The sequence below is a fragment of the Budorcas taxicolor genome, chromosome 2 (genome assembly GCF_023091745.1).
Source record: "Budorcas taxicolor isolate Tak-1 chromosome 2, Takin1.1, whole genome shotgun sequence".
Classification (NCBI taxonomy): domain Eukaryota; kingdom Metazoa; phylum Chordata; class Mammalia; order Artiodactyla; family Bovidae; genus Budorcas; species Budorcas taxicolor.
In genome coordinates, this window is record NC_068911.1 from 22,798,409 (window position 1) to 22,859,356 (window position 60,948).

The 60,948-nt window shown below is 41.0% G+C and overlaps 2 protein-coding genes across 2 annotated transcripts; both read left to right on the forward strand.

Moving 5' to 3' along the window:
• Window positions 1–7,795: 7,795 nt before the first annotated feature.
• LOC128043158 (immortalization up-regulated protein-like) lies at window positions 7,796–8,104 on the forward strand. The gene has a single exon (XM_052635430.1). The coding sequence runs from the start codon at window positions 7,796–7,798 to the stop codon at window positions 8,102–8,104; it is 309 nt and encodes a 102-aa protein (XP_052491390.1).
• Window positions 8,105–32,632: 24,528 nt separating this feature from the next.
• On the forward strand, window positions 32,633–60,729 carry CDR2 (cerebellar degeneration related protein 2). Its single transcript, XM_052635429.1, has 5 exons — window positions 32,633–32,711; window positions 44,220–44,332; window positions 57,188–57,336; window positions 57,594–57,758; window positions 58,829–60,729. The coding sequence occupies exons 1-5, from the start codon at window positions 32,633–32,635 to the stop codon at window positions 59,691–59,693; spliced, it is 1,371 nt and encodes a 456-aa protein (XP_052491389.1). The 3' UTR covers window positions 59,694–60,729.
• The last annotated feature ends 219 nt before the right edge of the window (window positions 60,730–60,948 follow it).

Below are 60,948 nucleotides of genomic sequence, written 5' to 3' on the forward strand. Positions count from 1 at the left end.
ACGAAAAAATGTGTTCCAGAACAGTCCACATACAATTCTTTCATATACGCCACTCATTGCTTAACACACAGTTACCCAATTATCAGTCATGCCTCCAAATCCAAGGATCACTAAATTCTGTTGATTCTGATGCCCTAACCTCTCTTGGGTCGGGCTTCTCCTCACCTTCCACATGACAGTGCTTTAGCTCAGGCCTTCATCAGCATTTCTCATATAAAACCAACTCTGGCCTTCAAATTATTCTTTCTCTAGGATTTGGCTAACCTCACTTCAAACCATTCTCCACATCTCCAGGGTGATGTATTCAAAGGCAAGTATAACATTATTACCCCTTGGTTTAACAACAATAATAGTTCATTCCTTTAAGGAGCAAATCCACACTTCTCAAACTGCTGAACCATGTGCAGTTCCTCCTAGCGTGTCACATGGTCTCTCTGTACTTGCACAGACTCCTGCTACATTTTCACAGTTCATCTGAGATCGTTTCCTTACTACCCAGTCTGAATTATGTGCTCAGATAGTGTGTTCTTCCACAGCATCGCACACTTACTTATACTGATAACACCTAACACATAGCATTATGATTTTCACTATCATTAACTGTGAGCTTACTCAGAGAAGGGTCAGCATCTCATCTCTTTGTTCTTTGGGCTCAGCACAGGAGCTGGTATCCAGGTAAGTTCAGTAAATATTTGTTCAATGAATGCCCCATCATTTCACATTTCCATGCTTTGCAATATTCATTCTCTTCCCTGGTTACTTCCAGTCTTCATTTATAGTATTAATGTCTTCATTATAGTATCACTGTCTCCTCTGAAATGACTGAAGTGTCTTTTCCTGTGTACAGCCTTCCCGGACTTGGTTTCTGAAGCAGTGTCTATCACACCCACATTTTAGCCACTGTTATACGTTGCATGTACTTCTAATTATGGCACCTACCACTCTGTTCTGAAACTGCCTGTCCTCCTAATCTATCACCTTTACCAGACTGCAGGCTCCTTAGTGGCAGCAACCTATTTATCTTTGTATCCTGAGCACTTTTTCTATAGTAGGTGACCAGTAACTGAGGTTTAATTCCTTCCCCCCTCCAGTCCTTTATAGAATACTTTAAAACAAAATTCAGATTATGTCTTGCCCGGGTTTAAAAATCTTCAGTGACTTCCTTTACCTACAGTAGTCTTTCCCAAAGTACAGTGTCCGTACTCCTGGTAGTATATGTGATAATTTTCAGATGATACACAATAGTTCTTTTTATTTTAAGTACCTAAATTTGTTAGGAAAGTGAAACCCACCAAATAAATGATTCCATGTATATTTTTTAAGTAATTTAATTTTTATTCAAGTATAGTTGACTTACAATGTTGTGTTAGTTTCAGGTATATAGCAAAGTGATTCAGTTTTACATGTATATCATATATACTGTTGCTTATGATTTTTAAGTTTATAATTTAAAATAAATTTAAAGAAAGATGTTAAATAAATAATAGTACATAGAGTCCTCACATAACAAAAGTGTAAAAGTCATCACATTTGGGACACGCTGATGAATATGACTACGAAAATTTAAATGCAGCATCAGCCCCTGACCTTTCCAGTCTCACCTCCCTCCAGCTGCCATCAAGCAAAATAATATATCATGTGTTATTAAACTGCAGGTTTCCCATGTCTTACTCCTCTTATTCATCCTATTTCTCACAGCAGCCAGAAGGATGCTACTAAAAGATAAGTTCAATCAGGTCATTATGGTGCTCAAAACTCTTCAAGCAAGATGCTTTTGTTTTTAGGACATGTAAGCTAAACTGTAAGATGTACGTAAGCTATAAGATCTATGACATGCTACTCCATTCGCAACTTAACCGAATACATGTTATGCATATATACATGCTGTATCGCTTTAGTTGTGTCCGACTCTATGCAACCCTATGGACTATAACCTGCCAGGCTTCTCTGTCTATTGGATTCTCCAGGCAAGAATACTGCAGTGGGTTGCCATGCCTTTCTCCAGAAATATGTATTATATACACATAAACACAGATAAAGCCGATAGGGCACAGTTCAAAACTATTGAATCTAAGGAGTGGGTGCCTGGATTTTCTCAATATTTTTCTTTCAATTTGTGTTTTAAATTTTTCATAATAAAAAGTTATGAAGAAAAACAACAGTGGAGGGAGATAGGGAGTAAGTTCAAAAGGGAGGGGATATATGTATACCTATGACTGATTCATGTTTAGGTTTGACAGAAAACAAAATTCTGTGAAGCAATTATCCTTCAATTAAAAAATAAATAAATTTTTTAAAAGTTCTGAAGAAAAACAAAATGACCTGATATAGGTCCTGATATAGGTAGAAGGATGGATACTTTTATCTATATATGCTAAAATTGATATAGTAAGATACAGTTGAATTTAGGTGGTGAGTATATGTTTTCACTGTACAACTTTTTCAACCTTTTTGTATATTTTAAAATGTTTATAATAAAGATACGAGGGGTATAAGGAAAACTTTAACAAATCAATTCCTGTCTGTAGAAAATCCAAAAGAACCAACAACTAAAAACAAAAAAGCAACCTCTGAAACTAACAAGCATTTATAGCAAGGTTGCAAGTTAAAAGGTTAACATACAAAAATCAATTGCTTTCCTGCTTCCCTGGTGGTTCAGAGAGTAAAGAATGTGCCTGCAATGCAGGAGACCTGGGTTCACACCCTCAGTTGGGAAGATTCCCTGGAGAAGAAAATGGCAACCCACTCCAGTATTCTTGCCTGGAGAATTCCATGGACAGAGGATCCTGGTGGACTGCAGTTCATGGGGTCACAAAGAGTCAGATTCTACTGAGTGGCTAACATTTTCACTTTTCACTTTCATATCAGCAATGGAACTTAAAACTAAAAGTATTATACCATTTACATTAGCACCCCCCAAAATAAAATACTTAGATATAAATCTAACAAAATATGAAAGAAATCAAAGATAAACTAAATAAACAGAGATACCCATGTTCATGGATAGGAAAACTCAGTACTGTCAAGATGTTAGTTCTTCCTAACTTGATCTATAGGTTCAACACAAGCTGTAACAAAATTCCAGAAGGTTATTTTGTGGATATCAACAAACTGATCATAAGTTTTATATGAGAAAGGTGAAAAATAGCCAATGCAATACTGAAAAGGAATAAAGTCAATGGATTGGTATTATTTGACATCATGACTTACTATAAATCTACAGTAATAAGATACTGTGTTATATCTATCAATATATGAGATGATGGATATTCATGAAACTTGTGACAGTCATTTCCTGTTGTATGCAAGACAAATCAGGCTTTATACCTTAAACTTATTCAGTGCTGTAGGTCAATTATATTTCAGTAAAACTGGAAGAGAAAATATACACTGTGATATTGACAGAAGAGTAGACAGTCAGATCCGTGGAGGAGAATGGAGAGCCCAGAAATAGTCCCACATAAATACAATCAACTGATCTTTGACAAAGGAGCAAATAAAATGAGGAACAGGTTCAACAAATGATATTAGACATACACATGCCAAAAATTAACCTAGATATAGATCTTTTACCTTTTACAAAAATTATCTCAGAATGGATCGCAGGGCTAAACATAAAATGCAAAATTATAAATTCCTAGAAGAATAGAAAATCTAGGTGGCAATGACTTTTTAGATACATCATGAAAGGCACAGTACATGAAAGAGTCATTGATAGGGTGGACTTCATTAAAATTAAAAACTTCTGTCCTGCCAAAGACACTGTCAAGAGAATGGGAAGACAAGTCATACATGGGAGAAAATATTTGCAAAAGGCATATAAAACAAAGGATTGATATCCAAAACGTACAAAGAGATCTTAAAACTCAGCAATAAGAAAACTAACAACCGGATTTAAATATGGGCAAGAGATCTGAACAGATACCTCACCAAAGACATACAGTTGGCAAATAACTATGTGAAAAGATGTTCTAGATAATATGTCATTAGCAAATTGCAGATTAAAATGAGATACCACTATACACCTATTGGGATGACCAAAATGCAGAACACTGTCAATACCAAGTGTTGATAAGGATGTGGAGAAACAAGAACTCCCATTTCTTTGCCAGTGAGAAATTAAAATGGTATAGTCACTTTGGAAAACAGGTTGGCAGTTTCTTAGAAAATGAAACATACGTTTATAATATTATCTAGCAATTGTGTTCCTTGGTCTTTACCCAAAGGAGTTGAAAACTTATGTCCACACAAAAGCCTGCACATGATGTTTATAGCTGCTTTCTTCATAATTGCCCAAATCTGGGAACAACCAAGATGTCTTTCAGTAGGTGAATGAATAAACAAGCTAGGGTACACTTTCCTGCATTGGAGAAGGAAATGGCAACCCACTCCAGTGTTCTTGCCTGGAGAATCCCGGGGATGGGGGAGCCTGGTGGGCTGCCGTCTGTGGGGTCACACACAGTCGGACACAACTAAAGTGACTTAGCAGCAGCAGCAGCAGGGTACATCTACACAGTGGGATATTTATTCAGTGCTAAATAGAAATTAGGGCTTCCCTGGTGGCTCGGGTAGTAAAAAATCTGCCCGCAATACAGGAGACCCGGGTTCGATCAGCTATCAAACCATGAAAAGAGATGGAGGGATCTTAAATGTGTACTACTAAGTGAAAGAAGCCAATATGAAAAGTATGATCCCAACTGTATGACATTCTGGAAAAGGCAAAACTATGGAGACAGTAAAAAAGATCAGTAGCTGTCAGTGTTGGGGGGAAGGAGGGATGGATATACGGAACACAGGATTTTTAGGGCAGTAAAACTATTCTGTATAATAGTGTAATGGTGGATACATGTCATTGTCCATAGGTCATTATTCTATGAGTTATTTGTCAAAATCCATAGAGTATGTAACACCAAGCACAAACTCGAATGTAAACTATGGACCTTGGTGATAAGGATGTAGGCTCGTGGATTATGTAACACTCCGGCTGGGGATGCTGATAGTGGAGGAAGCTGTTTGTGTGGGAGGGCAGAGAATTTATAGGAACTCTGTGTACTTTCTGCCTAATGTTGTTGTGACCCTAAAACTGCTCTAGGACTTCCGTGGTGGTGCAGAGGATAAGAATCTGCCTGCCAATGCAAGGGACTCGGATTCAATTCCTGGTCTGGGAAGATTCCACATGCCCAAGAGCAACTAAGCCTGTGCTCCACAACTGCTAAACCAATGCTCTAGAGCCTGTGAGCCGTAACGACTGGAGCTGATTAGCCCTAGAGCCCACATGTGGCAACAGCGGAAGCCGAAGTAGCCTAGAGCCTGTGCTCCACAACCGGAGAAGCCACCACAATGAGAAGCCTGTGTACTACAAGGAATAGTAGCCCATGCTCACTGCAACTAGAGAAAGACCAAACAAAAGCAAAGAAGACCCAGCGCAGCCAATAATAATAATCAAAGTGAAAAGTGAGGTCGCTCAGTCATGACTGACTCTTTGTGACCCCATGGACTGTAGCCTTTCAGGCTCCTCCATCCATGGGATTCTCCAGGCAAGAATACTGGAGTGGGTTGGCATTTCCTTCTCCAGGGGATTTTCCCGACCCAGGGATCGAATCCAGGTCTCCCGCATTGTGGGCAGACGCTTTACTCTCTGAGCCATCAGGGAAGCCCAATAATAATAAAGAATCCTTTTTAAAAAACTGCTCTAAAAAATGTCAGCTAAACAAATGAATATATCCTCCACTACCTCACCATCACCATTTACCTCGTAGTGAAACCAGAGCAATTAAAGAAGGGCTGCAAGGAGCATCGGATTTGGTCTCCACCTGCTCCCTCTGCTCCAGCCACACAGGGAGCCTCCTCATCAGACCGAGTACCAGGCCTGCTGCACTTCAGTGCTTCTGCACTGACTGTTCTTTCTGCCAGGAACACTCCTACCGGAGAGCACCCTGCTCCCCTCCCACCTTCCTTCAGGTCTTTATTCAAATGCCACCTACTTGGCAATGAGACTTCTCCATCACCTTATGTAAAAATGCAGCTTTCCCCAAGCCTTCCTGTTCTTCGTGTTTTATTTTTCGCCAGAGGACTTCTCACCAACTAACACACTATGTATTTTACTTAGCTAATTTCTTGTCTGCCTTCCTCACGCTAGAACATAAGCTCTGGGAGGGCAGAGGCTTCTGTTGTTTTGTTCCCTGCTGTTCACTGCCTTATCACGGAGCCTAGGATGTGGCAGGCTCTGGACCATGTTTGTCAACTGAATACATGAAGGCCTTCATGAGTGTTCTCTCATGCTTCCAGACACTTGCCACGCTGTTTTCTCTGCCTGGAATGACATTCCTCTGGGTTCAGAAGAGAAAATCCACCCAACCTCCAAAATTCAGCTCAAGAAACCTCTCTTTTGCAAAGGGCTCCCTGACTTCAGGCAGACAGGAGTAGGTAGGAACCTCTTCCCTGCATTGCCACAGTGTCCCATTATCACCAAAGACTGGTGGGGCCTTAGTGTTTTGCAAGCTGTGGGGCTCCATGGAGACTCCTTGTTTATCTTGTATCCCCAGCACCTTTGAACCTGGCAGATAACAGCAGGCCCTCAGAAACATTTGTGGAATGACATGATAAATGAGTGAATGACATAGAAAAGCAATCCATATGTAGTTTAGGGTGAATTATGTAGACATTTGTAGCATACATAATTTAAAGAATACCCTTAAAGGCTTCCCTGATAGTTCAGTTGGTAAAGAATCCGCCTGCAGTACAGGAGACCCCGTTTTGATTCCTGGGTCAGGAAAATCCACTGGAGAAGGGATAGGCTACCCACTCCAGTATTCTGGGCTTCCCTTGTGGCTCAGCTGGTAAAGAATCTGCCCGCAGTGTGGGAAATCTGGGTTCAATCCCTGGGTTGGGAAGATCCCCTGGAGAAGGGAAAGGCTACCCACTCCAGTATTCTGGCCTGGAGAGCAGCTTTCACTTTACTTCACTTTACTTCACTTCAAAGGTATCCCTACTGAAGTTTGTTTGACATTAATATTTTCTATTATAATTTACTCACAACCTGTAAGTTAGTGACTTATACTGTCCAAAGTCTGAGATATCACCCAGTCATCAATGTAAAAGGTTGAGTTTGCATTCATATTTCTATCACATTCTTCCAAAGTGTTTTTTTACTCTACCTTTCGTTTGGGTTTCCATATCCAAACTGGTTTAGCCTTGAGAGTATCACCATGGGAGCTAAAGACTGAGCAGGTTTGGTAAATAAAGCATTGATGCCAAAGACCATGGAGGAAAGGGGTGACCTGGAACAGAAAAAAGTAGCATAAGTCTACATCACACACAAACTACACGTATGTATATATGTGAGTGTATATACACTATGTATATGTATCCAAGTATCAAGGACCTGTCTGACTATTAAGTCCTCCTTGAGCCTAAATAAACAATAATAGAAGCAATCTATAAAATGCTGACCATCATCTGATAATGCACAGTTGTCATAAACGTGCATTGAACAAGTCTGTTTTTCCAACAGAATTTTCTCACTTTCTGCCTCTGAGTCACATTTTGGTAATTCTTGCCATGTATATCGAAAGTTATCATTATTATTCTGTGTGTTACAGTGATCTGTAATCAATGATCTCTGATGTTACTATTGTAGTTTGGACATTTCATTTTTTAGCAAGAAACAATTTTTAAATTAAGGTATGTACATTTTTAGACACAATGCTATTGCATATTTAAAAAACTACCGTATAGTATAAACATAACTTTTATATGCATTGGAAAAACAAGAAATTTGTCACCTCTCACTACCATGGAGTTCGACCTGTCGGCAGCCGTGGAGTCCACCTCCAAGAAGCCCCAAGGGGCAGGCAAGGTGGGAGACCCCAAGCACAGCCCCACCAAAGTTCAGAGCGGGTCAGCTGATAACCTTAAGCATCACCACGGCCATGGTCACGGCCAAGGGAGCGCCTCAGATTCCAGCAGCAGCTCCAGTGATTCGGAAAATGAGGTGAAGCCTGGCTCGGAGCCGCACAGGAGCGCCTCAGGCAAGGTCAAGAAGCCCAAGGTGAAAAAGGAGAAGAAGAAGGAGGAGGAAGGGAAGAAGAAGGCTTCCCACTGATGGCTCTGGGCGGGGCTCATTAAACCTTTGCTCGGCAAAAAAAGAAAATTTCTCACTTGCCTTAGTGCCATATTTGCTGTATTGCACTGGTCTGCAACTGAACCCACAATACCTCCAGCAACAACATGTATTATTTCACATAAGCCCCACAACAATCTTGTAAGGAAGGTATCATCACTTCTGTTGTAGGGCTGGAGGACAGACTAGCTTCTCCACAGATACGCAGCTAGCAACTAATAGAACTGGGATTCACACCTAAGTCTTCCTCCTCAAATTTTATAAAGGATTACTTTAATACATTCTCAGTGAGAATCCTGCCATATCATTTTTTGATAATTAAGTTACATCGTATAAAATAAATCAAGGGCATTGCCTGAATAAACTGAAATTTTGTCCATATTTCAACCAATGATGGAAAACTTGCAACTAACGAAGAAGAGAAGAAAATGGGGAGGTGAAGAAAGGGAAGAAAAAGAGAGAAGGAAAGAGAAAAGATGAGGCCAGAGAATTGTAAGAAGATGGATCTGACCGTAAGACCTTGAGTTTCATCCCTAGTTCTTCAGTCATGCTTACATTACCCTGGGAAAGTTAACTCCTCAAGAGTTTTAGTTTTGTAAAAATGAGGATAATTATGATTTCATGATAATATAAGAAGATAACTTGCTATCAGTATCCTCCACTAGACCATCAGAGTCACAAGGGCAAGGGTTATATCTGCTTCGGCTCTCTGATTAAGTTCTTATCTGACATGATCAGGACAACAGTTGACTAAAGCGAAAAAAAGTCATTTTCAGAAGATGAGACATTGACCATTCTATTTCAGCTTAACTATATTCATTCACTTATCTTTTTTTTTTTGAATACAGGTCCACTGATGAAAGTGCTGTGCTATCTTTCTGGCACATACACTATTCATACAACAGGATCTATGGTTTCTACCATCAATTATAGAGAGAACCTAAAGTTGTTTACAAGGCATTCTGAATACAGACTAGTTTTAGATTTTTCTATTTCCTTAAAAATTTAAAGGTCTCAAGACATCAGGTTTAATTGTAATTTTTTTAAACTTTATCAAGTCTTTCTAAAGCATTCAACTTAGTTTTCATAGAAGTGTCTAATTTCATACATATATTTCCTAAGTTTATAAAATATAAGTGTTCAGTTCAGTTCAATTGCTCAGTTGTGTCTGACTCTTTGCGACCCCATGAATCGCAGCACGCCAGGCCTCCCTGTCCATCACCATCTCCCAGAGTTCACTCAAACTCACGTCCATCGAGTCCGTGATGCCATCCAGCCATCTCATCCTGGGTCGTCCCCCTCTCCTTCTGCCCCCAACCCCTCCCAGCATCAGAGTCTTTTCCAATGAGTCAACTCTTCACGTGAGGTGGCCAAAGTACTGGAGTTTCAGCTTTAGCATCATTCCTTCCAAAGAACACCAAGCACTGATCTCCTTTAGACTGGACTGGTTGGATCTCCTTGCAGTCCAAGGGACTCTCAAGAGTCTTCTCCAACACCACAGTTCAAAAGCATCAATTCTTCGGCGCTCAGCTTTCTTCACAGTCCAACTCTCACATCCATACATGACCACTGGGAAAACCATAGCCTTGACTAGACAGACTTTTGTTGGCAAAGTAATGTCTCTGTTTTTCAATATGCTCTCTAGGTTTGTCATAACTTTTCTTCCAAGGAGTAAGCGTCTTTTAATTTCATGGCTGCAATCACCATCTGCAGTGATTTTGGAGCCCCCAAAAATAAAGTCTGACACTGTTTCCACTGTTTCCCTATCTATTTGCCATGAAGTGATGGGACCATATGCCATGATCTTCGTTTTCTGAATGTTGAGCTTGAAGCCAACTTTTTCACTCTCCATTTTCACTTTCATCAAGAGGCTTTTGAGTTCCTCTTCACTTTCTGCCAAAAGGGTGGTGTCATCTGCATATCTGAGGTTATTGATATTTCTCCCGGCAATCTTGATTCCAGCTTGTGCTTCTTCCAGCCCAGCGTTTCTCATGATGTACTCTGCATAGAAGTTAAATAAGCCGGGTGACAATATACAGCCTTGACGTAGTCCTTTTCCTATTTGGAACCAGTCTGTTGTTCCATGTCCAGTTCTAACTGTTGCTTCCTGACTTGCATATAGATTTCTCAAGAGGCAGGTCAGGTGGTCTGGTATTCCCATCTCTTTCAGAATTTTCCAGTTTATTGTGATCCACACAGTCAAAGCCTTTGGCATAGTCAATAAAGCAGAAATAGGTGTTTTTCTGGAACTCTCTTGCTTTTTCGATGATCCAGCAGATGTTTCCAATTTGATCTCTGGTAACTACATGTAATTATGGGGCTTTCCAGGTGGAGCTAGTGATAAAGAACCTGACTGCCAGTGCAGGAGACACAAGAGACCCGGGTTCAATCCCTGGGTTGGGAAGGTCCCCTGGAGGAGGAAATGGCAACCCACTCCAGTATTCTTACCTGGAACATTCCATGGACAGAGGAGCCTGGCGGGCTACAGCCCCTAGAGTCGCAAAGATTTGGACACGACTGAAGCGACTTAGCACAGCACAAATGGAATTATAATAACAATTGCATCTGACATTGACCAATTTGAAATGAAAAGTACTGACTTTTGGTAAGGAAACAACTTATGGGAGCAGAAAAGCGTATGTCCCTTCAAGAATAGCCATTAAGTCAGAAGCATCCAGCATATGCATAGGAGAGTATATTTTTAGAGGGGATTTGCTACTACAAAACCTGCTGTATTGTATCCCTAGCATTAACCACAGGGCCTGACATACAGGAGGCAATCAGTAAGTATTTTTGGAGTCAATAACATCCACCACATACAGCTGGTATGAGACTTGAATGAGCAAAAGCCATACAGTGCTTGTACACACTGGCATTTGGTAAATATTGGTGCCCTTCCCTTTCCAACTGTTTGAGGCATTTTATTCATTAGTACCCAGTTTCATTCAAAAAGAATTTGAGTGTTAAAAGATGTTTACTGACATTTCTTCCTGTTAAATTATTTTTTTAAAAAACTGATTTAAGTCTGTCAGTTTTCTAGGCATCAGGGACATAGTTCTGAAACATAAGGAGCTCACCTTCTTGCTCATCACTCCATATATGACTTAGCAACAAACTCTGAAACATGGAAGAAATCACCAAGTTGGGTTGGCAAAGCTTCCTTCAATTTAAGTTACATTAAGAGACATTACTTTGTCAACAAAGGTCCATTTAGTCAAGGCTATGGTTTTTCCAGCAGTCATGTATGGATGTGAGAGTTGGACTATAAAGAAAGCTGAGCACTGAAGAATTGATGCTTTTGAACTGTGGTGTTGGAGAAGACTCTTGAGAGTCCCTTGGACTGCAAAGAGATCCAACCAGTCCATCCTAAGGAAATCAGTCCTGGGTGTTCATTGGAAGGACTGATGTTGAAGCTGAAACTTCAATATTTTGGCCACCTGATGCGAAGAGCTGACTCATTTGAAAAGACCCTGATGTTGGGAAAGATTGAAGGCAGGAGGAGAAGGGGACAACAGAGGATGAGATGGTTGGATGGCATCACCGACTTGATGGACATGAGTTTGGGTAAACTCTGGGAGCTGGTGATGGACAAGGAGGCCTGGTGTGCTGCAGTTCTTGGGGTCGCAGAGAGTCAGACACGACTGGGCGACTGAACTGAACTGAACAGAAAAAAAAGGCCATGCAGTTTCTACAAAGCTAATAAAGACTGTGTTGGTCTTAATACATTCCTCTCTAATCCATAAAATGGAGCACATATCAGAAAATATGTGTCAATCAAGTGAATTTTATGGCTGATCTAAAGCATTTATAATAACCATACCGAAGAACAAAACCTCTCATCATCAGCTTACACTTCTTCAAGTGAAAAAAAGGTAAGATAGACCTTGATTTTCAATTTAAATTCTTGTGATGCTACAGAGTAAAGGTCACTTTGCCTGATCATCCAGTGCAATACAGTAAGTCCCCTACATATGAATGAACTGTGTTCCAAGAATGCATTCATAAGTCCAACAAAGTTAGCCTAGGTACCCAACTAACACAGTTGGTTATATAATACTGTACTATAATAGTTTATAATACCTTTCACACAAATAATACACAAAAAACAAACACAAAACATAAAGAAAGCATTTTTAATCTTACAGTACATTACCTTACAGTACAACAGCTGGCATTGGGTGAATAGGCAAGAAGAGTTACTAACTGGAGGAGGGAGAAGAGATGAGACAAGATAGAGCTGAAGGATTGTCAGCAATAGGAGAGCAAGCTGAAATTTCACTTAGCCTGAAGTTGATGGAATACTTGCACATGTTTGAAAGTTCACAATTTGAAGGTTTGTACGTAGGGGACTTACTATATTATAAAGTAAAGCTCTTTGAGATTTCACTTTGGTTTCTGAGATTTAACTTTGTTGTAGCACCAGCTGTATGAAGCTTTGGGATGAAAAATTATCATGTCCTTTCAAAAGCAGGGAAAAGTTGCCCAGGGTGAACAATTATGAATATCTTATTATGTTCTGCTCTCTGATTTCCAGTGCTGCTTCTTATGACCATCTCTCAGTTACGTGATTTGTAGTGGCAATATAACTGAGATACGGAGATACTAATATGTTCTCCCTCCATGTGATATCTGTATAGCTAATATTTGAAAAATATACTTACTGCCGATTGAACTTCAGTAAGTCTGCATCAACCATGTCAGCCAGTGGCAAGTTAAATAAGCAAAAAGAAGCTTGCACAATCACCCTAGAAACAATTTTAAAATACACATATGAAAATTCTATAACTAGGAGACACAAATTTGTTTAAAAATCAGATGACAAAGTTGACATTTGGTTCGCAGAAAAGGAAAAATGAAATAATATGCTATCAAAATAAAAATATATTAGGCACACACTTCTATCCTCCCAGAATGTATCTATGACTATATAATTCTCTTTTAAAAATAAAATAAATACACTTTGAAAATTTTACTATGCTTTTGACTCATTCTCAGTTGACTACCCATTCATTAAATCTGCTTAAATTATGGATAGGTTCTAAAGAACAAAACATGCCATGGAAATTCATTTCTTTTCTCCTTATTTTTCCTTTTTCCCCTCCTTTTCCCCCTTTTTTTCCCTATAGTTGATCACTGCCTTAATAAATATGAACTTCAGCTTCATGAGCATGGTATTAATGACATGGAGTTTTGGTTTATATTTTAAACAGAATAAATATTTTGTAAACTGTACAATAAAACAAAAAGAATCCACTTTCTCACATTCACATTAATATATAATTTTAAAAATCATCTTTGATAACAGAAGTCAAGTACAGGAGATATTTTAGACTTTTTCTCAGTTTAACTTTAAAATCTACTGCTTAGGTTTGCTAATTGTTTATCATAAGCTTTGGGCTTTCCTGGTGGCTCAGAGGTTAAAGCATCTGCCTCCAATGCAGGAGACCCGGGTTCCATCCCTGGGTCAGGAAGATCCCCTGGAGAAGAAAATGGTAACCCACTCCAGTATTCTTGCCTGGAGAATCCCATGGACAGAGAAGCCTGGTAGGCTACAGTCCACGGGGTCGCAAAGAGTCAGACACGACTAAGCGACTTCACCTTCACTTTCAAGGAAAGGTATATTATATCTTCTTTTATTTATTTTGCACAATCCTTGTTCCATGCAAAAAAAGAATGAGCTAACTAAAATATTGTATATACGACCGAGCGACTTCCCTTTCACTTTTCACTTTCATGCATTGGAGAAGGAAATGGAAACCCACTCCAGTGTTCTTGCCTGGAGAGTCCCAGGGAGGGGGAGCCTGGTGGGCTGCCGTCTATGGGGTCGCACAGAGTCGGACACGACTGAAGTGACTTAGCAGCAGCAGTGTTTAATAACATAAATCCAGGGCTTCCCTGGTGGCTCAGTGGTAAAGAATCCTCCTGCCAATGGAGGAGACTCGGGTTCAATCCCTGGTCTGGGAAGATCCCATATGCCACACAGAGCGGCCAAGCCTGTGCACCACAGCTATTGAACCTGTACTCTAGAGCCCGGGAGCCACAACGAATGAGTCCTCGTACTGCAACTACTGAAGCCTGAGCGCCCTAGAGCCTGTGCCCTGCAACAAGAGAAACCACCGCAAGGAGAAGCCCACGTACGGCAGGTAAGAGCAGCAGAAACTAGAGAAAAGCCTGTGAAGCAATGAAGACTCAGCACAACCCCAGAATAAATGAATAAATGTAAATATATATGTATATAAGTTCCAATGTATTTTAACTGGAAAAGCATTTAGAAAGTCTTCTAGTTCAACATCACACCCAATACAGAAATCCTTTGGTACCAAGAGGAAAATTAAGAACTACTAAGGGATATAAAACATTTTAATTATGATAGAAGAAAGAAAATGGGGGAATGGTTTAAGTTTAAAAAAAAAGAAAAAGCAAACAAAAACTTTCATTCTAAAAATCACTATAAAAATGTCTTTTAAATATGACATAACCAAAGCTACCACTGTAGATTTACAGAATAGTTTTCTATATGGGGTTCTAAATCTTCAGGTTTTACACAGATCAATGCTGCTGCTGCTGCTGCTGCTGCTGCTGCTGCTGCTGCGGCTAAGTCGCTTCAGTCGTGTCCGACTCTGTGCGACCCCATAGACGGCAGCCCACCAGGCTCCCCCTCCCTGGGATTCTCTAGGCAAGAATACTGGAGTGGGTTGCCATTTCCTTCTCCAACAGAGATCAATACTTTGAGTTTATTACTATATTTGCTGCTTCTGATTTACTCAAAATGCAGTTAAGTCTTCATGGAAAATTTCTCAAATTGTTCCAACAGGGACCTGGAGTTAGATTTATTCGTTTGTTCACCCAAAACACATTTTCTAAGGACCAACTATTTGTAGGAACTGTAGTAGATGATGGGACCACAGTAATAAGAAACTAGACTTTATTCATAATACAGCTCAGTCCAGTGGGGGCCAAAGACAGTCACAGACAGAAGGATCAATGCTACAGCAGAGATAAGCATGGGGCATTGGGGTCATGTAGGAGGGACACCTCCCCACTCCAGTACTCCTGCCTGGAAAATCCCAGGGATGGAGGAGCCTGGAAGGCTGCAGTCCATGGGGTCGCTGAGGGTCAGACACGACTGAGTGACTTCACTCTCACTTTTCACTTTCATGTATTGGAGAGGGAAATGGCAACCCACTCCAGTGTTCTTGCCTGGAGAATCCCAGGGAGGGGGAGCCTGGTGGGCTGCTGTCTTTGGGGGTCACACAGAGTCGGACACGACTGAAGTGACTTAGCAGCAGCAGCAGCAGCAGGAGGGACACCTAATCCAGGTGAGGAAATTGCGGAAGGCTTTCCAGAAAGCACATCCTTGAGCTGCAGCCTAAAGGAACAGTAGGAGAGAGCCAGGTAAGAATGGTGAAAGCTTTTCAGGCATAGAATGCTGCATGTTAGGCATGGAGGTGTTTGAACCTGGCACTGCAAAGTGTTTCTCTAGGGCAGGAGGTCGTTGTAAGTGGAGGAGTAACAAGAAATGAAGATATCGAGGTAAACAGGGCCAGTATATCAAAGGACCTCATATATCATCATTTTGCGTTATATCCGAAAAGCAGAGAGAAACCACTTAAAAGATTGCTAAGCAAAGGAATGACACGCTCTTCTAGAAGCAACTGGGGACTAGGGGCAAGGGGACCATGTAGGAGGTTATATGGAAATCCAGGTAAGAGATGACGAACACCTGAGCTAAAAGAATGACAATGGGAACAGAAAAGGGATGGGTTCAGGACATATTAAGGAGCTAAAACTACTAATAATTGGTAGCTTATTAGATGTAGGAGACAAGAAAGGGATGGCAAAGACAACTTCTCAGTCTCCGACCTGGGCAACTGGATAGATGGCAGAACCATTTCCCAAGATGGCAAGGAACATCTTTTGGGGATAAGATCTTTATTTGGCAGCAGGATTTACTAAACGATGCACTTTAATAGGTCAGAAAGAGGAATTTAACTTTACTACAAAACTTGGCATTAGAAATCTCTGCAAAAATGAAGACAGAATGGTGGGCTTCCCTGGTGGCGCAGTGGTTAAGTCTTCCCCTTCCAGTGCAGGAGGTGTGGGTTCAATCCCTGATCAGGGAGCTAAGATTGCCATATACTTCCTGGCCAAAACACCCAAAACATAAAACAGAAGCAATATTGTAACAAATTCAACAAAGACTATATTTGGTTAAAAAAAAAAAGACTCCACATTAAAAAAAAAATCACCCCCAACATAAGAAGACAGAAAAGTATAATGACTGCCTAGAAATGAATACTAAATACATTTCAGATCAAAGATGTTTCACTGCTTAAAAGGAAATGGCAAGATCTATGGTAATTTGGGGATTGACACTGGCATTTACTTACATGATAACAGTGAGATACAGAGCCAAAAAGTAATAGTACTGCTGTCCAAGAAGCAACATGACAATGGAGGCTGTTCCTTCTAGGTAGAATGAAAATAAGATAATTTTATAGTAACCAAACTTCCTCAGCCAGGACTGGCTGATAAGCACAAGGCACTGAAATGGAAACAGATGGGCATAACATTAAGATGGAATCCAGTGAAATAGGTTTACTCTTCCTGACAACAAAAGAAACATTCTCAGCAAAAAATAAATTTGCTTCTGAATCATAATATCAGTTGAAACACACAACTAATACTACCTATCATGGTTAGAAGTGTTATTATCCATTTATACCCATAAAAGTTGACTAATATACTGCAAAAAAACAGCTATTATTTCCTATAAAATGGACAAAGTGGGAAGTAGTTTCATACATTTTTATTTTCACACTAACAAGAGGAGGTTTAACTAAAACCAACTATGAAAGAACCATCACTGAAACAATGAGCCTTGCTTTATTATAATGTGAAAAGGCCAACTGAAATCTTAAATATATTCAGATTTTAAAATTTGGGATTAAAGCCCAGAATTCACCTCGTACACAGTAGTGAATAGTAAAATAAACATTTTACTATATTCTTCTTAGTAAGAATTCCAGATATATCTGAAATGTACTTTTATATCCTAAAATCAAGCACCAGAAATTAACAATAGTTTATGATTGTATCGATTTCTTCGGTTTGTGTTTCCTGTCTAATCTTATGTATTTTCATCTTTCTAATAGATTCATGTTGAGACTTCAATCACATTTTTTTCCTGCATTTCTTGCTAGCAATGAAAAAGTTCATTGTTCTAGACCGAAAAGTTAGTGCTAAATATACATATGTACATTAACCAAGATTAGAAGATGCTCTTTGTTTTCAATAAAAAAAAGCACATTGTTTAGCCCTGAATCATTTTCACTAACTAAATGTACATACAATTAGAAGAGAATTTTTAATGATGTAAGTATAATAACAATATTCTTTAACAAATATAAGGGTTTTCCGCTCTGACTGATTTTTTGGTTTACTTCTCTACTTTCAAGAAACAAGAGCGCTTTTTTTCTGGATAGTAAAACGGTGATTGAGAGGATCCATGCCAATTCTCAGAGTTCTATAAGGTAAAGTATGTAAAACAGACCAAGTCCCCTTATATTCCTATGTATAATAATAATACTGTAAATTTACACAGTTCCACATTTTGAAATGAAGCTTCTTGTTCTCAATCTCCAACCCATAAAATACTACACAAGATATGAGAGTAATACTCTAGGAAACATGCGACAAAGTGGAAAGTGCAAGATTTTGAAACCAGATTCCCTAGTGTCAACCACAAACGGGCCCTTGCCATGGGTGCTGCCATCTGCCTCTAAAAGGATTAAATCAGGTTCTCTGAAGCTGCTGACCTCCAACACCACACCCACCGCCCCCGAAAAGTTTAGAGTGGAGGGCAGAAATGAGGTACTCTGTGCTCCCAGGAAACTGGCAGGACAAGTCTTCAGTAGTTAGACATTCTCAGGAGCTGATTTTATGAGTCAAATTCTTATATCTCCTCATACCTAGAAAAGCACTAAAATCCTTCATGGTGACGACTGTTTTTTGTGACCAGCAGAAACTTTCTAAAAAATAAGCATGCTTGATTGCATGTACTCCCCCTTTACCAAAATCACATATATACTGTCCTCTACTCACATGCTAGTAAAGTAATGCTCAAAATTCTCCAAGCTAGGCTTCAGCAATACGTGAACCATGAACTCCCTAATGTTCAAGCTGGTTTTAGAAAAGGCAGAGGAACCAGAGATCAAATTGCCAACATCCGCTGCATCATGGAAAAAGCAAGAGAGTTCCAGAAAAACATCTATTTCTGCTTTATTGACTATGCCAAAGCCTTTGACTGTGTGGATCACAATAAACTGTGGAAAATTCTGAAAGAGATGGGAAAACCTGACCACCTAACCTGCCTCTTGAGAAATCTGTATGCAGGTCAGGAAGCAACAGTTAGAACTGGACATGGAACAACAGACTGGTTCCAAATAGGAAAAGGAGTACGTCAAGGCTGTATATTGTCACCCTGCTTATTTAACTTATATGCAGAGTACATCATGAGAAACGCTGGACTGGAAGAAACACAAGCTGGAATCAAGATTGCTGGGAGAAATATCAATAACCTCAGATACGCAGATGACACCAGCCTTATGGCAGAAAGTGAAGAGGAACTAAAAAGCCTCTTGATGAAAGTGAAAGAGGAGAGCGAAAAAGTTGGCTTAAAGCTCAACATTCAGAAAATGAAGATCATGGCATCCGGTCCCATCACTTCATGGGAAATAGATGGGGAAACACTAGAAACCGTGTCAGACTTTAATTTTGGGGCTCCAAAATCACTGCAGATGGTGATTGCAGCCATAAAATTAAAAGATGCTTACTTCTTGGAAGAAAAGTTATGACCAACCTAGATAGTATATTCAAAAGCAGAGACATTACTTTGCCGACTAAAGTCCGTCTAGTCAAGGCTATGGTTTTTCCAGCAGTCATGTATGGATGTGAGAGTTGGACTGTGAAGAAGGCTGAGCGCCGAAGAATTGATGCTTTTGAACTGTGGTGTTGAAGAAGACTCTTGAGAGTCCCTTGGACTTCAAGGAGATCCAACGAGTCCATTCTGAAGGAGATCTACCCTGGGATTTCTTTGGAAGGAATGATGCTAAAGCTGAAGCTCCAGTACTTTGGCCACCTCATGGGAAGAGTTGACTCATTGGAAAAGACTCTGATGCTGGGAGGGATTGGGGGCAGGAGGAGAAGGGGACGACCCAGGATGAGATGGCTGGATGGCATCACGGACTCGATGGACATGAGTCTGAGTGAACTCCGGGAGTTGGTGATGGACAGGGAGGCCTGGTGTGCTGCGATTCATGGGGTCGCAGAGTCGGACACGACTGAGCAACTGAACTCAACTGAACTGAACTACCTCTTTGGAACAGTTTCTCAGAGAGCTACCTGAGTTGTTGTCTCCTGGGCAGCAGTCCTCATATTGCCCCAAATAAAACTTTACTTGCAACTCTCATATTTTGCATTTTTCTTAAAGTCGACACTGGGTTGAAATTCCAGCTCTGCCACTTTTACCAGCTTACTTTACCTAGGAAGCATTTCCTCCCTCTAGCACTCCCTCTCTGTCTCTGTCCCTCTCATCATACAAAGTACTTAATAATTGGTAGCTGTTATCATTCTGTCCAGTGTAAAAATATATGAGCCAATGATGGCTAATATAGCAACAAAAAAAGAGACTACTTTTGCTTGTACTAAAATACAGCCTTCCACAGACTGAGGATTTTGCCTCTCCATTCATGGGTTTATTAAGTAGAAGCTCATGAATAACATGTCCCAGCATAAGTGTTGGCAAACAGATGCCAAAGAAGCTTAAATCAAAACAAAGATAAAGGCAGTGCTGTGTTTACAGTGAACATTTAATAAATATTTGCTGTACTGAGACTTAATAATAAAAGTTAACATTTCTGGAGTGTTTATTTTGTGCCAGGAACTGTTTCAAGAACTTTGCATGCCTTACAAAGTCAATTCATTTAATTCTCACTGTAATATTTAGGCACCATTTTTATTTCCATTTTTACAGAGAAGGAAACTGAAACACAGAAAGCCTCAATAACTCAGCCAGGGTCACACAGCTAATAAGAGGGGAGGCAGACTTCTCCCTGGCAGTTTCCATGCTCCTAACCCATTTACTATTCTGCCTCTTGGAGGTGAGTGGGATGTGGAAGAGTCACAAGCCTATTAAAACAGTTATTGCAGAGAAAGAACACTTGCTCATTCTTCTTTCCTTTCATTTATTCAACTCCTTAAAAGAAAGCTATGGGGAAGACACTCTGAGAAAATGAAAATGCAGCACCTAGCCTTCATTACCAGAACCAACAGGCAGTGTGTTAAAGTGACCTAGTCAAAAAAATAACAGCAAATTCCAAAGAGCTGTCTTTTTTGCCCCCAATAATTTATAGGTGTCACTTTTTGAGAAATCAAGAATAAAATTTGAAGGAATTTTGGATTTCCATTTTATAATGATTTTTTATTGAGATCAACAGAAACACATATGTTAGTATGAAGGTTTGAGAAAAAGAATCATTGAAATCTTTTGGCTATACTTCTCTTAAAATTTAGTAGCCAAGAGAGACTAGCAGAAAATATTGCTGAACATACATCTAAAAAAGCACTTTTATTGAGACTACATAATATATCAAATATATAAAGTACTCTTACAATTCAACATTATACAATTCAATTTTAAAAAATTTGAACAAATAATTTATCAAAAAGATATATGCATGGCAAGTAAGCACATTAAAAGATACTCAACATCATTAGCAGTCATCAGAAAATGCAAATCAAAACCACAGTAACATACTGCTGCTTCACACCTACTAACATGGCTAAAACTAAATAGCCTGATATAGTACTGATGAGAATGTAGAACAATTGGAAAACTTTACATTATTGGGAGGAATGTAAAATAGTACAGCCACTTTGGAAAACAGGTTATCAGTGTCTTCAGTAAACATACACCTACCATGCAGTCCAACCATTCTACTTCAAGGGGTTTACCCAAGAGAAAGAAAAGAATACGCCCATACAAAGACATGAATGTTCATAGCAGCTTTGTTTATAATAGCCAAAAACTGGAAACAACCCAAATGCCCATCAAAAAGTGAATAGGTAAACAAACTGTTGTATATCCATACAATGGAATATTATTCAGCAATAAAAAGGAATGAAATATTGATACTACAACAGTGTGACAGAAGAATCCAGACCAAAAAATAGTACATATTATATTATTCCATGTGTATAAAAATCTAGAAAATAGATAGAATTAAAGGGACGGATTACAAAGAGGCACAAAGACAATTTGGAGAGCAATGGGTATGTCTACTACTTTGATTGTGGTGATAGCTTCATGGTGCAGACATAGATCAAAATGTACCAAGTCATACAGTTTAAATACATGTAATTTACTGAGAGTCGATCATACCTCAGAAAAACAATAACCAAAAGCACTACCTTATTTCAACTCATACATATTTATTTTCTAAGAAATGAAATGTGCTAAAATTGACTGTCATGGGGTTTCCGTGGTGCCCTAGTGGTTAGGATTTCAGGCTTTCACTGCTGTGATCTGGGTCCAGTCTCTGGTGAGGGAACTGAAATCCCTGCAAGTTGCACAGCACAACCAAAAAGTTTAAATTTTTTTTAAAAGGTAAAACTGACTGTGGTAATGGCTGTACATGTCTGTGAATATACTAAAACCCACTGAATTGTATACTTTAAATGGGTGAATTAATAAGTATGGTATGTGAGTTATGTCTCAACAAAGCTGCTTAAAAATACCCATGTGTGTGTGCTCAGTCGCTCAGTCCTGATTTTTGTGACCCTATGGCTGTAGCTCGCCAGGCTCCTCTGTCCATGGGATTCTCCAGGCAAGAATAGTGGAGTGGGGTGCCATTTCCTTATCCAGGGGATCTTCTTCTCAGGGATCTAACCCATGTCTCTTGTGTCTCCTGAATTGGCAGGCAGATTCTTTACCACTGTGACACCTGGGAAGCCTCTAAATAGCTATCTACTCTTTAAAAAAAAAAAAACTTAGGTAAGTGTTTAACAAACTTGTTTTTGCCTGGAGAAGAGGAGATACTATAGGCAAGTACATGATTAAAAGTGAGAATGTATATATAGCCTAGAATCTGACAATAACACATAGAGACAAGAATTCAAGCAGCTCCCCATTCTGGGTCATTGAACACAGCAACAAACAGCTTGAAAACTCTCAAACTGCCATTAAGGGAGAGTATCATTTTATCATGTACACACAGTACCTGGGACTATATCGATAAACCAAAACTGATACTCTATTTGGTAACCTCTGCTAAACAGACCATGACAGAATCTTCAAGTGCACACCTTTAAAGGCCTCTGAGCCTCTCTTTTTTCATTGGGAAGGTCTTTCTCTTGAAGGTAGTTGTCAGGCTTACACAAGATAATGGTAGTTAGGATTACACGAGATGATGTATATGATGTACTTGGCATAGTCCATGGCACACAGTAAACACGCAAAAAATGTGAGTTCTCAATATTACGGTATATACAGTAACCAAACTATGATAAAGGCCTTGAGCTAATGGCAGAAAGGCAAATTCTATCCCATATACTTTGCTTAAGAAAGTGTGGCAACACTTAGAACATTTCAGAACCATTTCTATTCCACAGGGCTTAAATCTTTGTAAAAGTTAGTAAATAGTAAAGGCAATGGCACCCCACTCCAGTACTCTTGCCTGGAAAATCCCATGGTTGGAGGAGCCTGGTGGGCTGCAGTCCATGGGGTCGCTAGGAGTCGGACACAACCGAGCGACTTCACTTTCACTTTTCACTTTCATGCATTGGAGAAGGAAATGGCAACCCACTCCAGTGTTCTTGCCTGGAGAATCCCAGGGATGGGGGAGCCTGGTGGGCTGCCGTCTGGGGTCTCACAGAGTCGGACACGACTGAAGCGACTTAGCAGCAGCAGCAGCAGCAAAATCTCATCTATCTAAGTTACTCAACTTACTCCCTGAAGAGTATAGATTACATATTTTAATTGAGAAAACAGGAAAAATCCACATGATAGGCTAGGTCAAGTCAAATTTTTGGAGGATAGATTTAGGTTAAGGGAAGCAATTTTATTCATGAGTTCTCCAAATCGTGTAAAAAACAACAGGCTGGTATATTTTTTGAAGGAGGACACACCCTCCACAATAATGGTCATGGCCATGGAATTTTACTAACACTCTGGAATTCTAGGACTTAGTTTTTTAGCCAAGTGCTTTTGAAACCTGGCTTCAGGAATCCATGATCAAATAACTCTTCTTCCTTCTAACAGTCACAGGAATCTTAAATATCAGGATAAAGCAAAATGACATGGTCACAGGAAGCCATGCATTTTCTTCCATAGCTCTGCAGAGGTTTAAATGAGGAAGCTCAAGAGGACAAAATTCAAAAGCTAAAATAGTAAAAATATCACAGAGCTCAGCTTTTATTGGGTTCTCCTCCTTTTTTTCTTTTCATCTCTTGTTTCCATCATATTCCTACTGAATCTTGTCTAATGTAGGGAATCTGAATCTTTGGGCCTCTTAATAATTCTGAATCATTTTTTCATTACTGATACAATCAGGTTTTTAATTCTCAGCCAGGTAAGTTCTTATTTAGTTGCTAGGTCATGTCCGACTCTTTTGCGATCCCATGGACTGTAGCCCGCCAGGCTCTTCTGTCCATGAGATTTCCTGGGCAAAAGTACTGGACTTGAAAATTGCGATTTCCTCCTCCAGGGGATCTTGCTGACCCAAGCATTCAATCTGCATCTCCTGAAATGGCAGGCGGATTCTTTACCACTGAGCCACCAGGGAAGGCCCTAGCCTAGTTAAGAGTTATATCTTTAATCCTTGTAGGAAGATACATGAAGAACCATCACATACCTGTGGGCAGATAAAGCCTGCCCCATACATGATGCTCCTTATGGAAGAAGGAAGAACATCCATGGGAATGAGGTTATCAACGAATATCATCATGAAGTTACTGAAGAAGGTTAAATGGAAGACTTGGAAGAAATTCACTATCAGAAAAAGGCGAAAGTTTTTCTGCGTCAAGATTTGTCTCACCAATGAGACGACGGAGGTCCAGGGGAGATCCTGTACAGTTTCTGAGAGATGGTTTTCTTCGGGGCTTCTTTTAGGTTCTAAGTGACTTACGTGGCACATGCCAGTATAAAGGCTGGCAGTAGCCAAAATGGCAACAATAACAGCGATGACCTGAAAACTGAGCAAAATTTCCAGGTTATCAGAGATGAGGCCACAGAAAAGGATACTGGTAGATCCTACCAGTGACGCCACTTGGTTGACTGGAATAAGCTGAAGCCGACTTTCGTATCTAGTGAAAATTTCCGCAAACAGTACACACTGGGCTTGCTGAACAAAGGTAAGTGTGCTATCAAAAGCACACAATGATACCACCAGTTGAAGCCCACTAAGCCAGTCACCTTCATGATAGTATTTCCAGGGGAACCAAGGAAGCAGGAAGGCTGCTGCATATAAAGGGGCACCATACAAAACAGAACTGTGACGATTGGAACAGCAGTCAGCCTTAGAGTTGTTGTGAAAATACCCTGTCAGGTCGTTAAGAGCATTCCAGATCATTAAAATCATCTAGGGAAAAAAAAAAAACAAAAAAACACAGGATTATTTTAGTGTAGTTTATACCAATGAAAGTAACTTGCATTTTTAACTAATATGAAATGACCAAAGTTGATCAGGTGGGAAAAAAAGTCACTGCTTCCAGAATCAGCAGGAAGTATACATACTGAAATAATAATGACAGCTAATACTACCCCAAAACCAGAATGTGTTTACGCACTGAACAAGTTTTTATATGAATTATTTCACTAAATCCTTAAAACAACCCTATGAAGTAGGCACTATTCTTATCCCTTCTTTATGAGGAAACTGGGGGTCAGAGAAGTTAAGCAACTTTCTCGGCTAATAAATGACTGAACCAAGAGCCTGAGCCAAGGCAGATGACCCTGGAGTCCGTGCTTTCAATCATTATGCTCCGCTGTCTCCCCACAAGGCATATGGCCATACCTTTGCAAAGAATGATGGCCTGTTTACAGACCATGGCACAGTTTTACATAATTTCATCAGGAAAGGTTAAAATACTAGCGCTTGCTATCTCAAAATGGAAAAAACACTTATTAAATCAAGGATGTTGTTGTTAGTAATAAACAAGTAACATTATAAAGCATATGGGTTTTTAAGACCTTGAACTCTATCCATTCTGACCACCTAATTGGTAATGAGTTACAATACAATTTTTAAATATATGGGTCATTTCAAAGCACAGAATATCTTAATAATAATTCTAATTTTTCCACATAAGCAATTTTTCCAGATAACCAAAAATGTATCCATTAAACTTTAAGCTGTCATTATTTGTTATAATTGGGATATAGTTGCTTTACAATGTTGTGTTAGTTTCTGCTGTACAAGGAAATGAATCAGCTATACGTATACATATATCCCCTCCCTCTTATCCACCTCTATCCCACCCATCTAAGTCACCAGAGAGCACTAAGCTGAGCTCCCTGCGCTATACAGCAGGTTCCCATTGGTTATCTGTTTACACATGGCAGTGCACATCAGTTCAGTTCAGCCGCTCAGTTATGTCCAACTCTTTGCGACCCAATGAACCACAGCACACCATGCCTCCCTGTCCATCACCAACTCCCAGAGTTTACCCAAACTCATGTCCATTGAGTCAGTGATGCCATCCAGCCATCTAATCCTCGGTCGTCCCCTTCTCCTCCTGCCCCCAATCCCTCCCAGCATCAGGCTATTTTCCAATGAGTCAGCTCTTCGCATGAGGTGGCCAAAGTATTGCAGTTTCAGCTTCAGCATCAGTCCTTCCAATGAACACCCAGGACTGATCTCCTTTAGGATGGACTGGTTGGACCTCCTTGCAGTCCAAGGGACTCTCAAGAGTCTTCTCCAACACCACAGTTCAAAAGCATCAATTCTTTGGTGCTCAGCTTTCTTCATAGTGCAACTCTCACATCCATACATGACTACTGGAAAAACCATAGCCTTGACTAGACACACAAACGTCAATCTAAATCTTCCGATTCATCCCAATGCCCACCCCACACCCATCGTGTCTACATGTCTGTTCTCTACATCTGCATCTCTATTCCTGCCTCCAAAAAGGTTCATTTGTATTATTTTTCTAGATATATATATGCATATATATATATATATATATATATATATATATATATATATGCATTAAAGCTGTTATAAGTGACCATCTTTTAAAAGTCTCTTTGCCCTTAAACAGAGGATCTTGGACATGGATAACCTTTTCTTGATAACTCTTTCAACTTGTGAAGAGCCAGCTTTTTGGGAAATCACGAGGCACAACTAGAAGGAGAAACTTTCCTAAAGTAAAAGGACCACAGGGCTCCATCTCACCTGGGCTTGGTAAAAAGCCACTTCTGAAACCTTGTACAGATGTAAAAAAAGCTTTACATAGTAGAAACTGAAGACAGAGTTGAGCATTTCAGTCCCTAATGTTATTAGAGAGAATGCCCAAGCAATGGGTTTGATATTTAAAAATGTCATTTTCCATGCAGAGGAATTCTTCTTCCTTTAGTTTAAGAAAAAAAAGAAATGGTTAACATTCACTACTTGTGTACAAGAGCTGATTCAGCTGATGGGTGACCAAATTCCACCAGATACTAGTTAACTTTAGTTAAATAAAAGTCCAAAAGCACTAGCTGTGAATATGCCACCAGATTTAACATTTTACTTTCTTAATCCACTTACTCGACAATTTTTGAGACGTTGCCAGGAACACTATTTTGCATAGCGTGTGGCTTTACTTGAATATATATTTTAATATCTCTTCCAACTTATAAAAGTGAAACATATCAAAGAGTTTAGACACGTTTAACTAGTGACCAGGGAGATGTGTTTGTGGCATTTTTATCCTCCTTACTTCTATGCAGAGTACATCATGAGAAACGCTGGACTGGAAGAAACACAAGCTGGAATCAAGACTGCTGGGAGAAATATCAGTAACCTCAGATATGCAGATGACACCACCCTTATGGCAGAAAGTGAAGAGGAACTAAAAAGCCTCTTGATGAAAGTGAAAGAGGAGAGTGAAAAAGTTGGCTTAAAGCTCAACATTCAGAAAACAAAGATCATGGCGTCTGGTCCCATCACTTCATGGGAAATAGATGGGGAAACAGTGGAAACAGTGCTAGATTTTAATTTTTTGGGCTCCAAAATCACTGCAGATGGTGACTGCAGCCATGAAATTAAAAGACGCTTACTCCTTGGAAGAAAAGTTATGACCAACCCAGACAGCTTACTAAAAAGCAGAGACATTACTTTGCCGACTAAGGTCTGTCTAGTCAAGGCTATGGTTTTTCCAGTGGTCATGTATGGATGTGAGAGTTGGACTGTGAAGAAGGCTGAGTGCCGAAGAATTGATGCTTTTGAACTGTGGTGTTGGAGAAGACTCTTGAGAGTCCCTTGGACTGCAAGGAGATCCAACCAGTCCATTCTGAAGGAGATCAGCCCTGGGATTTCTTTGGAAGGAATGATGCTAAAGCTGAAACTCCAGTACTTTGGCCACCTCATGTGAAGAGTTGACTCAAAAGACTCTGATGCTGGGAGGGATTAGGGGCAGGAGGAGAAGGGGACGACAGAGGATGAGATGGCTGGATGGCATCACTGACTTAATGGATGTGAGTCTGAGTGAACTCCGGGAGTTGGTGATGGACAGGGAGGCCTGACATGCTGAGATTCATGGGGTCGCAAAGAGTTGGACACGACTGAGCAACTGAACTGAATTGATCCTCCCTACTTGGGGAGGGCACAACAGAAATGAAACAATGAGGTGACATCCTTAAGTAGTGTCTGAGAGAAAGAATAGAAGCAAGCCTTTCATCTCTGTATAAAGTTGTCCATTCAGTAGTACAGACTTGCATTGGGAGATTCTTTTATCTTCTCTTGTTGATCTTTTGATTCTCTTTTGATCTTACAGCCTATGTAACTTTGGCCCAAAGGACACGCTAACATGGGTATAGAAAGAACCCATTTGGTCCTTGCTCTCATGTAAACCTTCCTCTTAAATCCGGCCTATTTGTTTTACCCATCCACGGACTTGATTTATCCAACTGCAAAGCAGAAAAAGGTTAACCAAGCAAGAGGTAGGTATAGACTCATATTGCTTTTTTAATCTTGACTATAGTTTTAAGATAACAACAGAATTTTCCTGTTTTATAATGGTGTGTGCGTGCTAAGTCACTTCAGTCATGTCCGACTCTGTGCGACCCTATGGACTGCAACTTGCCAGGCTCCTCCGTCTGTGGGATCCTCCAGGCAAGAAAACTGGAAGGGGATCCCTTCTCCGGGGGATCTTCCCAATCCAGAGATTGAATCCATGTTTCTTACATCTACCTGCATTGGCAGGCGGGTTCTTTAATACGCACTTCTCCAAAATCTTACTCAAGCAGAAAATACAAATATCCAGATAATTCGAGAGATGCTACTTGCTTAAATAATCCCTGGGAATTAAGCAGGCACCTCAGTCTATACTACCCAATTACTTGGGGATCCAGAGAGCAAGTTATAAGGGGGAAGTGGACATTTGGCTCAAATGATCAAATGACCTAAGTCCCTGAGCTTCATTTTGCATCATGTAGATAGAAGAATGATTTTAATTCTGTAGAAGTAGAGAATAATCAAAAGGGTTAATAATTCCATTTGTAGATCAAGCATTATCTATAAATAAAATATGGACTATCTGCCCATTTGTGTACTCAGTTCAGTGCAGTTGCCCAGTCATGTCTGACTCTTTGCAACCCCACGGACTGCAGCACGCCAGGCTTCCCTATCCATCACCAACTCCCAGAGCCTGCTCAAACTCATGTCCCTTTTACTCACTTGTGTACTAGCTTTCTTAAAATGTCTATAGATTCTGCTGTAATGATAAAAAACATATATATGAACTTCTTTGTTACTATGCATGCTGAAACCTTTGAAAAATACAAGTACTAAAATGTGGAGATGAACCTACATTTTTGGCTATGAAGGTAATTCTCCAGTTTGAAAAAGCTGGGAACTACTGCCTGAAGACCTCACTCTAGAGACTTACTTTTGGCATAAGTGAGAATGAAGACTGAAGCCAAGGCCACTGGCTACTAAGAGCCAAAAACAAGGAGATCATGAGAACCAAAAGCCAAGATACAAATTTGTTGTTGTGTCCAACTCTTTTGTGATCCCATGGAGTGTTGCCTGCCAGGATCCTCTGACCATGGGATTTCCCAGGGAAGAATAGTGGAGTGGGTTTCCATTGCCTTCTCCAGGAGATCTTCTCAACCCAGGGGCTGAACCTGCCTCTCCTGAAGTGTCAGGCAGACTCTTTACCATTGAGCACCAGAGAAGCCCTAAGACACAAATTTAGCCCACCAAAATCTAGGCACTCTTCTTTTTCTTAGTTTTATTTCAGGCATGCTAAAACAAGAAGCGTGCCACACCTTCTGAACTGATCTATCATTAAGTCAGAAGGCAGGTATTTATAAACTCAGAATTTTGCAAGGAATCATAAGCTTGCTTAGCTGAGTTCAAATTTTTTTAAAAGATTTTGAGTTAAGCACCCATCTTGTCAGAAACATAAAGTTAATGTCATATATATATACACATATATATGTATATATATGGTGGATACAGGAGAAGGCAATGGCACCCCACTCCAGTACTCTTGCCTGGAAAATCCCATGGATGGAGGAGCCTGGTGGACTGCAGTCCATGGGGTCGCTAAGAGTCAGACACGACTGAGTGACTTCACTTTCACTTTTCACTTTCATGCAATGGAGAAGGAAATGGCAACCCACTCCAGTATTCTTGCCTGGAGAATCCCAGGGATGGGGGACCCTGGTGGGCTGCCGTCTATGGGGTCGCACAGAGTCGGACACGACTGAAGTGACTTAGCAGCAGCAGCATGGTAGATACAAAGTTTTGATAACATTATAAAAAATTCCATAGCCTGAACTTCTGTTTATGACAAAAAAAAAGTAAAAATCTTTCTTATTTCCATCTGCAGAAAGAACTATTGATATTTTGCTTTAGATTATTTTCATTATAATAAACACTTATTTCAGTAGGTATCAAACTGAAAACCACCACTTATAATGGCCTTAGAGTCAACACTACTTAAAACTCTGACTTGACTTTACTATAGCAACAAAACACCAAAGAACATGAATACTAAGTGTATCTTTACAAGCAGGAACAAAGGATTTCTGAACCTGCTTCTTCTTTAATACAAAATGCTTTATATAGAAGAGTTTAAAAGTAGCAAAATGGTGTAATGATTAGGCTGGGAACATGCACTAAATACTGGTGAATTATTAAATGAAAACCCAAAACCCTTCTTTCAGAATCAACTTGGGTTGTTATTGTTAACCTATTGCTAAACCAAATAATAATGTTGCTGAAGAGGCTGCTTATGATTGCTTCTCAGCTATGACTACATGGACTCTAAATAATGATGGAGACCCCTTGAAAGCAGGGCGTTTAGCACTGAAAGCTAACTTGTCTTTTTCAGTGCAATTTTTGTTCAAGCTTTTCCGGGGCAGGGGCGGAGGGTGGAGGAGAAGTTCCCCCAGTGTTCTTGAAAAGAACACACTAATACCAAAAGGCATAAAGTCTGGTGTGTTGGGTTTTGTGTGGACTTAAATTATCAATAACTTTAATTCTTCAGATCGTTCTTTTTTGTTGTTGTTTTGCAATTGTTTTTTGAAGAATGCTAAAGAACATTTCAATACAGTTTCCCATTTGATTTGGAGTCAAAATAAGCTTTTGCCATGGGGAAAGTGTTAGCACTTTCAGTTACTAGTGGCTATGAAAGATGAGTTTCTTGAAGGTCAGAGGCATGATTCTGGCCCTTCAGCTTCAACAAATCATCATCAGCAAATCCTAAATCCAATCATCTCGCTTTCCAAAGAGGTTTATCTGTAGTGACTTGTAAATTAAGATAGTTTTAGTTATTTTCTTTTGGCTGTGGACTAATAATACCTCTACCAGAATAAGGGCAGTTAGGGCAGAATAGTAAACCTAGTTTCTTTCTTAACCTAACAATAAAAATATATCAGTAACATTTTACTTTTTAGTGTCCCTGGATTTAGAAGAAATGTGAGTTTACCATTCCTCTTTTATCACCTCTGAAACGACTGTTCCTTCTAAGATTATTGGCTGGCATTCTACCATAGCTGTCTTCTGTCAGCTGTACCTTCACCATTACATCAAGGCTAAGAACACTGACTTTCTGATCTGTCACCTTATTTTAGAATTTTTATGTTTTGTCTGCACAAAGATGGTAAAAGCCACAACCTACGAGCAGTATTTATTTTGTTGTATGCAGAGAACAGCTTTCACTATCCTACTGGCCATCAAGGGCTAGGGCTGCAATCTCCTCTCTCCAGGTGGAACATCATGACTCCAGATGCTTAACAGGTGATCTCTCTTTTTAAAAAATTATGCAAAAACGCTTGCAAATTTTTTCTCAGGAGTCGCTTCAACTGCACCTTCAGGTGGGTCTGAGGCCCACCGTTTCAGGGGCAGTACAAATTCTCAGCGATTTGGAGGTGAGGGCTCAGATATCAAGAAGAAAACAGTTAACTGCCCTGAACTTCCGATCGATCCTCGATTTCCCGGCATCAAGCAGAGCAAATCTGGGAGTCAGAAGACCAGCAGGGGTCGGCGGGGCAGCGGACCTCAGGGTCCCGGCACGCCTCGCGCCTCCCGCCCTCCCGCAACCGTCCGCTGCTCGTAGACCGTACTTCTGATTCTCACGCCCACATAGCCCGTCCACCGGCCATGCAGCCGGCCACCCACCACAGGGGAAGCGAAGGCCACTACCTCCTCACCCCAGCTCGCCGAACTCACGGCCAGAAGCGTTTCCAAGGGAGGAGAGGGCGGGACCCTCGGCCGCACCCCTTGTCCTTTTCCCGCCTTCTTTGTTTCCTTAGGAGTCACCATTGGCTGCCTGCCTCTGATACCGGGCGAACCGCCGGCCTGCGGCGAGACGCGATTGGACGAAGTCGCCGCCGCTCGGCCAGCGGCCTGCTCGCGATTGGCCGAGGGGCCGCCGGGGGTTTGAATCGCAGCCCCGGTCGGGGAGGGTTCTGCCAAAGTGCCACGTTGGGCCCGGCTGCGGCGTGAGGAGCCGGCTCGGAGAGCCGACTCAGGAGCTCGCACCGGGGCGCCGGCCGTTGGGGCGGTTGGGCGGCGCGAGGGAAGCCAGTCCGCGGCGTGCGCTGCGGGCCGCCCCGCGGCGGCGCCGGCGGCGGCTGTGGGCGGCTGTGGTCAGGCGTCGCGGTGGAGCCTGGGCGGCGGCGCGTCCCGCCCGAGGGCGGCTCTGGCTGAGGGCGGAGGGGCCGGGGGAGAGCCCGGGGCAGCGGCTGAGGCGGGCCGGCGGCGGCGGGGGCCGCTGCCCCCAGAAGAGCCGGCCGAGATGCTGGCGGAAAACCTGGTGGAGGAGTTTGAGATGAAGGAGGACGAGCCGTGGTACGACCACCAGGACCTCCAGCAAGGTGAGGGTGCGGTCGCCAGGCGGGGCCTCGCCAGGGCAGGGCGGCTGCCGGCTCGAGGCTTCACCTCCTGGCCGCGAAACTGTTACAAAGTTTATTTTGCTCTGGGCCCACCGACGCCAGGATCGGGGAAGATCTGGCGCTCACCTGGCGTTGGGACTGTCGCGTCTGCTGGTCCTGCGCGGGAGGACTCCGCTGCGCGGGCCCGGGCTCCTGCACGGTAATCAGCATCCCCCATCGTCCCCGCCACTACTGCGTGTCAGGAGCTGACCGGACGCCAGGCACCGTTTGGAGCTCTCTCCGGGGATTAACTGATTTAATGCCCAAGGTGTTCCTCGGAGCGGAGAGGGGGTGGCCCCTTACCGGGCTGTCCGCGTCGGGGAGGAACCACAGCCGGTGCTCACAGCCGGCGAGTGTGAGCTGCTGCAGGTGGTGGACCCGGGGTGGCAGTGCCGTGTGGCAGGAATCGCGCACATATTTGATCCGCACAATAACTCTGTTGAGAGAGTAACTCATATTGTTCCCCTTTTCCAAATGGGTAACGCGGATGCTAAAGCGGCCAAGTGACTTCCCTCAAATATGGAAGCAAGTCTTTTTTTTTTTTTTTTTTTTTGACTGATTTTATTGGAATTTAGTTGATTTACAATACTGTGTTAGTTTCTGCCGTAGGGCAAAGTATTTTTGAATCCGCACACTCAGAATGAGGAGTCGTCCTAGTCGCTGCTCAAACCCCTATCTCTTCTTCACCACCTGGCTTACAGCTCTTACAGTTGGTGTTAGACGGGCTGAGAGGGGGGCTACTTAGGCGTAGTTTACCAGATGCCAAGTAAGTGAATGACTTAAGGGCACTTGTGCCTCAACCTGCTTCCTTCACTTTGCTCCCTAGCTTTTTCACAAGGGGCATTCCTATCTTGGCCTGTCCTGGATTTCTTGTCTCCTGAGAAATGTTTTTCAGGCATCTTCTGTTTCAGCAATTCTGTGTAAATCAACTTTTTCATCTCTCAACTGGCATAAAAAGTTACCATCTCATTTAGTTGAACATTAAATGACCATGGTGTTTGTTCATGCTAACCATTGAACTTAGCGGGGGATGTAGGCTGGAAAGACTCATACTTAGAAAAGAAACATAAGGAACTCTTTTGGGGGAAGGTGATTTCTTAAATCAATATGTTGTGGCTTGTAGCTTAAATCAAAGTTTATATAGCCTTTATATAAGTCAAAGTTTATGCTTACATAAGTCTAACCTGTTCAGTGGCTGCAGTGCAGTGTTTGCCATCATATTCACAGCATCCACAAGGCAGATTTGTCTTATGTTTTAACCTGTTTTCAGAATGCCTCAGAGGGATCGATGGCCTAGTTTGATACTTTCTCCAGAATTTATGAGGCAACCATTTTGCAATTGCAACCTTTCCCTATAAAGAAATGAAGCAGTTTGCCCTATAATCATAACTAAATAGTTTTCTTTATTGTTTTTAGAAAGTGTAGCTCTGTACAGGTTTGTTTTTTTTTTTAATCTATCTAGCACAATACTTAGCACATAATAGAAACTCAATTTTAACATTTGTTGACCTGAACTGAGGCACTCACACAGGATTATTGTTTTCACGGCTCTCTTCCACCAGGCACCTTAGTCTACACTGCAGTTTCCCCTGTGGGAGGTTGTTAGGAACAACCACTTGTAATATTTCAACTTACTGAGGAGCAAATGCAACATATTGAGTTTAGACGTGGAACTCTCTAACCTCTGATAGAAATCAAGTCATCAGGTGTGCAGATGTAATGAAATCTTGAAGCGCACAGGTCCAAACTTCCTGTGCCAGTTTCCGTTTGGAATTTGGTCTGTTCTTTTCAGAGGACTTTTACATTTGTTATCACAATGGACTTTGACATAACCCTGTGTGTCATAACCAAGTGTGTGGGGTAGGAATAGATGTGAAATTCCAGCAGTCACAACTGTGAATTTGGCCTGTGAAAAAATGAAGGCTACAGTGTGAATAGAAGGGTCTCTTTGTCCCACTCTCATTACATTATATGTTAACTCCTAAACTTCTAATGGATCTTTTGTTAATTTTTCCAAAATTGTATTTATTCTGTGCCAGGTGTTCATTGAGGCATTAGGACTACAGTGCCTGTCCACAGGACAGACAGGATCCTACTCATTTACTAGGAATCTGTTGCCTGGAGGTGCTGCCTTCTGGTGTGCCCACTACAGTGCTTGGCAGTGGGTGGGCCCGGGCCCTCCCTAGATAATTTTGCTGCTGTGTAAGGTTTGGGAGCAAGTCTGTCCTCTTAGGCTGATAAGCAGATCTAGTGGGATTTTATCAAGTGCAGACACATGTCTGTTCATTTTTTAACATCCTCACTATTAATTTCACTGAGAGCCTTACTTGAAGAGAGTTGCTAAAACAGTTTTCTAAGATCCTGTGCTCAGTCATAGAACTACAATTTTTTTTTTTTCTTTAGCAATAGAAGCATTACTTAAGTAGATTGAATCTCTTTACCAAAGTTTGCTTGGGGCATTCTTTGTAAAAATTAAAATTGTTGAAAGTTTCTAACCTCAGAAGGCTGTGGTGTACCATTCATACCTTGTTAGAAACGTGAAACTGTGCAGGCAGAAGAAGAAAACCCGTTGCTTTTATAAAACACTTTGAAGAGAGTGTCTTTTGTTAGAGGGCTGAGTTGACAAAGTAAGAATACTGACTGTGATCTCTGTGAGTAAGATCATTTCTGGGACAGCAGGAGCCTTCTCTGTAGGTAATGATGGTGCTTGCTTTGAAATGTGCCCCTGAGAACAAGGTGGAAAGACTTCAGAGACTGGGTTTTCTTTTAGACCAGCTGCTGTTGTAATTGTCATTTGGAGAGCTGTGCAAGCTTAGAGTAAGAATTCAGGTTTCTACTGTATAGATCAGCAAATGAAATCTTAGTTTAAATTAAGATTTCTACTTTATAAGAGGAGTACCTTTTCCATATGAGCAACGAATTTGCTGAATCACTGTTTGGAGGGTCATTAAAACTGACACCGTCATTTTTCTTGATGTTTATATTCAGATTTTTTGCTTTCCCAATTATAGTAACATCGGCAACAGGAGTTACACAGAAGCATCACCAGATGACGCATTTGGTTTTGTAGTAGGAAAAACTTTCAGCCTTAATGTTATTGAATGAATGCTAGAGACTACACCTAACATGGGAATATGTCGTCCTCTTTAAAGAAAAAAAAACTGAAGAAAAATGTAAGAGCAGTGAAATTTAAAGATTTCAGAATTCTGGAAGGAAGATCTTTTTTAAAAATCACCTGACTACTAGAGTTAATTTTTTACCTAGGGCATAGGGCTGAGTAGACTATCTGTTTAAAGCTAATAGTTTATATTGTTAAAATAGATTATTATCACTTGCAAAGACTGATTAGTGGAAGAATATTAAACATGAAGGTATGAAAAGTTGCAGTTCTCAAGCCTGCAGTAAATCTGTGGTATTTTTAGTGGTTGCCTACGCCAGTTCAATAGGATTTAGAAAAGACAACCTCTTAACGAAAATCCTTTTTGTAAAGTGAGATGAACAGGTGTATAAGGCTTCAAAACTGTATTGTTTCCTTTTCTTTTGTGTGTTAAGTAAGAATAAAGGACACTGAATATTCTCCCATTCCCTCCCCAAATTATTTAGAAAACCTTCTTGGGCTTACTGCCAGCTTTTGGCTCCTTTTGGTAATGGAAGCCAGATGCTACACAACAGGAAATAAACTTTTTTTTTAAAGACCAAAAAAGACATTTGTCTTTAAACTAACAGATGAAGTAATATCCTATTATACAGTGTGACTTCACAGACGCTTTCTTGTAGTTGAGACTTGTTTTGCCAGAATTCTATCCTACACATCCAATGAAATATTTAGAAGACTGAGACTTCAGGTTACTGAGCCAGGCTTGGGTTTTGTTTAAGTCAAAATAAGGATTGCGATAAGGACAAGTCTCAAATTCCTCTCTGTTTGATGTTTACTGCAAGAGTGCTATACTGGGCGTCTCTTCTGAGGCAGCAGAAACGGGAAAGGCGCTCCCAGCTGACATTTAGTAACATGGGTAGTTTCCTAACTGAAGGAAATAGCTGTAGATGGTCTCAAATTAGTCTTGCTTCTGGAAGAGGTTTTGGCTCAGTTTTGGTTGCTGGATAAGAATATCTTTGGTGAGTCTCTGGTCTTTCCCAGTGAGGAAAGTGGTTACTCACCACTTTATAGCAGGCCAGGAGAGACTTAAGTAATGTCTAGGTAATGTTTGCTTTGTCCTTAATAATTCAGCATGGTGGTTATTTTGTGGGGCTGTGTATACACATTACACACTCTATGAGTGTAAAATAATTATTTCTGGAAATCTCAGCTGTACGTAGTTCCTTTTTCATTTAGTGAAAACAAGATAGCAACTCGCCTGGGGTTGTGTATGCTTTCCCTGGCAGCACACGCAGTGAAAGCCAAAGAGCTCAACTCTAGTTTCTCATTGTCATCTAGGAAAACAAGTAAAAAGACTGAGGTACTCTGTACCTTAAACAAAGATGTGGACATCCCTGTCAACAAACTTGAAAGTGTGTGGATGTGGATAATAGAGAATAGTGATGAGGGTGAAAGTTAGAATCTGTTGACAGTGGTTTCTCTTTTGCTTATTATGACTTACCACGTGGAATTGGTCAGATCACTTCTTAGCATCTTTGTGCTTCTCATTTGAAAATCTGGGTTAACTACCTTGAAAAGATATTAAAAAATAATGTCAAATGTTTGCAATGTTGAACAGTTTGTAAAGGGTTTCGATGTCTTGTGAATACAAGATATTATTTCATAGACTTGGTATATGAAGTCTTAAGTACATTAATAGACATTGTTAATATTTAAATCACAAGAGAATGTATTTTAACACTGATCTACCAACAGTATGCTGTTTTATTTTAAATGGGTGTAAAATGTTTTAAAATGAGCTGGAGTGGTGTTTCATGGGTTTTGTTGCTTTGTTTTTGCCTTGTGAGGGAAAACTAACCAACCACAATTTAATTATGCCCTCAAATGGCCAGTACCAGGTAACACAAGTTGCTTTCCAGTTACCACTTATTCTTGGTTAAGTTCTAATATTGGTTTAATGAATTAAATGTTAAATCTTGTTTGTCAACCTCTAAAAATTGTTTTAAAATCATATGTGGTGAGGTTCCCTCTTTTGATGATAAGTGTAATAAGTGTATTTCTCGACACTGGGTGAAATGACTTTCCTACATACTTAGAATAAAATCTGAACTTTCCTTACCATGGCAGATAATACTTTGTGTAATGTGAACCGTACCTGCTCCTCCAGCTCCCATTCCACGCTCCCCAGTGAGCTTCTGTCGCGCTGGCTTTATGTTGGGCTGCTGTTGTTCAGTGACTTAGTCGGGTCCATCTCTTTGCCACCCCATGGACAGCGGTCCGCCAGGCTTCCCTGTCCATCACCAGCTCCCGAGCTTGCTCAAATTCATGTCCATCAAGTCAGTGATGCCATCTGACCATCACATCCTCTGTTGTCCTCTTCTCCTCGCACCTTCAATCTTTCCCAGCATTAGGGTCTTTTCAAATGAGTCAGTTCTTCGCATCAGGTGGCTGAAGTATTGGAGTTTCAGCTTGAGCATCAGTCATTCTATTGAATATTCAGGACTAATTTCCTTTAGGATGGACTGGTTGGATCTCCTTGCAGACCAAGGGACCCTCAAGAGTCTTCTCAAACACCATAGTTCAAAACCATCAATTCTTTGGCACTCAGCTTTCTTTATAGTCCAACTTTCACATGCGTACATGACTACTGGAAAAACCATAGCTTTGACTAGATGGACCTTTGTTGGCAAAGTAATGTCTCTGCTTTTTAGTAAGCTGTCTGGGTTGGTCATAACTTTTCTTCCAAGGACTAAGCATCTTTTAATTTCATGGCTGCAGTCACCATCTGCAGTGATTTTAAACCTAAAAAAAATAGTCTCTCACTGTTTCCCCATCTATTTGCCATGAAGTGATGGGACTGGATGCCCTGATCTTAGTTTTCTGAATGTTGAGCTTTAAGTCAACTTTTTCACTCTCCTTTTTTACTTTCATCAAGACGCTCTTTAGTTCTTCCTTGCTTTCTGCCATAAGGGTGGTGTCTGCATATCTGAGGTTATTGATATTTCTCCCGGCAATCTTGATTCCAGCTTGTGCTTTATCCAGTCCAGCATTTCTCATGGTGTACTCTGCATATAAGTTAAATACGCAGGGTGACAATATATAGTCTCGACGTACTCCTTTTCCAGTTTGGAACCGGTCTACTGTTGCTTCTTGATCTGTGTACAGATTTCTCAAGAGGCAGGTCAGGTGGTATTCCCATCTCTTGAAGAATTTTCCACAGTTTGTTGTGATCCACACAGTCAAAGGCTTTGGCATAATCAATAAAGCAGAAGTAGATGTTTTTCTGGAACTTTCTTGCTTTTTCAATGATCCAGCATATGTTGGCAATATGATCCTGGTTCCTCTGCCTTTCTAAATCCAGCTTGAACATCCGGAATTTCACGGTTCACGTACTGTTGAAGCCTGGCTTGGAGAATTTTGAGCATTACTTTGCTAGTGTGTGAGATGAGTTCAATTGTGCGGTAGTTTGAATATTGTTTGGCATTGCTTTCCTTTTGGATTGGAATGAAAACTGACCTTCTCCAGGCCTGTGGCCACTGCCGAGTTTTCCAAATTTGCTGGCATATTGAGTGCAGCACTTTCACAGCATCATCTTTTAGGATTTGAAATAGCTCCACTGGAATTCCATCACCTCCACCAGCTTTGTTCATAGTGATGCTTCCTAAGACCCACTTGACTTTGCACTCCAAGATGTCTGGCTCTAGGTGAGTGATCACACCATTACGGTTATCTGGATCATGAAGATCTTTTTTGTATAGTCCTCTGTGTATTCTGGCCACTTCTTCTTAATATCTTCTGCTTCTTTTAGGTCCATACCATTTCTGTCCTTTATTATGCCCATCTTTGCATGAAATATTCCCTTGGTATCTCTAATTTTCTTGAAGAGATCTCTAGTCTTTCCCATTCTATTGTTTTCCTCTATTTCTTTGCATTGATCATTGAGGAAGCCTTTCTTCTCTCCTTGCTATTCTTTAGAACTCTGCCTTCAAATGGATATATCTTTCCTTTTCTCCTTTGCCTTTCGCTTTTTTTCTCAGGTATTTGTAAGGCCTCCTCAGACCACCATTTTGCCTTTTTGCATTTCTTTTTCTTGGGGATGGTTTTGATCACTGCCTCCTGTACCATGTCACGAACCTCCATCCATAGTTCTTCAGGTACTCTATCAGATCTAATCCCTTGGATCTATTTATTTGTCACTTCCACTGTATAATCATAAGGGATTTGATTTAGGTCATACCTGAATGATCTAGTGGTTTTCCCTACTTTCTTCAATTTAAGTCTGAATCTAGCAATAAGGAGTTCATGATCTGAGTCACAGTCAGCTCCTGGTCTTATTTTTGCTGGCTGTATAGAGCTTTTCCATCTTTGGCTGCAAATAATATAATCAGTCTGATCTCGGTATTGACTATCTGGTGATGTCCATGGGTAGAATCTTCTCTTGTGTTGTTGGAAGACAGTGTTTGCTATGACCAGTGCGTTCTCTTGACAAAACTCTATTAGCCTTTGCCCTGCTTCATTCTGTACTCCAAAGCCAAATTTGCCTGTTACTCCAGGTGTTTCTTGACTTCCTACTTTTGCATTCCAGTCCCCTATAATAAAAAGGACATCTTTTTTTGGTGTTAGTGCTAGAAGGTCTTGTAGGTCTTCATAGAACCGTTCAACTTCAGCTTCTTCAGCATTACTGGTCGGGGCATAGACTTGGATTACTGTGATATTGAATGGTTTGCCTTGCAAGCAAGCAGAGATCATTCTGTCATTTTTGAGACTGCATCTAAGTACTGCATTTCAGACTCTTGTTGGCTATGAGGGCTACTCCATTTCTTGTAAGGGATTCTTGCCCACAGGAGTAGATATAATGGTAACCTGAGCTAAATTCACCCATTGCAGTCCATTTTATTTCACTGATTCCTAAAATGTCTAATTCCTAAATTGCCATCTCCTGTTTGACCATGTCCAGTTTAATTCATAGACCTAACATTCCATGTTCCTATACAATATTGCTCTTTACAGCATCAGACTTTACTCCCATCACCGGTCACATCCACAATTAGGTGGTGTTTTTGCTTTGGCTCCGTCTCTTCATTCTTTCTGGAGTTATTTCTCCACTGTTCTCCAGTAGCATATTGGGCACCTGCTGACTTGGGGGGGTTCATCTTTCAGTGTCCTCTCTTTTTGCCTTTTCATACTGTTCATGGAGTTCTCAAGGCAAGAATACTGAAGTGTTTTTGCCATTCCCTTCTCCGGTGGACCACGTTTTATCTACTCTGTTGTTCCAATTCTCTTGTTTTCCTCTGTTTCTTTGCATTGATCACCGAGGAAGGCTTTCTTATCTCTCCTTGCTATTCTTTAGAACTCTCCATTCAGATGTGTTTATCTTTCCTTTTCTCCTTTGCCTTTTGCTTCTCTCCTTTTCTCAGTTATTTGTAAGGCCCCCTCAGACAACCATTTTGCCTTTTGGCATTTCTTTTTCTTGATGGTTTTGATCACTGCCTCCAGTGCAGTGTTACGAACCTTCATCCGTAGTTCTTCAGGCACTCAGTCTGTCAGATCTAATCCCTTGAATCTATTTGTCACTTCCATTGTATAACTGTAAGGGATTTGATTTAGGTCTTACCTGCATGGCCTAGTGGTTTTGCCTACTTCAATTTAAGTCTGAATTTGGCAATAATTGTTCATGATCTGAGCCACTGTCAGCTCTTGGTCTTGTTTTTGCTGACTGCATAGAGCTTCTCCATCTTCAGCTGCAAAGAATATAATTAGTCTGATTTCGGTATTGACCATCTAGTGATGTCCATGTGTAAAGTCATCTCTTGTATTGTTTTAAGACAGTGTTTGCTATGACCAGTGTGTTCTCTTGACACAACTCTGTTAGCCTTTCCCCTTGTTTCGTTTTGTACTCCATGACCAAACTTGCCTGTTACTCCAGGTTTTCCTGACTTCCTACTTTTGCATTCCAGTCCCCTATGATGAAAAAGACATCTTTTTTGGGTGTTCATTCTAGAAGGTCTTGTAGGTCTTCATAGAACTGTTCAACTTCAGCTTTTTTGGCATTAGTGGTTGGGGCATAGACTTGGATTACTGTGATATTGAATGGCTTGCCTTGGAAATGAACAGAGATCATTCTGTCGTTTTTGAGATTGCAACCAAGTACTGCATTTCAGACATGAAACTATGAGCCATGTTGGGCTGTACAGTGTGCCAGTTTCTTTCCCGTGTTAGGGCTTCTTCCTGCCGTTTTTGTGGTAAAATCCTCCTCCCTCAAGCTTTAGCTAAAACGTCTTCTAAGAGAGACTTCCATCATGACCTCCTTTTCTAAAGTAGAAAATCCTTTGTTCCTTATCACAAAACCTGGAGGTTTTTTTTTCTTCTCTATCACATAGCACATCCAATTGATTAACAAATCCTTTTAGCTCTACTTTCAAAACACATCCGGTATTTGCCACTTCTGCTCATCTCCATCTCTGCCCCTCTAGTCTAAGCCACCACGGTCTCTCACCCGGGTGACTGCAGTATCCCTGTCACCCTGCCGCCACCTTAGTCTCTTTGGCCGACTTACCCAACGGCCAGAGTGGAGCTGATCAAAAGCCTTCCCTTTCACTCAGTGAAAACCAGCATCTTGATCTCTGTAGTTTGGCTTTAACAAGCTGGCCATCCTTGGAAGCCCTCTTTGTCTCCTCCTGCCCCAGCCACAAAATGCACGCAGACGCACGCAGTGTGCTCAAGCCTCATTGGCTGCAGTCCTTATTATCGCCAGTCATGCTTCCTCCCAGGGTCTTTGCTCTTCTTTTCCCTCGGCCTCCAATGCTGGTCCCCTCAGTAGACCTACGTGAGGCACTTATTCAGTCCTTCACGTCTGGAGTCTAATATCACCCTTGTTGCCTGTTCTTAAATTTCAACCTCCCACGTCCATACTCCTCCTTCCCTCTTCCTTCCTTTTAAAAAACAAAACAAAACAAAACATTTTTTTGCTATCTAGTGTCTATTTTCTCATGCTGTTTCTCCCATGAGAGTATAAGCTCCATGAAGGCAGGGAGTTAGCTGAGTTCACTTGTATATCCCCAGAATGATGTTTGGTATTATTGAATATATGCATACATGTATGAATAGTGATTATCACAGTTTTCAAGTTTATTTACTTATTTGCTGTCTGACTTCCCCTGTAAACCTGGGAGTGTCAGGAAAGCAGGAACTCCATCCATTTATTCAGCATTCTAGCCAAATCTTAGCATGGTGTCTAGGAACAAAGCAGCAGTATAGTTTGTGTGGTAACTCAGTCATAGCTCACACTTTCATTGCGCTGTGGCAGTCAGCAACAAGGTCATTCACTTGTGAATCAATGAAGACTAATAACTTTGCCTGTGTACTGTTGCGTAGTTTGTAAAGTACTTCCTTGTGTATTATTTCATTTGATTTTCATGATCGTATTGACAGGACAGTCATCTCTCTACACAAGAATACTACATGTAGGGATGTTTAAAGTCATTCTGTTTAAAGCGTTCACTTGGTAAACGGCAGCCAGAACTGAACTCCAAATTTTCCTACTTAGTTCAGTGCATTTTCCACTGTTATCAAAGGACCTCTCCAACTTACTATGCAGAAAAGTGTTTCAGGCACCTATGTTACAACTATTGTCCTTTTTTGTATCAGTGAATTTTTGTTTCTAGGATTGTGTGTAACAAAACTAATGCTGTCATATATGCACATATGCCTAAGAAGAGAGAGTGTTGAAAAGCGAGGTTTAAAATGGAAATATGGTTCTGTGTTAAATGAAAGTCTGAGCTATGAGCGAGTTACCACACAAACTGTTCTGCTGCTTTGCTTATCTGGTTTGCTCCTCTTGAAGAAGGCATGAAAATAAATAGAAAAAATGAGAGAGGCCTGCAGTAGTGTTCTTATCACTGATGTCATTTTCCTTTTTTTGACTTAAGTTTTAGTACACTGAGAAGGCCAGGGTCTGTAACACACTTGCTTTGACAGTTGTATTCATAGCAGCCAAACTCGTGGGACTTGAGGTTTGCCTGCACTTTGGCAACTAATTATGAACTTAGATGTCACAATGCTGAATGATCATTCCTAAACAAATGAATACACCTTCATAAAGTACATCACTATTCTTGACGTCTTGTCAGTAAGGGCACATCAAGAGTACAGTACCAGGTAAAAGGCCCCATTGTCCCTGAACTTTAAGTAGAATCTGGGTTTCCTTCTGAGCCATTCCATCTTCCACTGGGATCTAAGGTAAACTTTGTACATGGGTTGGGTTTTAGTTCGTTCCTGTTCTAAGCCCTGCCTTATGTAAAATGTTGAGATGAGATCATTTGTACTAACCTAATAGGATTTGCTTGTTGTGCTAGACCTCCAACTTGCAGCTGAGCTTGGGAAGACATTGCTGGATCGAAACACAGAGTTGGAGGATTCTCTTCAGCAGATGTACACAACCAATCAGGAGCAGTTACAGGAAATCGAGGTAATTTACTCAACGGGAGAGTTACTTTTGCGGTATTGGCTGTCTCTGCTCTTATACCAATTGTATTCTACTAAAGTAACACTTGCAATTAAAAGTAATGTTTATAACATAGACTTTTCAAGTATAAAGAACCATGGAAAGTGTATAGAGGTTGATTTTTACTGTCTTTAAGCTTTCGCAGTACATAAATCTGCTATGATGAAAAGCATTTCTCTCTACTCCCTTGGTGAAGTATACTTAGAAGTAAATGGTCCAGTATTTACCAATATGTGAAGCAAAGTAAAGCTGTGAATATTACGTTCAGTTTTTTATTTTTTTCTTTTAAAAATGAATTATGTAATATTTAAGATTTACAAAGAGGTACAAGAGAAAAATATAGTGGGTACCCTTGTACCCACCAACCAGACTGAGAAAGAAAACTGTCTGTTGAGACTCCCTCTGTAGACCCTGCTTGGCTGCATCCCCTCCCCTTAACCAAACACCATCCTAAATTTGATGAAAAATGTTAAAATTGTAGTACCTGATATGAAAGATGTAAGCTCAAGGCTTTAAAATGGAAGTGCTGTCTTGTAAATGGTCCCATTAATGTAGCCCAACTATGTGTAGGCCAGGTGACTGTAAAGATGGTAGTTATGGATATTAACCAAACAATTGTCCATCAGAACATTTCATGCCCCAGACTACCCTCCCACCTTAAAAAAGTCTTGCACTTAAATTGTAGCTCCTTTCTCTCAAATTGATACAGTAGAACCAGGACTCTTATAAGTCTCTGTGCAGGAAAACGTAGAAGACCTTAGAACGCAGAACCCATTCATCATGGTCAGAACTTACTAGGCTCTGATTATACACTGAACCAGGTGCTAGAAAGGCAGAGTAGATGACATAGTCCTTGACTTCAGTCGAAATTACAGATTTCCGTTTTTGAATACAAATAAACCTGTCATTAAAACTAAGACAAATTTATCATTTCAGTATTCTTACTTTTACATAGTGATCATAATTAAGATGCATACAGTAGATTCCCCTCCCCCATCTCAGGGTTTATGAATTTAGCCAGTGATGTGACAAAAAATGCTTTTATAATTCTAGAAAGGTGTACCTTGTAATGATATTGAAGTCATCAGCTATCATTTTAAGTATATTCTATATCAGAAGAGCATAGAACTTCCCATACCTAAAGTTGAGTTTATTACTCATAGAATTGGGCAGAAACCTAAAAATGCAGGAAAACTAGGCATTTTAAAACTGTGATATCCAAGTGTCATACATGATCAAGAAACTCATTCCTGTTTTGTTTTGTGGGCTTTGTTTTTCAACTGATTGGAAGGTTTCATAGAGTGGTCCCAGGGCATATACCTGAAGATTATCATGTACTGTGTGGTACGTTTATTTGAATAGTCTTCATACCTTGTATTGGTGTTTTCCATGAAAGCACCTACAAATCACCATAACTGAATACTGTAGTGAATACTTATTTTAGCACATCTGCCAAATACAGATTTAAAAAGTCCAAGTATTTGTACAATTAGAGAATGATGCCTATTTGTTACTGTAAGGATTACAAACACAATTGCTTTATGATCTAAGTTACCTGTCTTTCTACTTTTGTTTTCTGTGGTATTGAAAATGATTAAACAATTAAAAGAGATCATTGACATTCTGAAAAAAATCCAAAGATCTTTGAGATTATCCAAATCTATAAATAACACTCCACTATCTAATGTCTTCTGTAAGATTTTTTTTTCCTTAAAAATTGTTTGTATTCAGGCTTTCACACAGAGGTGGTACCATGGCCCCAGCAGTCACCTCTCCCCAACCCCTGACTCTTATAAGATATTGAAAAGGATAACAGAAATGAAGTATCCAGGTCAGACCTTAATGATTAAGTAAATATACAATCAACTATATGTATTAATATAAAGCTAATTGAGTAACTTTAGCCTGGAGTACTTCCAGAAACATTTCCATAGATCTCTTGTTTCTGTAATCCAGTGGTTCATAGACCGTATTGTAGTGTTCAACATTTTACTCTTTATCCAAAGCTATTTTTTGAGTAAGAACAAAGATTTCTTCTCTTTAGAAATCTTGGACTTCTTCTCTGCCATTATGGTTGACTTTTTTCTTTCTCTTTATAAATCGCTTCCTGAAAGTCAATAAGGGGTGGGATGAAATGGAGATGGAATGGCAGTTCCGTCTAAACCCACTTAGCAGCCAGGGGCCTCCTACAGACTAGACTTGCTGCCTGCTCGATTTATACCTGTGCCCGGGCAGACTTGCAGATCACGACAGGCTTCCAAGATCTCTGTCCAATAGTCTATACCAAGGATGGCTTGAACACTCTCATAAAAGTAACCAGGCAGCTGAAGAACCTAATTCTCTACTAAATGATGACCCATGCAGTATGTATAGTGTCTCTTATCATTATACCCGTGGAGAGCCCCCTAAACTTTATAAGGACTCTTCCTTTAATTCAAACCTGATGTCTTTTTTTCTCTTTTAAGTAAACTTCTAAAAAAATATGCAGAAAAAAACACAAATGCTAGGTCAGATAATTTTCATAAAAATACCCTTGCAGCCAACAGCCGGATGAGAAATGAGAAAGTGGGCTTCCTTGGTGGCTCAGTGGTAAAGAATCTGCGTGCCAGTCCGGGAAGATCCCACATACCGTGGAGCAGCCAAGCCCTGTGCCACAGCTATTGAGCCTGCGCTCTAGAGCCCAGATGCCGCAACTACTGAAGCCCACTCGCCTAGAGCTTCTTGTGTTCTGCAACAAGAGAAGCCACCACAATGAGAAACCCATGCATTACTGCTCTCTGCAACTCGAGAAAAGCCTGTGCAGCAATGAAGACCCAGTACAGCCAAAAATTTTAAAAATAAAAAAATTAGAAAAAAAAGAAATAACATTATCAGCTCTTCCAGTCACCACCCCCACTAAGCAGCACTCTAATACCCTTATATATCAGTTTAGCCTATCTTTGAACTTTACATAAATGGAGTCACTTATACAAGTGACTTGTACAAGTTTTAAACTAACTTTTTAGAATGTCCATTGGAAATTTTCCTGATTTGAAAAGTAATACATGGATCATTTTTTAAATTTAAAAATATATTGAAAACCAAAAAGGAACCTCTCTACCAACCCAGAGAAAATTTAAATCAGCCAGAAAATAGTCCTGGAACAAACTACTCAAGAGTGGATGAAGAATGATGGGGAACTGGTGAAAATACTAGGATAAAATCCCCCAAACTGTGACTCATTATGGAAATAGACAACTAGGAAACTGTCAAAGGATATTTTCTCAGTAGAACTACAAGTATGCTTTCAAAAACTGTGTGGGTTTCAAACAGTCCTCATAAAAATTGATCAGTATTTTGTTAGGCATTATGTTTTTTTTTTTTTTAAAGATTAAATAAGCTTTGAAAGTAATGATTGGCTCCAGAGATGCCTATATAGCCTGTGTGGCTTTTACTCAGCATCTGATTTTTCAAGATTCCAGAGCAAGTGTTTTTTTCTTGGCTGAAGAGAAGGAGAGAAGCTTTGGAGAATAATGAGATCTGACACCATCAAACATGATTGGATTCTCTTGAAGTTTCTGACAGTTGTGTGAGCAGCCTACAGCCTTGAGTTTTTGTTGCTTCTCTGTCTGGAAACCTGCGTTATCCCCACAGGAGTCAAAGGAGTCTGGCCCTAGGGCCCCTTATTTCAAGAGCTCATGTCTTCCTTGAAAATTTTAAAGCATTCTGTGCTTCCCCTACTACATTTATCAATATTCTACTGTATATTATACTTATTTCTTGATTTGTTTTATTCTCCTTCTCTCCCCGCCCCGCCTTACCTTCCCATTTTCCACTGCAACTTTGAAGGCTGTTGCTGTGTTTATTCATGGTCTTTCAAACATAGTAGATAATCAATGAGTACTTCTTCAAATCAATATCTTAACAGAGAACAGATAAGCAGTTTACAAAGCACTTCCAATAATTACTAAATGTTTCCACCTCTGGAGATTTTGAAAGGAAGTGGAAGAAGCTCTGACCTCAGTGTTAGAAGATTCAGACCTAAACTCTCAATTCCATACCAAATAGCTAGACTTTCAGTTCAGTTCAGTCCAGTCGCTCAGTCATGTCTGACTCTTTGTGACCCCATGGACTGCAGCGCGCCAGACTTCCCTGTCCATCACCAACTCCCAAAGCTGGCTCAAACTCATGTCCATCGTGTTGGTGATGCCATCCAACCATCTCATCCTTTGTCGTCCCCTTCTCCTCCCGCCTTCAATCTTTCCCAGCATCAGGGTCTTTTCAAATGAGTCAGCTCTTTGCATCAGGCGGCCAAAGTGTTGGACTTTCAGCTTCAGCATTAGTCCTTCCAGTGAATATTCAGGGCTGATCTCCTTCAGAATGGGCTGGTTGGATCTCCTTGCAGTCTAAGGGACTCTCAAGAGTCTTCTCCAACACCACAGTTCAAAAGCATCAATTCTTTGGCACTCAGGTTTCTTTATAGTTGAACTTTCACGTGCATACATGACTACTGGAAAAACCATAGCTTTGACTAGATGGACCTTTGTTGACAAAGTAATGTCTCTGCTTTTTAGTAAGCTGTCTGGGTTGGTCCTAACTTTTCTTCCAAGGAGTAAGCGTCTTTTAATTTCATGGCTGCAGTCACCATCTGTAGTGATTTTGGAGGCTAAAAAATTAAGTCTGTCACTGTTTCCACTGTTTCTCCATCTAATTTGCCATGAAGTGATGGGACCAGATGCCATGATCTTAGTTTTCTGAATGCTAAGTTTTAAGCCAGTTTTTTCACTCTCCTCTTTCACTTTCATCAAGAGGCTCTTTAGTTCTTCTTCACTTTCTGCCATAAGGGTGGTGTCATCTGCATACGTGAGGTTATTGATATTTCTCCCGGCAATCTTGATTCCAGCTTGTGCTTCATCCAGTCCAGTGTTTCTCATGATGTACTCTACATATAAGTAAATAAGCAGGGTGACAATATACAGCCTTGACATACTCCTTTCCTGGTTTGGAACCAGTCTGTTCTGGTTCCAGTCAGACTCCTTTGTTACTCCATGTCCAGTTCTAACTTGCTTCTTGACCTGCAGACAGATTTCTCGAGAGGTAGGTCAGGTGGTCTGGTATTCCCATCTCTTGATGAATTTTCCACAGTTTGTTGTGATCCACACAGTTAAAGGCTTTGGCATAGTCAATAAAGCAGAAGTAGATGTTTTTCTGAAACTCTCTTGCTTTTTTGATGTTCCAGTGGATGTTGGCAATTTGGTATCTGGTTCCTCTGCCTTTTCTAAATCCAGCTTGAACATCTGGAAGTTCACAGTTCACATACTATTGAAGCCTGGCTTAGAGAAGTTTGAATATTACTTTGCTAGCATGTGAGATGAGTGCAATTGTGCAGTAGTTTGAGCATTCTTTGGCTAGATTTTAGGCCAATGAATTACCTCTCAGATCCTGTTTGCTCTGCCGTGTAATGGTGATAAGAACGCTTGCATGACATTAGCACAGGGCTGTTCTGAGGTGATGAAATGATATATACACTTATATATATGTAAGTGTATATATTTTGGACAGTATGAATTGTTGCACTGTTGATCCGTGTTTCAAGAATTTTAGTAATGAAAGAATCTTAATTCTGAAAAAAATAAATCCTTTTCAATTACTGGAAAGTAGATCTAAATTAAAACAAGCAAAGCTTTTAATCATGAGATTATAAGTGGTTTTTATTTTCATATTTCATACTTTTTAACTTTTTCTTAAATTTCATCCAAGGGAAATTTTAATCAGGGGAGAGAGGTTTTTCAAAGGTAGTGGGAAACATTTCTTCAGTGTTGTAGAAGGTCATTTTGATACTAAGTTCAGAGGAGTTGGGCTGTAATCTTTAATATAAGGATAATCCCAACACTACATAAAAGCCAAATTTCCATTCCATTCCTTATGAGTGTTTGGCTGTGTCTGTCTTTTCAGCATTCCAGGTCAGGGTTCTACAGTTGCAAATAGCTGTTAATATAATCCTTGTGGCCTTTTTCAAAGGTTTGCCTCAATTGTAAAGGCAGCCTACTTATAGCTTTTTTCATATAACCTGGACCTTATACTCCTAAAAGGCATATACTCCTTTGAGGTGACATTCTGTACATATTCTAAGACATTTGGGAGACAACCCACGGAACTTAAACTTTGATACTCTTGGCTGTAAGTTGACATTTTTGCCTATGATTTTGCTACCCCCATGTTCCCCTTCTGCCACTGTTTTGCTTAAATATCCCCTCGTCACTCTCCCCTGTTTAATATGGCAAATACTTGTGTCCTCAAGCTGTTTTTGACACTTGAATTTTAGGATCTCTGCAGTCCAGGCAGATTCATTTGAGGCTGTGATCAAAGATTCTGAATTGAAAAAACCAGAACATAGGAAGCATAGCCGTGCCTTTAAAGGGTAGAAAATAAGCTAACCCATTTCCTTGTAGAATTGGAAAAATTTGGTTAAATACTAATTTGAAGTTTTAGAGGCCAACCTTAGAGCAATGTCTGACTGCATGGACCCTGATTCTCTGGTCTCATCTCACTCACTGCTTGCTGAGAGGGCTCAACATTTTTCTTAGAAGTTGCTGACCAGTTTAGTCAGACTCCTTTGTTAGGTAACCTATCACAGAGTCTTGGAGAAGTGAAGGGCTTTTCTGATTAGCTTTGATTTAATAATAATAATAAGATTAAACTCCTACTACATGAAAACAAGCTCCCTGCCAGTCTTCAGGTTGTGCTAAGCCAAGTCATCTAAGACCAAAATATCACAAGTTCTTCCTAATCAGTTTCATTATATTTTCCCACCCCCCACAGGTTTTTATATATCAAATAAGGGGGACCTACTGTAGTTTTCTAAACAGCCTCTTTGTACTTATTTACATACTGACTTGTTTCCTTTATACTGGTCACAAAAGGTTCCATATCTTGGGGCCCATGTAAGAGAGACTTGTTTAAAAAAAGTCTGTTTCAGATTGCTGGGGCATAGCTGTGCCATGGGGAATAAACACAGAGAAATTATCTGTAAATGGAGCCAGGGGGAAGGAATTAGGGACTAACAGGGCCTTTTCCCAAAAGGGCTATAGCCAAAGCTCTTCTCAGCCTCTCTGAATGATCCTCTCAACATTCCAGCAGTCTGAGTTGTGGTACTGGGCGTGATAAGCTATTGTGAAGAGAGGTCTAGAAATTGTCAGTTACCAATATTTTTTTAGTCCCTATTGTGGATCAAGAATTGTGCTCAATGGACTAGATATATAAGACACTTCCCTTCTTCAAGGAGCATTAGAAAGACTATGATGTTAAGTAAGCAATTTGGCTGTTTATTAAGTGCAGAGTGTTTTGAGAGAAATTATTCCATAATGTCTTATGGAAAAACCCAAGCAAACTTTTTGGCCAACCCAACGACAGCATCCCTTGGGAGTGGTGCTGCTTTAAACGGGGTGGCCTAGAAAGGCTTCTGAATCCTTTATGTTTGGATGGAGGCCTAAAGGATAATCTTGAATGTTTTAGCCATCTTTATGCTATGGATCCCTTTGGCTTTCTAGTGACTCTTTGATCACCCTCTTAAAATACATAAAATACACAGAATTACAAAGGGAATTGGTTATATTGAAATGACTATTAAAATACTGAAAAAATAAATTTCTGATATATTAACATGTGTTTATTAATACAGTAAATATCAAAATCAAATGGTAATCTAAAAATTGTAATTTCAAATAGTGATGAAATAAATCAGGATTTCTGCAACCACTATCATATGATAACTGGTTTCTGGTGGTGATGAACTCCTAAGGATTCCTCATACTACTGGTGGTTTGTTGCTTCCATTCCTAATTGAAGAAAATGCTAAATTTCAGTTAGAAGTTAGTGAAAATGAAGGTATAACTTTTCTTCCAACCAAGTTCTTGGATCCTCTCAATTCTGCCCAGGGACCTCAGGTCAAGAACTGCTGGATTAGATGGAGCCTGCCAGGAGAAGTGAGGCCCTGGGAGAGGGGAGAGGAGGATAACAAAGGCCCTAAAGGAAGAGGGAGCTTGCCTTAGCGTGAGACAGCTCCACAATTTCAAGATAAAATTACCCCCTGAGTGGGAAATAAGGACTACAAATGAAACTGGAAAAAACATTGAGACAGGAAAATGCTAATACTAAAACATAACAGATGATATTAAGGCATTGTTGGGGTTTTTAAAGGTATGATTTTAATTGTGGTTAAAATGAAGTCTTATGACTTAGAGATATATAAATATGTATATTTAAGCTGTCTTGGATTTGCTTTAAATTGATTGAGGCTTGGGAGAATAGAAGAGATGAAAGAAGATTGTGTATTGATAGTTGTTGAAATTGGATGATGTGATGAGGGTTTGTTAGACCATTTTTTCTGCATTTATGTATGTTTGAAGTTATCCATTTAAAGTGTTTTAAAATGCAGTAGATAAGCCATCTGTAGAGAGTATTTGGGTGGACTGAAAATTTAGGAAGGAGCACTCACAATTTAGTATATGAGGGCTTTCCTGGTGGCTCAGACGGTAAAGCATCCACCTGCAATGCAGAAGACCCAAGTTCGATCCCTGGGTTGGGAAGATCCTCCTGGAGAAGGGAATGGCATCCCACTTCAGTATTCTTGCCTGGAGAATTCCATGGACAGAGGAGCCTGACAGGCTACAGTCCATGGGGTCGAAAAGAGTTGATTTCAGGGAATTATGACTGTAGGAACATGTCACAGTATAACATGATAAAGAGTGCTGTTGTGATACAGTTAAAATATAGTCTGATTTTATTGAATAACTGCAAGTTGTTCATTGTTGATCCAAGTGAATGTTTATGTCTCCTAGACCCATGAGAAAGAGACATTGGTTTGGAGGAGGGGAGGCTTCCAGGATTTTCCATTTCTGAGATCAACATTTTTCCAATAAGTGTGATCCACGGACCACTTATACTAATATCATCTGGGGTTTTTACTAAAAATGCAGAATCCTGATTCAATCCCAGTCTCATGGACTCAGTTTTAGGGGAAAGGGGCCCAGGTTCTTATACTTTTATAAATCCCCTAGATGAATTTTAGCGCATTAAAAGTTTGAAAACTTAACTGTAAATAAGATAAAATAGCTGCTTTTATTGAGCAGTTTTACCATTTGCAAGATAGCAAGCTGAACCCTTCCCTAGGTGATGAAGAAATTGCACCTTAGAAAAACTGAGTTGCTTATAGGAGTCATCCAGTTAGAAACGGCAAAGTGGGACTCCAAACCCAGTTCCAGCCCCACAGCCTGTGCTCTTGGCTACTCTACTGCCGCCTCCCGTCAGGCCGTCTCTCTCCTCTGGTCCTCTGTCCACCAAGACTTCCACGGGCACTGGCCTCCCGTCTGCTCTTTAGGGGCAGACCCTAAGGAGGATGTGAATAATCCAGTTACTGGGCAGGAATCTCTCTTGAATTAATAATTAGTGTCTTGTCTATGCTGCCTCCAGTGCAGGAGTTGCAGGTTCAATCCCTGGGTCAGGAAGATCCCCTGGAGAAGGAAATGGCAACCCACTCCAGTATTCTTGCCTGGGAGATCCCATGGACGGAGGAGCCTGGCAGGCTACAGTGCATTGGGTCACAAAAGAGTCAGACATGACTTAGTGACTAAACACACACACGCTATGTATTAGACTTTTAGATTGTTGTGAATTGTCCCAAAGAATCCTTGAGACGTTTGTTGTTGAGTCGCTAAGTCGTGTCTGACTCTTCGTGACCCCATGGACTCAGCACACCAGGCTCCTCTGTCCTCCTCGGTCACGTGGAGTTTGCTCAGGTTCGTGTCTGTTGAGTCGGTGATGCTATCCTAATGAGCTCATGCTCTGCTGCCCTCTTCTGCTTTTGCCTTCAACCTCTCCCAGCATCAGGGTCTTTTCCAATAAGTCTGCTCTTCGCATCAGGTGGCCAAACTATCCTTCAGCTTTAGCATCGGTCCTTCCAATGAATATTCAGGGTTGATTTTCTTTGGGATTGACTGGTTTGATGTCCTTGCAGTCCAAGGGATTCTCAAGAGTCTTTTCCAGCACAATTCAAAAGCATCAATTCTTTGGCACTCAGCTTTCTTTATGATCCAACTCTTTCATCTGTACAGGACTACTGGAAAAAAACCATAGATTGACTATACAGATCTTTGTTGGCAAAGTGATGTCTCTGCTTTTTAATATGCTATCTAGGTTTGTCATAGTTTCCTTCCTCAGTCATGTCCAACTCTTTGTGACCTCATGGACTATAACCTGCCAGGCTCCTCTTTCCATGGAATTTTCTTGGCAAGAATACTGGAGTGGGTTGCTATTTCCTTCTGCAGGGGATCTTCCCAACCCAGGGGTCAAACCCAAGTCTCCCACATCTCATGCATTGCAGGCAAACTTTTTATTGCTGAGCCACATGGGAAGTTGTACTTGAGACCTTATAATTGACATAAATAGCCTGCAGAATGTCTGCAGCTGTTAAACACATTTCTATATTCTTTTTTCCACTCCAGTGTTCTGAAGAGATTGAACACATTCCCGTCAGTGACAGGAACCCACCAGGACATTGCCAGCCAGAGGGAAGGATGAAGGGCACACCTCTAGGAGAGGCTGGTGGGCATTGAGGGAGTGGAGTAAACAGGCTTTCACAGGTGCTATGCCTTGTGCTCATTCCCTCACTTAATACTTTCAGTCCTGCAAAGTGAAAGTCGCTCAGCTGTGTCCGATTCTTTGAGACTCCATGGACTATACAGTCTATGGAATTCTCTAGGCCAGAATACTGGAGTGGGTAGCCTTTCCCTTTTCCAGGGGATCTTCCCAACCCAGGGATCAAACCCATGTCTCCGGCGTTGCAGGCGGATTCTTTACCAGCTGAGCCACAAGGGAAGCCCAAGAATACTGGAGTGGGTAGCCTATCCCTTCTTCAGGGGATCTTCCCGATCCAGGAGTCAACCAGGGTCTCTTGCATTGCAGGCAGATTCTTTACTAACTGAGCTATGAGGGAAGCCCCTTCAGTCCTACAAGATAGATACTAACTGATCCACAATTCATTTTAAATTCTGAACCCAAAAAGCTCTATAAAAACAAGGGTTTTTTTGGCCCAAGTGCAGCTAATTCATTTGACAGCAAACATTCACCTGAACCTGCATGAGGCTTTCTGTAATCTTGACTCATACTCTCTGATGAGAGTATTGAATCTTGATTACAGGGTTTTGCCCAGCCCTCACTGAGGATGGTATAAAGTATGTGTTGTCTTCCTAAAATTCAAAGAATTTTCCCAAGCATTCTCAGCCAAGAGTTTCAGGGGTATGAAAAGGTGTGAGAATGAAGTGTTTTCTCAACACATTGCTACTGAACTGTGTAACTAGATTTGAAAAAAGACCTCGTATACTTTTTTCAACTCTGCCACACTGCCATCTAAAGAGCCCATTGAAAGTCATGTAGCCTGTTCTTTGAAAGAAGTCCATTAGCTTTGCAAATACTTAACAGATGTGTCTGAAGATCCTCCAGAAAGTATTTTTAAAGTTGTGTCTTTGGTCTGTTACCATTTGGCCATTGGTAATGCTTCAGACTTACCTTTTGCCTCTTTCTGGTTGTGCCCCCAGAGAAATATGATGACTGTTTCATATGGAATAGATACAGTGTTTCATGGTCTTCAAGTGGAGTCGAGTGGCAGGGGGGAGTCAGGGAGATGCGGGGGTAGGGAATCAAGGTAACGTGACAGCAAGGCGTTAAAATTGTGATTATTCCCCTTTATCCTCAGCCAATTGGAAAGCACCCTTAGCAAAATGAATAATCTGGCAGATTTCTCACAAATATGGAGGATTATGGTGACAACATTCTCACAGAATTAAAAATATTGTTGAATAATATTAAGTTAAAGTATCTTTTTCTGGTTCAGTATTTTTTCCCTATTTTTTGTCCAGAATATCTCACCTAGAAGAAAGAAATCAAATATTTTTCAAGCAAAAATCATCTAAAATCCTCCCTCTTAGGCTTCCCTTATTTCTGTAAAATATATTTTTGCTTAAACTTTGATGATGTGTTCCAAGTGTTTTCTCTTGTGGGATTATCATGTCTTGCCTAGATTTTCCTGTCAAATATTAATTTTATGTGTGTTTTGTGCTTTATAAAAGTAGACCAGCCTAAACTGTATTGGTGAGCTTTAGGGGAACTAAACATATAAAGGATGGCCTGTACTCAGCTCCTTTTAAGAAAAGTAGTTTAACTGAGATTTGAAGTTCTTCATTTCGTAAAATAAACTTGTGGTATTTTGGTATAATGAAAACTATATATTCGACCTTTGTCCCCATGTCCTGAATCCCTCGGAATTTCCTGAATGATAGAATGAGACTGCTCACCAGAGGAGCCGACCACATGATTAGAGGGTTAGAACTTTCAGCCCTGTCGCCAGCCTCTGCAGAGGGGTCAGGGACTGGAATCAAGTTTGTTCACCAGTGGCCCATGATTTAATTAATCATGCCTGTGCCATGAAGCTTCAGTAAAACTCTGAAAGGAGACCAAGAGGTTTCCAGGGAGGGTGGTGCATCTGAGAATAAAACTGTAAGTAAATCCCTTTCCCAAGCCCTGTGTGTTGTTTTAGCAGATTATTGAATGTGAGAGGAGGTCATGGGAATTCCCAAATGATAGCTATTTGGTCGAAAGGACGGGTGGTCCCTAGGACTTACCTCTGGTACCTGAATTGGGGGCAGTTTTGTGGAACTGAGCCCTTATCACTCCAGGTGGTGTCAGAATTGAAGTGAATTGCAGGATACATTCTGTATTATACCTGGAATACTGCAGGTATCCCACATGTTTAATGTGTAACCTGGTCACAATTATCTCTTCCAGTATCTGACCAAGCAGGTGGAGCTTCTGCGGCAGATGAATGAACAGCATGCAAAGGTTTATGAGCAATTAGACGTCACAGCGAGGGAACTGGAAGAAACAAATCAAAAGCTCGTTGCTGACAGCAAGGCCTCACAGCAAAAGATTCTGAGGTAAATTCTTTAGAATCTGTTGAAGAAGCCCTAGGGGAAGTCATTTAGTATAAACTAGAATAGAACATGGCTGTAGTGGGTTCAGGTCAGTGTGGGGTAAGCTTTAATTTAATTCTCTATGGAGAATAGAGATTAAATAGAAGTCTTTTCCAATTACAAAAGCCCAGTTTGAGTGGTTGCCAACTAAGCTCTCCTCACTGCTTATGCCTTTAATTTAATATGACAAGCTGCAATTGGCTTCTGTCTGTTCCTCACAGTCTGACTGAAACGATTGAATGCCTGCAAATGAACATTGATCACCTCCAGAGCCAAGTGGAGGAGCTGAAATCATCCAGCCAAAGGAGAAGGAGCCAGGGGAGGCATGACCAGGAGAAGTCGGCCCCCAGCTTCTCGTCTTTGAAAGAGCTGTATGACCTCCGCCAGTAAGAGCCCACCTTCCATTTGCAAGCAGGAGAACATCTCGTGTCATTGGCGCATTCTGGATCCCAGTAGATTAAAAGTACCCTTTTAGGAAATGCCACTTGGCTATTAGACCACCAGTGGTTTGAACAAAACCACTTAAACATACAGGTGATAGTTTTTGTTGTTGTTGTTGTTTAGTCCAATTGAAATTTCAGTAAAACAAAATCCAGGCCAACAGAAGGCTTGGTTTTTTGTTGTTTTTTTTTTGCCTGAAGAAAAGCCTTTTACAGTTTAGACTTTGGAGATTGAATCTTCATTTAAGAACTATTTCTTGAACACCTGTGGTAAGGCAGGTGCTATGCCAGATGTGAGGAGTGGTGAGCAAAACAGACACAGTTTCTGCCCTCATGGAGCTTTCAGTCTCAGGAAGAGGCAGGTAGCAAATAAGTAGAGTTACAAGTTGCCCAGGACTCTGACCAGGAGAGAGACCAGCTCGTGCATTTGGTGGGCCTCAACTTGACTGTTCATCAGATCGCCATCAGGCCTAATCAGAATCTCTAGGCATGAGTAAAAGGCTATTCAGGTGATTCTGATGTCTGTCTGTTCTTGGTTTAAAATCACTGCAGCAATGGTTCTCAGTCTTAGCTGCATATTATGAATCATAGGAAGAGCTTTAAAAAATACAAATCCTCTAGTCCATGTGGCAGACCAGCTAGGTCATCATCTATGGGGGTGGGACCCAGGTGTCAGTATGTTTTAGGACTGCCCAGGTGATTCTAATCTGCAGCCAAGATTGAGCACCGCTGGCTGTTCTGATCTCCTTGAACAGTCTCAGTCATACTACTGGTCTTTGGGAACGGATGTTCTATAGCATTTTTAATGTTTAAAAAAAAATTAATTACAAAAGTTGTGTTTTCTTCCATGTGTTGTCAGCCTCACACATTTATTTTAGCCACTGCTCTAGGGTGGAATAGGCAAAAAATCAGTCACATCACAGCTCCTCAAAAATACGTAGTTGGAGAAAAATCATCAGCCTCCCTCTTTGCCTTCTCAGTCGGCCTGTGTAAGAGTCTTTCAATATTTCCCCCAGGCACTTCGTGTACGATCATGTGTTTGCCGAGAAGATCACTTCCTTACCAAGTCAGCAAAGCCCCGATGAGGAAGAAAATGAGCATTTGAAGAAAACAGTGACAATGCTGCAGGCCCAGCTGAGCCTGGAGCGGCAGAAGCGGGTGACCATGGAGGAGGAATACGGGCTGGTGCTGAAGGAGAACAGCGAGCTGGAGCAGCAGCTGGGAGCCACGGACGCCTACCGGGCCCGCGCGCTGGAGCTGGAGGCAGAGGTGGCCGAGATGCGGCAGATGCTGCAGGCGGAGCACCCTTTAATGGACGGGGTGGAGAAGCTGGTGCCGGACTCTCTGTTTGTCCCTTTCAAAGAGCCCGGCCAGAGCCTGCTGGACGAGATGCTCCTGACCGTGCCCGAAGCGCACAGGAAGCCCCTCAAGCGTAGCAGCAGCGAGACAGTGCTGAGCAGCCTGGCGGGCAGCGACATTGTGAGGGGCCACGAGGAGACCTGCATCCGCCGGGCCCAGGCGGTGAAGCAGAGGGGCATCTCCCTTCTGCACGAGGTGGACACACAGTACAGCGCCCTGAAGGCGAAGTACGAGGAGCTGCTGAAGAAGTGCCAGCAGGAGGAGGACAGCCTGTCCCACAAGGCTGTGCAGACCTCCCGGGCTCTGGCCAAGGACCTGGCTGCCCTGAACGCCCAGCCCAAGCCCAGCACCCTCAGCTGGGACCCAGCCTCTGTCACCCCAGAGCCCATCAGCTCCCCCACCACCTCAACGCCACCAGAATACAAAGCGCTTTTTAAGGAGATCTTTAGTTGCATCAAGAAAACGAAACAGGAAATAGATGAACAGAGAACCAAATACCGATCTCTTTCCTCTCATTCCTAAGTGAACCACCAGCTCCACGGCTAACTGGCCTGTTTCCTGTTACCTCTCTCTACCACTTACACAAGTGTGTATCGACCCCAAAGCCTGATGTTGCTCCTGACGTTGGCCTCATTGCTTTGCTTATGTATTAGCAAATGCATGGAGTGAGGAAGGAAAGTGGTTCCTGGTGGCAGTTGTATAATCCAGTTCGTTTAAGCTCCTCAGGAAATCCCATGACAGACTGGCCTCTGGCTAGCGCGATGATTAGGTTGCAGTTCCTTGAAAAGCCCCAGAACCAGTGGAGGGAACATCTGTGCCCCTAGAGAAGTAGGCCTGGAGTAACTGTAGTGTATAGTATATATAATCTAGTGTATATTATATAGGGGAAATGGCAGAGTTGAAACGAAGCTAATGCAATTCCTGCTGCCTTCTTGCTTAACTTCTCAAAACTATGTAGAAGTCAGACGGCTGCCACATGAAAAGGTCTTTCACAAACACTTGGATACTGTGAATTCGTGAAGAATGTTCAGGAGAAAGCAGGGGTCCCATCCAAAGCAAATGGCATTACAAATACTCCAAGCCTTTGAGTTCATTACATCTGCTACCAGTGGCACTGTGACTGACAGGTAATCCTAATACATCTCAGTCCAGCTGAATACCAAATGGAAAGGGCAGGCTCTGGCTGGCCCAGTTAGCTTGTTAGCAGAGCCCTGGAGGGCCTTCTCCCCACATTCAAACATTTGTACTCAAAAGCTGTAGTGGCTAGGATAGGCAAATCATTCTTTTCTTAAATTCACACTAAAGGGGCAAGATAGAACTTTCACCCCCACTGTGTTGTCTGAGCTGGCTAGCCCACTGGTCTCAAGCTGCTCCTACTCACTTCCTACCATTCCTGTACACGTTTGTGACTTGCTGCAGAATGCCTGTCTGCCACTTTGTATTAAACAGTGTTGATGTCCTGACTGTGGAAATACACTTGTCCTCTCACTTGCATACTTTTAATTTAAAACTATTTAAGAAAACTGAGGTTCCATTTATTGTATATATTTTTCTAAAAACCAAATAAAATTACCTATGAAAATGAACAAATGGATCAGTTGCTTGTTATTTCAATCTTGCCATTTCACTGTTATTACCAACTGCTTACTTTTCTTCTTCCAACAGAATCTATCTGGGAAGAATTGATAGTGATTTTTTTTCCATTTCCATTCTTCCCATTCTTTGGGATTGTGTAGTAGCACAAATTCTGCTCCTATTGATGTTCATTAAAATTACT

Excerpts from the sequence above, each read along its gene's own strand:
- LOC128043158 (XM_052635430.1), top strand. The coding sequence starts at position 7,796 with ATGGAGTTCGACCTGTCGGCAGCCGTGGAGTCCACCTCCAAGAAGCCC.
- CDR2 (XM_052635429.1), top strand. The coding sequence starts at position 32,633 with ATGCTGGCGGAAAACCTGGTGGAGGAGTTTGAGATGAAGGAGGACGAG. Across the intron at positions 57,337-57,593 it reads TCACAGCAAAAGATTCTGAG|TCTGACTGAAACGATTGAAT; the intron begins GTAAATTCTTTA and ends TGTTCCTCACAG. Across the intron at positions 57,759-58,828 it reads GAGCTGTATGACCTCCGCCA|GCACTTCGTGTACGATCATG; the intron begins GTAAGAGCCCAC and ends TATTTCCCCCAG.